This window comes from Bactrocera tryoni, unplaced genomic scaffold (genome assembly GCF_016617805.1).
Source record: "Bactrocera tryoni isolate S06 unplaced genomic scaffold, CSIRO_BtryS06_freeze2 scaffold_926, whole genome shotgun sequence".
In the NCBI taxonomy this organism is placed as follows: domain Eukaryota; kingdom Metazoa; phylum Arthropoda; class Insecta; order Diptera; family Tephritidae; genus Bactrocera; species Bactrocera tryoni.
This window is the reverse complement of record NW_024396573.1, coordinates 355,846-427,934: the sequence shown is the minus strand read 5'-3', so window position 1 is coordinate 427,934 and position 72,089 is coordinate 355,846. Positions and strand designations below refer to the sequence as shown.

Below are 72,089 nucleotides of genomic sequence, written 5' to 3'. Positions count from 1 at the left end.
TATATAAATGGGGTATGTACGGAATAGGGAGCTTCTCCAGAGGGAAAATAATGTTGCTCACACTTATTTTTTAAAATATTCCCTATTCAAAATTCAAAACACTTAAGGGGTATTCTCTTGCTCTTGCAAAACCCGGTGCACGGTGCAAGAATTGCAGATTTACAACGGCACAACTATAAACACACGCAGAAAAATATTTGCAAGGGCTGTAAAATATGTCAGACCAAAACCTATGTATATTTGCGTGCAATGTCACGCAAAAATATAATTGCAACCCTGTTGTAGTTGCCATTTTACATAAAGACATATTACGTCGTTAAATTGTTGAGGAGGATAAGTTTTAAATGGATTTTATTATTTCTATTTAAATTTTAAAGATTTGTTACAGTTTTTTCTTAAAAATGTATGCAGAAGGTGCGCCAATTCACAATAGCCATGCTTAATAGTCATTCACAACAAATTGACCGAATTAGCCATTTATATATCAGTAGATTCTGCAATGGGTGCTCTCGTGCTCTTGTATATTTCGGTATAGTATTTTTGCAATCTGCAATCTTGCAAGAGCAAGAGAATACCCCTTTAGTATTTTACAATGTTTCACTAAATTTTTTCATATTTTTCACTTTGTATATTTAAATATACAATCTAAGCATTGAATAAGTTCATACTTCATTTTTATTTTGTTATATTTTAGCTAAATTTGTTAATTTAAAAATCACTCAGCACACTTATAGTTGAAAAGGTTAGTTTGCTTGCTATTATAAGGAAAACGAGCATTACCATACTTTAAACACCAAATAAATATGTAGGATTTTCAACGATTTTTCTTTGTTTGTATTTTCGCATGATTCTTTTTTCCATACTAACTAAGATAAAAAATACTTTTCAACATTTTTCAAGCTAACACTTTCCTTATGAATATGTATATGTACAATATATGATTTATATTTAATATACACAAATAAGTATATTCTGCGTAGACGGCCTTCGACCGTGCTTGAATAAAATAGCCCTGGTCGACCCAAAACCCAGGGTGACTGAAGAACTTTCGCGTAGTAGTCCTTACTGCGTTGACGGCCTTCGGCCGCACTTTAAAAAAATAACCCTGGAGTCGAATCGTTACATCCGTGCACGGATCGGCAAACACACGAAAGAAAATTACATGATACGTTAATCGTATGCGGTGATTGGCATTATGACATACGATAGCAAACGGATCGTAATGTATTTTTAATTCACAATAGGTTTTAAATTCCACATTGCTATGGATCGTATTTTTAGGTCACAATAGATGTGGAACTGTCAAAACTGTTGCGAAATTTTCATTAAACTAACAAATCTAATTAAATATCAAAATGGGTCATACTTTGTTTTATTTATTTGAGCTCTAGAGAAAGTGATAGGGATAAAAAAAAATAGTGCGGAGATAGATAATAGATCGTAGCAATAGCGTAGGTATAAGAAAAAAAAACAAATTATGAATCCTCATTAACAAATTTTCTTTGTAGATGTATCGTTGAACAAATCATTGGAATCTTAAAAAGACGGTGGAGAATTTTAGGATACGGCAAGAGAGAAAGGTATCACCACGGTAGAGGAGGAGTAAGGTCACTATCAGCTGATGTTATGTAAACAAAGGCACAGCTGAGAGGTGCCACTGTAGAAACACAAGTGTAGTCCGGGGTTGAGTTTCTATTGGAATCCAAGATGGCCGACTTTTAACCAAGATGGCTGACTTTTAACCGGAAAATGGTTGCATTGCGTTATTTTCTTAAAATTTATGGAAAAGTTGTCCCAAAAATATTGGTTATATATAAAAGTTTAATATATTTTCTAAAGAAAATCGTTTTATTTTAATATATATTCTTAAAGATGAGAACAATATGAGCAAATACGTGAAAAATTAAGTTTTTTATTTATGCCTCTTTTTAACTTACCACAGTAATAAATGTTCACCACAGAAAAATGTTACGAACAAATAAGCAACCATGCCGAATAGTGGGGTCCAGATTATGCTCATTCACAGCCATATTTACATTTTTGCATCGTAACGAAGGTTTTTGCAAGACAATTTGTTTGAGTTTATTTCATGGTTAAATGATTTACGATGGTTTATTTAGTTATTTGAATCTGGAAGAAGTGTGCAAATTTCCCTTGAGACAATCAATAACAGATCGAGTTGGGATTTTATTCCAATAAAAATACGGAATAACTAAACATGGCCTCGTTAATATTGCTGCGTAATGGGTCAGGCGCTGTTCCAATTTTATGATTTAATAGATTAAAAAGCGATACGCGATGCTGTGAAGTACTCAAATGTAGTTCTCAAATTTGTTGGTCGTGAATTCGAGACAAAATTTTAAGCTCAATGACGTGCTCGTGGAAGGTGCACGTCGCATTGCTAGGTAAGTTAAAATCAAACTTTATTTCAAACGATTTACGAAGTATTTTTTAATTTTTTTATAGAATCAGCAAAGGAGCTGGTGTAGAACGCTAGTCCCAAACCAATGAGCTTTGTGCTTGGTGGAAGCAACTTTTTGAGGAGCAAATACTACGGTGAGCACATTCGGATGTTGCACAAGCTATTGTCAATTGCGCTAAGGATCTCGATACTGCTGGTCAGGTTTATCAAGCTGTTGGGTAGGTTTTGAGCAATATTGAATTTACATAATGCTAAACACTCAACACCCACCTTCCAGATCAAAGCGTTACCAGTTGAACGAATTAATTGAAACCAGTCAATCGTGTTATGCGCAAAAATTAAAAATGCGTTGTATCCTACCTTCCTATTGAAAGCCAAGTCGTTTGGATGTACAATTGACCTCCATGGAAGAGCAAATACCATGGAAATTGCGACCTTATCGGGCTGCGCAATATTATGATGCCGAATTGGGATAGTGGAAGGAACCAGCTCCACCAAAATCGATAGAAGAACTACGTATGTTTGCATAAAACTACTATAATGGCAACAACGCTAACAACAACAACCAAGCAAATATTAAACAACACTCATCAAATGAAAGTTGGTGGCGTTGGTGGCCACACAGCGATTTAAAAAGAAATATTTGCATCTATGCGAATTCGTCTTTGCATCTAGTGAATTATGAATATGAAAGTATATAACTTATCGCAGTTATTTGTTTTTATTATTGCATTTAGTTTTACTTTGTGAACAGCAAAACTGGCGGACCCTTTTTCTACCGATTTTATAATTATAACCCCAAATAAAAAGTAAATTGTAACTAAATGTTTTATTTCAGTAGATTTTATTTATTGTTTCTTTTTTTTTACATATTTTTGTGCCTATGTTGCATTTTCCACACCACCATGAGGTATGCAACTAGGCGCGTTACCGATTTTTTTTGGGTGTTCGGTTCCCCCGGAGGCCTATTTGCACCATATACCTTAAAACTAAGCAACAAATATTTACAAAAAACAATTCATTTTGAAAATAAATAAAAAGTAAAAAACAATTCAAAAACAATGCATAATAAAATATATAAAAATACATATATAATAATATTTAATAATAATGTACATATGCCAACAGTGGAGATCTAACAAAAGCCTGAAAAATTTCAAATGATATGTGGTGGGAATGGGGGAGGTCCTATGAATAAAAAATGCGGAATGTGCCTAATAGCAAGAATATACGAGTGTGCATTCCTATCGTAATATTTAATTGAGCACTTCAAAATATCAAAATTAAATTATGTTAATAATTTAGAACTCGGACAACCAATGAAGATTTTTTTCAGACAAACACCCGGACAAAGGACTCAGACAAATTTTACATGTGTGCAACACATAAAAATTTCACCTGCTTGAAAGCAGTTGTGCTCGTCTGTTTATTAAAAATTTGTATTGAAAAATACGTTCTTATCCTAATGAAAAGGCATTTAAGAACGTCTGGCTGAGAATTAGCACAGCAATAAAACGGCTCTATGTGTCCCATTTTTTCAAATAAACATTTTGAAAACCCACGGACATGACAGCAAGAATCAAAATTCTCGCAAAATATTTCCTCTATTTTTTCGAGGAAGTTTATAAAGTCTGCAGGTGGTTTGACCAGACTACAGTCGTTATATTCTTTTTCCATAGAAAAAAGAAAACGAGAATCAGTTTCTTCTTCGAAATGAGGAATCGGACTTAAACAACTATGAAGTTTTAAAAACTTTGAATACACATAGCCGCAAAAATAAACAAATGAATTTTGTTTCAAGAAAAAACTTTCACTTAAATCAATTTCCGCGATTTCAATATTTTGAAGTGGTTCTAAGGGTGGTCTTGGCAAACTTTGAAAGGTTTGCCAAGAAATATCATTTATCAAAACGTCGTTGCAGACGCTTTGAAGGGCGCTAGAACTCAAAGCTTCCCATTCTTCCCTAGGCAGAGGTTCGCAATTTCCCTTAGTCATATAGTTAACTGTCCAAAGGCCCCAGGATTTTCGGAAAATACATGAGAACATGTACGGAGTAGTTCTCACGTTATTTCCGCCCCCCCTACGAATCTGTCCGAATTAATGTTCAAGTCTGTCTTGATAAAGATTTCTTGTCCTAATATTTGCGAATCCTTTGGTGGACAAGATCTTCCACAAATGTCGTAAACCTTTTATGTTTAGAAGCCATCCTTTAATAAATGAAAATGTATTCGTGATATCACGACCTACGCTATCATTGACTTTCAATGATTTAAAAAAATTCTCGGCTTCTAAGAGAAAGTTATTTTGTTCCGTACTACTGAAAAAAGGATCATTAAATTTTCGTAGGGCTCCAATCCTACTACTATTAAATATATTAAAAATTTTATCAAAAAAAAAGAACAAATTCGGCGGTATTAAGGAAAGTTGGAGACTTAGAAATATTCAATTTCCCGGAGCTATATAATGCGAACATTGCACTAGCAACCGTGTTGCTGAAAACTTGTGTAGCTAAATGCACACTCATTTTTTCAAAAGTTGATGGCCTAAGATGAGCCGAAGTTATCTTAGGCGCACACCTAATACTTTGTTGAGCGTCTTGCTCATGGAAGTGAATTATATCACTCCATTTCACAAGACGTCCATTAAAACTAACTACGTTCTTGCTATTTTGCTAACAATTTCGCGCACTTTTTATAAGATGTGGAGAATCGTAAAAGAATACAATTTCTTCTCCATTCACTATAAAATATGGCCTATCTTCTGTCACTCCTACAACCCGGGCAAAATGCACAAAATTTGACCCTTGGTCACACACAAAATGACAGGGGTGAAGACCTATCCCCTGAAGTTGTGTCACAACTTCGAATACGTATTGTTTTAAAACATCTCCTTTGCATGATTTATGGACAAAAAAATAAGCAAGTGGTTGAGACCAAGGCTCCCCACCTATGCCTTGAACCATAAGTGTTAAAACACTTGAAGCAATTCTGGAGGTACGATTTTCATCACCATAATCCTCCAGACCTACAATTAAATCCCTATACCTATCATACTGCAAATGGGTCTTCAAAGACATTTCATCGCAGCAAATTGACACGTATTTCTGGTCACTAGTAAAGCCACGGCTTCGAAGTTCCAGAGTTTTTATGCTGCTATACGTGCAACCAGGACTTCGTGGCCAACTTTGAATAAATTTCGACAAAGTTCTTGGTGATGGCCAATTAAAATAGGGCTGTAAATATCTATATGCTAGAGGTGACAAGAAATGAACCCCCAGAGCTATGGTTTCTATTACCGTGAAGATTACGGTTATTATTAAACAAACTATTCCTCACACATGCAGCAATATGTGGAGGCAATTTGCTACATAGCTCAACAATTTGCCTATTCTCACTATATTCAATAGACAAACTGTTTCCTTTTAGGGCCTCAATTTCGCTTTCCTTCTCTTCTAATTGTTTTTTTAATTCTTGCACCTCATTTTCTAAACTAATATTCCTTTTTTTTAAGCTAACTATTTCGCTAACAAATTTTCTTTTCCTAGGTGTCCTTTCACTTAGGTACGCATCTGTTTACGTTTTGCTACTTATCGCCCTATTACCTAAACTTCCTAAAGGTGAGGAATATGAGTGTTCCTCAAATATATTGTAGTGAAGGGACACCTTCTCATGCACTTCATGTGAACACGAAGTACAGTCTCCTACCTCGTCACCGAAATTGGTGCAAATAGACTCTATAGGACCTAAAGTAATTACATTGTCCTGTTCGTCAGGTTCGCAAAAACTACCTTTAACTAAACTATGACAGTCCGAAACTATCGCCACTGTTGGCATTAACAAATTTTTATCGGGGACTGCCCCTTCGATAGTCTTAACCTATTTCGGTGGTGAAGCGAGAAATGCCTATCGCAGGCATACAAATTTTTATCATTTATATCGGATACACCAAGAAGGTGCATCCATTTCCTCCGCCTAAAAAGCAAAAATAAATAACAAATATATTAACATACAATAAAAAGTTAATATTGTTAGTATATTATTATAAAGTAATAAACTAAAAATTAAAGATATTTAAATATAAGTATAAAACAATTATTTGTAAAAACTCATCGTACAAATACCAAGCCAGCTGTACAAAAAAATTAAGCAGCGCAAAAGTATTATTCATGTCAAGAAATAAAAGCAGTTTCAACAAATATTTGTAAATAAAAAATACATACGGGTACTGTTTGTACAAGTAGATCCACAGGGGAGGTAATTAAGAGAATCTCCCACTGTATGTCGGTCGGCTTAATTTTGGCTGAAAAATTATGAAATCAAATATACATAGTTACAATATATTAATTAATATTTGACCACAGCAGTTTTATATTATATTTATTACTCATAGTGTGTATTATATTATTTGTGCTTCAAAATTCAAAATTTTTATTATCAAGGGGCACATCTGCGTGAAATTTTGAGTAAATTAATTTTTTGTTTTCTCGTATTTTGATTACTTAAACTTTTGAAGTTAAAATACTTTTTTTTTAATTTTCATATACTATAACTAAATAAAAAATATATTCAAAAATCAATTATGAAATCGCAAAATAGGATTTCACTAAAATTAGCATAGGAAATTAATAAATTATCGTAAACTCTGCGAAATAAGCAATAACTTTTTGTTTAATTCTAAATTAGATGGTGTAAATATTTTTTTATGGCCACTCAAGATGTGCGAGGGGCAAAGCCTGAGGCTTATAAGTGTTTATTTATGCACTTATATTTTTTTAATATTTTCAACATTTAATTATTAATTCAAACCGAATATCTATAATAAGCACAATTCCAAAAAAAACGTGTTCACCTTTATTCGATTATGAATTTTTCACTGTATTGAATTATTTATTATATCGGGTGATTTTTTAAGAGCTTGATAACTTTTTTAAAAAAAAAAACGCATAAAATTTGCAAAATCTCATCGGTTCTTTATTTGAAACGTTAGATTGGTTCATGACATTTACTTTTTGAAGATAATTTCATTTAAATGTTGACCGCGACTGCGTCTTAGGTGGTCCATTCGGAAAGTCCAATTTTGGGCAACTTTTTCGAACATTTCGGCCGGAATAGCCCGAATTTCTTCGGAAATGTTGTCTTCCAAAGCTGGAATAGTTGCTGGCTTATTTCTGTAGACTTTAGACTTGACGTAGCCCCACAAAAAATAGTCTAAAGGCGTTAAATCGCATGATCTTGGTGGCCAACTGCCCATGCATCCCGAAAAATGCACTGTTTGGTGTGGTTTGTACGCTGGTGGAATCATTGGACCGTATTTTTCAAAGATGCTGTTGGACGCAACGTTACGGTGAATGGCGATCGCTATCGTTCGATGCTAACAAACTTTTTGTTGCCAAAAATGGAAGAACTGAACTTGGTTGACATGTGGTTTCAACAAGATGGCGCTACATGCCACACAGCTCGCGATTCTATGGCCATTTTGAGGGAAAACTTCGGAGAACAATTCATCTCAAGAAATGGACCCGTAAGTTGGCCACCAAGATCATGCGATTTAACGCCTTTAGACTATTTTTGTGGGGCTACGTCAAGTCTAAAGTCTACAGACAATAAGCCAGCAACTATTCCAGCTTTGGAAGACAACATTTGCGAAGAAATTCGGGCTATTCCGGCCGAAATGCTCGAAAAAGTTGCCCAAAATTGGACTTTCCGAATGGACCACCTAAGACGCAGCCGCGGTCAACATTTAAATGAAATTATCTTCAAAAAGTAAATGTCATGAACCAATCTAACGTTTCAAATAAAGAACCGATGAGATTTTGCAAATTTTATGCGTTTTTTTTTTTTTTAAAAAAGTTATCAAGCTCTTAAAAAATCACCCGATATATGCACCCAATATGCAAAATAACGTATGATCCAAAAATTTGAAATTGAGTGTTTCATTGATTTCGATCCACCACTTCAAGTTACATATATATGAGTACATATATACAACATTTTAAGGTTCCGCCATCTGATATAATTCACTTTTAACCAATATTTAAATTTAATTTCACAAGTGTTATATATCGTCAGCTGAAATTCAAAATAACGTATCATCAAAAAATTCGAAGTTGAGTGTTAATTGATTACGATTCACCACTTCAAATAGTATTACATATGTTCAACATTTTCAGGTTCTGCACTCAGATATAAACCAGTTTTAACCGATATTAAATTTTTTTCACTCATGTTCTATTTTATTTCATTTATGCCACTTTAAATTTCCGAAAATGTTGTTACGTTTTTTTTTGCATTTCAGGTGACGATATACAAATAAAAAGTTATTTTTGTATGTCCAACGTACATATGAACGGTAAATATATAAATAAGAAAATAAAATCAAATATTCTACTTACATGGGCATTTCTCGCTCCCCAGGAAATTTGTGTAGCCGTAACGAGCCTTCACACCCTAATATACATTTGGGAGGCATTTTCCTTCGGTAAAAAGTTTCAATTATTAATTGCCTATAATTTAACTTATAGCATACTAACCTGTCGATCGATGGGAACAGGAACGGGATAGGATTGATCTGTGAAAATAATAATAAAGTAATAATTATATTCAAATCTTAAATAACTTACTTTTAAAATGACCGTCCGTCCGTCAGTTTGAATATTTTCAAATATAATGCCAGTATTGCTATTGAGCATGGCAAAATAGTGTTGCGTAAGCTAACTCCTTTTTACTACTAAATAGATATTGCAAATTCAAATAATAATTAAAAATCATTTTTATTTAAAAACTTAGCTTGGAACTAAAAATTAATATGGTAAATCTGTTAGAATGGTCAAACACTCCATTTGGGAACGAGTAGGATTCCTGATCGCCGGCGTATAGCTAAATTCTGACATATAAAACGTGCATGTAGTTTGTGATTACAAAAATTTATACTTAAAATATAGGAAACATGGCTATTATAATTTTCTGTTGATTTATCTTACAAAAAAAAATTGTGTTTTACTGTTCAGACGAATTATTATAGTATGTAATATCAAGCTTTTCTACAATAGTTATCTCTTATGGTCCACTCATTATAAAATATAATTTCCAATTTGTCCATGAATAAGTTAACTAAAACGCTTAAAAATATATAGCATATTTATCTATATCATGAAGGTATAATTAATTTTTTGATAACAGCTATAAACATTACTTTATAACAAAAATTGAAAATAGTATTTATAAATGAACAAATAAAGTACTATAAATTTATAATTTAATATTATAGTACTTTTGCTTTCTGCATCCCGTTTTGACCTCTCGCCACCCTTATTCACCAGAGGTGGCCATGATGTTTTATTGTGAACGTACACTTGAGGGGTAGGTTAAGGACTGTGAATGGCTCTTTTTTCTATTGTGAATGGGACTTTCCTTACTCCTCTATACCATGGGTATCACCCCACAAAAGTGGAAGATTTGCTATCGTTTGTGAGTTATAATAACATAACATCTGCATAAAATTCACAGTAAGTTATCAGAAACAAGAGATGGACACCGTGGTAGGCGAACCGCCTCACCGCAATCGACCAAACGATAACAGACCAAACAAAGTATTTTTTAATAAATTTAATTCAAAAATATATCTGTCCTTAACCTTGTAAATAATTTTATTTTTAATGTCAAATAAAATACAAAAATTTTGTTCATATAAATAATTTTTATTTTTAATTTTTAATGAAATATTCCATTTATTGGTTTCTTGTTTATGTTCTTTATTACTAAAAATTATGAAAAAAAATAAAATTTAAAAAAATTTGCTCACATTTCCATAAATTTGTCTATTACGATTGGTAGTTTGCGTTCGAATGACGAGATGCCAGATTACAATAGAAGCGTTACGACCACTTATGTCATAATACGAAATACAGGCTTTTACGTGACGAGTGAGACGTTCACGGATGTCACGATTCGACCCCTGGGTGACTGAAGTACTTTCGCGTAGTACTCCTTCAAAAATATAAGTATTTTATTACGTAATATTATTATTATTTAATACTACTTAGTTGTTAATTAAATTGAAATAAGAAAATCAATCAATATGCATGGAAAGATTGTTTATACACATTTTAATTTGAAATATAATTTATAGACGCTTGTTTTTATTAGAACTAAGATTGCTAAATAAAGAAAGAGGATTTTAAGCGAAAATGAAAAAATTTCAGCGAATTGGTCATATTTACTTATTATCATATGGCAGGGCTCCATTTCTTCATAATTGTTAGCACATAAATGATGCTCACTACGAGTGTTAAAAGTAATTTTTTAAATATAAATATCTTAAATTAAATTGTGAATTTGTTTAAATGGTTACAGTTTAATTATATGATTTTGAAGTGAAAAATGTGCATAAACTGTGTTAAATGTAGTGAAATAGCTTGTTGATATTCGAAGTTTAGGAATATTTTAACTTCAAAGACGAATATCTCGCAAACTAAGCGTTTGCGGTACCTATAACTCCTTATATTTTTTTAATCAAGAGGACTTCCTCTTTCCAACGGTACTTTCAGATCGCGCCGCCGAAGAAATCGGAATTGTGCCAATTAAAGTTATTTCTGCACTATTTAATACAAATCAAATGTGTAGAACCGAATTGTAAAGAGTTATAGCCCTGAAAGACGACAGCGCTAATTTGCATTGTGCGTTCGATCGGTATGTGTGCGCATGTGGTATACTGGTGTAAGGGCTTGTGCGGGTACCGATCCATGTTCGCGAAAATGTTTGATTTTTTATGATCGGTGCGCGCACATGTGTGTCGTGTTTGACGTTGTGTGCGCACAAAATCTCATTTCTCTAGTGTTGCTGAACAGTGAAGATCGCGAACGAACAATGGCAAGTGTAAATAGAGATTTTGTATCAGAATTTATTGATATTTTAAAAAATGAGGTGGCAATTTGGCAAACGAAAAGAGATAAATATAAAAACAAAAGTGAGAAAAATAAAAGTTGGAATAACTTATTGACAAAATATAAAGAAATCGATAAAAGTGCTACATTAGAAATAAATTCCAAGAAATATTCCGCTTGCCTGTGGCACATGTTCACTGTGTGAAGAACTAACGCAAAATGGATTTGTGTGTCGTGTATGGGCGAAACGAATTCACACAGATCGAACGCACATGTGTGTCGTGTATGGGCCCTATAAGCAACGCTAATGCGTATTGCAATTTTATGGCGACAGACGGCAGACTTGTGCATTTTGACAGCTGATAGTGAAATTTGTTTATTTATTAAGAAAAGAAAAGTGAAATAAAAATGAATAAGACAAATGATTAATAGAAATTTTGGTATTTTTAAAATCAATATAAATTTTACGAAAAAATTCGTTTATTATTAACTACGTTAAAAGATAATAGAGTGAAATTAAAAGCAATAATTTATTGTAATGTGAAAAAAGTGTGCGAAAAGTTAAGAATAATGGAAAAATGGATTGGACTGTGCGTTGTTTATTTTCTGCCATCTAAATATATTAAAATTTGTTTTTGTTAATATACTTGCACATAATTTAATTAGCAATATAAAAATGCTAATTTTACAAAACTTGGCACGATTCCGATTACTTTGGCGGAATTTCCGTATAAATGGGGTATGTGCGGATAGGGGAGCTTCTCCAGAGGAGGAATATCCAAAAATAATGCAAGAATTACTAATATTTTTTAAAATATTCACGATTAAAAGTTCAAAAATTTGCACTAAGAAAACATGTTATTTCTCTATATTCCACAAATTTTTTTCACATTTTTTACTTTGTATATTTAAATACACACTCTAAGCTTTGAAATAAGCTTACACTTCACTTTTATTTTGCTATATTTTACATATTTATTATTTTAAAAATCATTTATTAATTTAAAAATCACTTAGCACACTCATCGTTGAAAAGGTTAGATTGTTTACAATTATGAGGAAAACGAGCCTTGCCACATCTTAAACAGTAAATATGTAGGATTTTTAACAATTTTTCTTTGTTTGTTTTATCGCATGATTCTTTTTTCTATATTAACTATAAAAAAAATTCTTTCTACATATGTATATGTGTAATACGTAATTTATGTGACTGAAGTACTTTCGCGAAGTACTCCTTTCTGCGTTGGCGGCCTTCGGCCGCGCTTTAAAAAAATAACCCTGGCCGAGCGAATACCCGGGGTGACTGAAGTACTATCGCGTAGTACTCCTTTCTGCGTTGGTGGCCTTCGGCCGCGCTCTAAAAAAATAACTCTGGCCGAGCGAATACCCGGTGTGACTGAAGTACTTTCGCGTAGTACTCCTTTCTGCGTTAAAAATAAAAAAATATATTGACTTTTTGTTATAAAGTGGTGAAAGTTATATTCTTTGGTTGTTATGCACTCATATTCAAACAAAATTTAAGTTTTCGTTATAAAATTGATAAATGTTGATTATTATTTCTGTCAGCGATTTTCATTTATTTTTTATGATACATTGGCTTGTATATTAGGTGACGATATATATATATATATTATATTTCAGCAAAGCACACCATGCTGCTAATGTCAGCAGAAGGCTGCGGGAGAGGGAAGATAATGTCCTCCAGGCAGATGGACGCTCTAGCGGAGAGCACACCGCTGGCCCTCCTCCCAAGAGACGGCACAACAAAGAAAGTAAACTTCAAAAAGCATTTCAAAGTAACTCTAGGCAGTAAGAAGGAGTGGAACGATTCCACGCTGGAAAGACTGTTGGAAGACAGTACCATTCAGTGGTACACAGATGGCTCGAAAACACCGGAAGGCATTGGGGCAGGTATTGCAGGTCCGCGAACCAAGCTATCCATACCTATGGGCTGCTTCCAAGCATTTTTCCAGGCTGAAGTTCTGCCATCAGTCAATGCGCTGAAATCAACCTCAGCCGCAACTATCGCAACCAGCGCATAGCTATTCTCAGCGATAGTCAAGCGGCACTAAAAGCGATCTCATCGTACGAGACCAAATCGCTTTTAGTAGAAGAATGCATAGGAAGGCTAAACCGCCTGTCCCTGTGCAACCAGGTGCACCTAATTTGGGTACCAGGGCGCATAAGGGAGTAGAAGGAAACGAGAAGGCAGACGAGCTGGCCCGCACGGCGGCAGCGTCCAAGATGTGGGGACCAGAGCCGTCCGTAGCAGTAGGACCCCACACTCTTAAGGAGCTGCTCCGCACGGAGGAGAGAGAGGATAGGGAGCGGCACTGGCGGCAGGCGGCAGGTATGCGCCACGCCAAGCTGCTCCTAGGAGGATATAACCTCTCCAGGTTTAAGGAATTAATTAACCTCCCCCGTGAGAAATTCCGAATCCTCGTCGCAGTCTACACAGGGCACTGCAAGCTCAGGAAGCACCTGTCCAACATGGGCATGATCTCCTGTGCTAATTGCCGGTTCTGCGACCTGGAACAGGAAACACCAGTACACCTTATCCTAGATTGCACAGCAATCTGTGGAAAAAGGCTTAAGGCCCTGAATTCCATCTTTATCAGCAGGGATCACATCACCACACTAGCGCCCGGCAAACTACTGGAATTTTTCAGATTGCTGGGGCTTTGGGAGGTCATGTGATACAGGAGAGGGCACAATAGACCCTAGGTCGCGGTGCAGAACCTCAATAATCTATCTATCTATCTATCTATATATTATATTTAAAATATGAGTTTGAGTGCATAATAACCAAAAAATATAACTACTTTATATCCAAAACTCAAATTTTGTTTCAATAGAGTGCATGATAACCTTCGGCCGCACTTTATATCCAATATTCAAACAAAATTTAAGTTTTCGTTATAAAATTTATACATTTTGGTTATTATATCTGTCAGCGATTTCAACTTATTTTTTATGATACATTGGTTTGTATTATATATTATTATATTTAAAATATGAGTTTTGGATATAAATTGGTTATATTTTACGGTTATCATGCACTCATACATATTGAAACAAAATTTGAGTTTTCGTACTGTACTGTAACCTTACACTTTATTACGTAACATTATTATATAACGGGGCATCTCGACAGGATAAAACCTATGTCTTGCGAACTGTCAAATCTATTGCTATTGCCATTGCCAAATCTGTATGTGGGCATTTGTTATCATAAGATAATCATTTGCGCAAAGGCGTAGGGTAGGTAGGTTCGAGCTGATGTAGCGCATGCTTTGAGCTCTTGAAAAATTTATTTTATCATTTGTGAAGGTGGCATTTGGGTAGGTAGCTGATGTAGCGCATGTTTTGAGCCCTTGAACTGTTTAAATCTTTTATGTGGAAATTAAAAAATGGATAAAGATCGTTTTGTTTACAAATGTATTTCTGGGAAAAATAAGATAATAAGAAAAAGATCCTTTTTTACAAACGTATTTCTGGGAAAAATAAAAATTCATATTTTTGGACTACTATGTCATAATTGTGGCATACATTTTATATACCAATTAAAATAATAAATTTAAAATGAGCAATGATATTTTGATTTTCGCTAGTATAAGTTTATTAAATTTAAGATTTCGCTTATTCCCAAACCAATTTGCATAATTTTTCTGTAAATTAACAATATTAAACTAAATTATAATTTTTTGAAAAAATATTATTTTGAAAATGTATTTTATTTTTATAATATAACACAACCGTCTTAATACTCGCTCTTCTAATTTTCATATTACCGAAATGAAAATGTCGTAGGCATATGTGCAAATGGGATATGTTGCATCTTCGAAATTTTCATAGAAATGAAAACTGCGCTGTCAAACTGCTGAAGTGACAGCTTATAGCTTACGATATATGGCATACGATATATTGTAAGATATAAGCAATGTGGAGTCTCCACAGGCAATAGGCACGGCAATACAGCTCGCAAGACATAGATTTTATCCTGCCGAGATGCCCCGTAATATTACTTATGCATATGTATATATAAGTTAGAACAGTGACGGTCACGTTACCTAGTGACATGCCGGTAACGCGTGCCGGTTTAATTGTCACTTTTTCCTATCACGTTCTTAAGGGCGAATCAAAAAAGCTCCCAAAACTTTTGTATTAATGTGATCTTGTATCACCTTCTCGCTCACATATTTTCTGCTGTAATAAAACTATATCCTCCTTTCTTACACTTTCATTAAATTTGGTATAATTCAACAAAACTGCTCACAGGAAAGCGAGACGGTGCATTCTACAATAGCCTAGTGGGTAAACCACTCGCTTGTCATTCCTTCAACCTATAGTTCGAAACTCAAATATATAAAGATTTTTTTTTTATAAAATATATTTTTTTTTTATTAATTTTAATAAAAAAATGATTTTATTTAAATTTACATTAAATTCATTTCCTTCATCTTTTGACATTTTTTTTTAATAATTTAAAAATTATTTCTATAAATTCTTATATAGATACAAAAAATAATATATAAATATACTTCTATGCATTTTAACAATATATTGAATTACCATTTCCTTCCACAGCCAAATTGTTTCCTTTTTGTTTTGAGAAGCTTGCCTCTGGGTTGTAGCAACCAGAAATGTTGAATTTCTTCCGTTTAAATGTCAATTGTTCTACGATAACAAATGCGTAAAAATGAATTGAAAACTAAAATGACGATTTTACACGTACCTTTTACGGGAGTCGAAGAAGTTGTCGGGCATTCCTCCAAATAGGTGTCATCAAAAAGCGCTGGTGAATCCATCTGATTAAGAAATAAAAATTTGGCAGCATAAAAATTCATTTTAAATAACTTAACATAATGTAATAAAATACGACCGGGCTACAATAATTTACATCTTTTTCACAAATTTTCATAAATTTAGATGCACTAAGATTAAAAGCCTTTTTTCCCGGCTCATACATATATGCACTAAATATACATATATTTTTTCATATTGAATTAGTATTTGTTTTACTCATCCTTTTTCCAAATATTATCTTGAAGACACAAAATATTCACAAAAGTTAAAGAAGCACAATTATAATATCCGTAGGTTTAAATATTTATTTTAAATATAATAAATATGCACAAACACAAATCTGCACAATTCGCAACTATCGACGCGTTTGTAACCGAATTCTTTTTTTCTTCGAATTCAATTTGTCACAACGAACAAGCAAACGTCAAATTCACGGTATCATGCTGTACGCTTTCACATCCATCGTTTTCAACAAGCGGTGACCTCAGTATATACAGTAATAAACCTTTTCTTTGTTTACATACATATACTCACCTCTAGAAAATCTTAGGGTGTTGTGTTACACTTTTTTTGCTACTTTCATGGTAATCAGAGTTTTGTGTTAGCATTTAAACTACATATGAATTTTAAATTTTGATGACCGAGACTTTAAGAGATATTAAATAATGCAAGTGTTTACGTTTTTTAAGTGATTATATTGAATTACTTTGCATATCTGTTCAATTTTATTGGGATATTAGTTGTTGTTTAATGTTAAATCAGTTGTTTTTTTTTGTGCAATTTTTAAACACGCTTCAAGTATTTCCAATTTTTTGCATGCAGTAGGATACAATCGTGGGTGGTAATTTGTCGTTTGACATACATATGTACATATACAAATTGACAACTCGTTAGCCGTTATAGGAAAACATCAATTGGAAATTGAGTTTGAAAAGAAAGATATGTCGAAGTTTTTAATAAGAATCCATATTAGTGTTAATAATAAAGTTTATATTAAAAATTGTAGAGCCCTTTTATTGCTGCGAAAATTCTCAACCCCACGTTTTAAAATACTTTTTATAAGAATTAGAACATATTTTTCTTTAAGAATTTTTGAATAGGCAGGCAGCCAGCCCTCATTTTCGTCACATAAAATTTTTGTGCATTTCACATAGGTAACTACCTCCCCTTTTAAAAGTTAGCTTCTGTATTTTAATATATTTAATAGAGTCGTAGGATTTTGGATGCATCTATTGTGAGAGCTTAGAAATCTTTATTAATTATTAAATTATTTTGTGCAATATTTTTATTTAAATTTTTATGTAAATTATTAATTATGTTTATTTTAAGTTGAAAAGGTAAAAATAGGCCTACCGGGGAACCGAACACCTAAAAAAAAGTCCGTAACGCGCTTTATTGCAAACCTCTGGGGTGGTGTGGAAAATGCATAACTTAAATATTGAAAAATAAATTATCAAAAATAGTGTACGGATGAGAATTAGAACGATGTATTAAAAATTCAGCTTCAAATGCCTAAATATCTTCTTTCTAAATTAAAATTAATGGTAATAATATTTCAAAAACTTACGAATACAAACCGTTTTATGTTTTCTGTCTGTCAATTGAAAACAAATACATTCAGAAGAAAACTCACCACCAAGAGATTTAAAAACAGGGCTGCTTTTTATTAATAAGAACTCTCTACATAAAGAATATCTGACTATCAGTAAATGGTATTTTTATGGGCGAAACATGACACACTATGGCGTTTAAATCAAATATTAGTCAATATATGTCATTAATAAATAATTTCCTTTTATATTAAGCAACAATACTTATAGTTTTTGTTATTTAATAGAATAAATTTGCTAAGTATTTACTGCCTCAATATATACAGCACTACGTTGCTACGTCTGAAAATCCAAGATGGTCGCTATTCACCCCTCAGAAAGCTACCACGAAAAGGTTATCTACTGTATATACTGTGGCGGTGACAGCTAAAAAATTTGTTTGTGTTATTGTTTTATTTTTGCTTAACATCTGTTGAGTGAGGAGCTTATAATATAAAACAAACAAAAGACACAATAGATTGACTTCTTACTCATTTCAAATATTTGTGAAGAAGTGTTAGTGACAAGTAAAAATTGTGTAAATGTATTGGAGTTTCGGTCACGCAAGTTTTGCTGGGTATATTGTTATATAATATTACTAATACATGTATATAATATTACTTATTTGCTTAATAAATTAATAAATTTAAAAAAGAATATATCCATAAGCATGAATAGAGGAATTTTTGCGAAAAAGAGTAATTTAAGCGAATTGCCTTGTCATCACATGGCAGCGCCCCATTTCTTCGTAATTTTTGGTAAACAAATAAGGTTCAAACGAGTGTAAAATGTTATTTTTAAAATAAAGATTTTTTAAATAAAAACCTTGCTAAAAGTGTAAAATGTGGAATTATTTAAAAGATTATAGTGTAATTTAATTAATTTGAAGAGAAAAGTGTGAATAAAGTGGGTTTAACGTGGTGAAATAGCTTCTTAAAATGTTCGAATTTTGCGAATTTTTGAAATTTAAGGTCGAATATCTCGTAAACTAAGCGTTTGCGGTACCTAGAACCCTATATATTTTTTAATCAGGAGGACTTCCTCTTTCCAACGGTACCTTCAAATCGCGGTGCCAAAGAAATCGGAATCGCGGTGCAAAAGAAAACTTCAACAACGCACTAATTTTGGCAGTTCGTTTTAGAGCTGCTCTTCTGGCATCCCGTCTTTTTTAGTAACTGCTGGTTGACGCAACCCTGATTGTGTTTTGTTGCCAGCTCAGAAAAAAGATCAGGTTCCGCTGCCAGCTGACATGCGAGAGAGCAAGAAAAGAGATTCTGATCAATTTATCTATGCGGTCTTGCATAGGAGAGAAAAATTGCTTAGTGCAAACGTACACTAAAGAGAATATATATGCTGACGCGTTCGTTTTAATCTTGCCTAGTGTAAATGCCTTTGCGTGCTCCACAAATTATAAGGTTAAGGATATTAAAATATGCTTTATATAACTAAGAAAACTTAAAGTGTTGAAACTCTTGAAGTTATTGTAAGCATTACAAATTTGAATGAAGTTATTGAGTGTATAACCTATATTATTCTCCATGTGGTGGAATCATATAAACTTGGTAAAAGAGTGTAACAGAGACCCACACTTCTATGTATAATAATTCTGTAGAGTGAGTGATAAAACACAATTGTATATATAGTGCATTGATTGTAATCTTTTCAGATATTGCAGTATTGGAAGGATTCCATTTTTGCTATAATTATTTGCAACAAAGAAGATTTAATACCATTATTATATTGGAAAGTGGTTTGTAAACTTAGTCTACTGAACTTAGTGCCTTTTTAATGAGAGTCATTCATTTAATTACCTTTCATTTATTATAAAAAAGTACTTATATATACAAACTACCAAGTCCTTTAGAAATCAGAAGTTTTTATTTTGTAATCACTAATTAAATCAATACAAATTTTTTAAAAGGAATCGCTCTTCTCTTTTGTGTTAAGGTGGAAATAGTGGATGTTATTGGAGTACCTTAGCTTCATTTACTATCATACTTTTCAAGAAAAATAACTTTATCGGTAGACTTATACGAACAAACTCAAGGTATGTAAACGTTCTTATACTCTTGATAAAAAAAATTTATAAATTATATACTCAAAGCGAACAAATATCTTTGAGTGTCTCTTTTCTTTATATTAAAAAACTGAAAAAATTTGTCTAAAGGAATTCGATTTCTGAAAAAAATCTTACCGATGTGTTTCCGAATATTTTCGTGTAGGTTTTAGTGAATATGTGAAAATTGGTACTTGCGCTGTTTAATATACACTAGATGTCATAAGTCTATGCTCATCTGCAAGATAATTGTCTACTTCGTGAATTATTGACCTGGGGTTTAGAAAAACATCCCCCGATTTCGAGGTTAAAGTGATTATGTCCGAATAAAAGAGGTTCTTAAGATTAAGAAAATACATATACTGGGGTGTTGTGGAATCTGATAGTTGTCGGAATCAGAATTGAAACCGATCAGAAAAAGCAGTAGGTGTCATGAATTCAGACATTATTGGTTTGATATTCGAAACAGAATTTGTATCGGTTTTGGGTGTCACGGAAACCAATTTTATCAGCAAGAAGATAATCGCTCACAGATTTGAAATGCAAGTTAAGAAATCAAGTTATTTTATTGTTACGAATTAATGTATCTTTATTTCTATAGGAGAAAACATAAGAATAAAAACCGTAATGTTTTAATTATTGAGTTTTGAAAAAAAAAATGCGGATATTTAAGGGAGGAGCCTGCTTTAGAGGCTTAGAAATCGATGGGTTGGGTTTGTTTCAGTATCTCATTTTCACTGCTTATTCCTCTTAAATGCGTGCACGGATTTTTTAAATTTATATAGCACGGATAGCCAATGAATTAAACTGTGGTTTAAATGTAAATTTATTGTTTAATGTTAATTTGTTTTTTTAGATATAAGTAATGGGGAAACTTTAGTATACGATCCCACGATTTCAGGGTTAAAAGTGGTATGGTTGGATAGGACTGATGCTCCAGATTAAGAAAATATATAATTGTTGCCGCCGCAAACTTATAGTTTCCGAGATATTTGCATTTAAAGTTGAAAATTTTGCAAATTTTCTCTTGCAATTTCTCGATTGCTAGTAATTTAATTCATATTATGCTTTTTTATGCACTTACACTTCACTATATTGTTTCTACATATTTTTTTTTCCAGTAATTATTTAGTTATTTGCTTAAAATAAGCATTTTAGATTTTACACAACATTCATTCCATGCACAAAAAAAAAAAAAAATTCCTTGTTGACAAATAATAAGTGTTGCCATAATTACACATTTATCAAACGAATAAAAATGAATATAAAAACTCAAACCAAGAGACAAATACCATCTGAAATAAATTTTCCATTGTAATAAAAAAAGTTTTAAGGCTTATATGTATATTTAATTGCATCTAATAATTTTACAAAAGGATCGTGATGATTATTTGCAATATTTTTTCTCCAAGTATATTCATAAATTAAATTAGAAAAATCTTCGCTATTATTGTAATTGTCCTTAATAAAAAAACGTTTAATTACTCGCCACTGGGACTCGATGCGTTGAGTATGCGTCCCGGCCTCGTCAACGAACGGATTATCGGGGTCGCTGTGATTAACGCGTCGGTGCTCATATCCGTGACTGGCTAGACAGTCATATGCCCTCCAGCAATCAGTACATATAATACTGCCTTTTGCCACGTGCTTCTCTATCAAAGGTATGAGCACCTCAGCAGACCTGACATTGCCGGGACATACCTCCAGCCTAATTTCGTCACTCCCATCCTCAACCATCCCAAGAACCCAGTGGCCCTCGACTCTCCGCCCTAAAATAAGAAAAGATATATTAATTACATAAAAAAATTATATTTTTATTATTACCTTTGTTGTATTTTCTCTTCCCAAATTTGCTTTCGTCTATTTGAACAGTTTTACTAGGGCCACCAATTTTACCTACCGCTACCTGATGGTCAACCTGGTATAATACTACAGCTTCGCGGCAGTAATTATACCAGTCACATATTGTAGCGCTAGATAAAACTGGTTCCCTGATAAAACTGTTTTTCCTCACTTTCGCATGTGACCAATGAGATGCATACGCATACATCAGATACAATACCTGCGGAAGTGGGATTTTGACGTTTTCGAACCAGGTATCGCTCGACCTTGCCAACGCACTTCGGTTCCGACAACCCCCTTTCCGGCATCGGAACACCCCAACACTGCTACTTTTTTTTAACGACAGCGTCATTGGCATTTTATGCGTACGGCAAATTTTGGCTTTTAAAATCAAACCTTGTTCTTTTCAAAGGAAATACATTTCTTTTTTGTGTCAAATGTTTGGAATATTTTTATAATACTCCACATTGACTTCACTTCCGCCGCTTTAAGCACATTGGTTCGCTTTATAACACCTCGGCTGTTTGACGCTCCGACACAATCTATTTAAATACCTTAAGTTATATTTTTTTCAGTTTAAAACTTATATTACTTACCTGATGAATTTGCACTCATTTTTTAAAATTCAACTTTTAATAATTATATATGTATTTATATACAGTTGCGAGAAAAATAATAGCAGTCCCTTGAAGGACATACTGTCTACCACTGTAGTTTTACTATTTTTAAGTGTTTTCATTTTTTCTTCTTTCCTAAAGCGTTTACTAACACTAGTATTCGCAGTTAGTCATGAATAACCGTAGATTGGCATCATATTTTGATATTTTAATTTCACTGACGCTAAGTGGTTTGTATGGCGAGCACATTAATAGCAGCGTTTAATTGTTCTCTGAATAAAATTGAAAATTTAATATATACGATTTTTAAAAGTAAGTAATATTATCATTTACAATATAATAAGAAATTAATTATTGTGTTCACGCAATATATTTATCTAAAGTGGGTCGTGGAAAACATTGCAGGACGGAGAAACGCAATTTGATAAAAAATCTGATAAGTGCAGGTAAAACTTATAAAGAAGTACAGAAATTACTATGTTGTTCTGCAAAAATGATTTCCAATGCTCTTAAATACCAAAAATCATCTGAAAGACGTGGGCGTAAAAGGATTTTATCAGCATCCCTGGAGAAACGCATAGTAAGGACTAGCAGAGCCAATCCATCAAAGGCAGCTACACAAATTAAAGATGAGTTAAATCTGCCATGTGGAGTCCATACAGTCAGACGATGTTTAAGAGATAATAATTTGTATGCTCGGAGCCCCCGCAAAGTTCCTCTTTTGAAGAAAAATCACATTGACAAAAGACTAAAGTTTGCACACGATCACTTGTTGTGGCCACTCCAAAAGTGGCGAAATATTCTTTGGACCGATGAAAGCAAAATGGTTCTCTATGGTGGGAAAGGATCAAGGGAATATGTGAGACGTCCACCTAATAAAGAATATGATCCAAGGTATACTAGGAAAACCCTTAAACATGGTGGATCATCTATTATGGTATGGGCATGTTTTTCCTATCATGGTGTTGGTCCGATACGGCTCATTGAAAAAATAATGGATCAATACCTGTATGTGAATATTTTGCAAACTAACATGCTTCCTTATGCCGAAGACAGTATGCCACTGAAATGGATCATGCAACAAGACAATGATCCAAAACATACTAGTAAAGTGGCAAAAGAATGGTTTCGAGAGAATAGGATTGAGGTTATGGAGTGGCCAGCTCAATCACCAGACCTCAATCCAATTGAGAACTTATGGACTGATCTAAAGAAAGCCGTTTGGGATGAAAAACCAACAAATAACAAGGATTTGTGGGAAGTAGTTCAAAAGGCATGGTATAACATTCCATTGGAAAGATGTCGTCGCCTTGTGGACTCCATGAAGGACAGATGTGTTGCAGTCATAAAAAATAATGGCAATGCAACTAAATATTAATGTGATCAATAAAATTAAATATCAATTACCATTTATTTTTTGCCGTAATTACCTCTAAGTTATAATAAACTGAAATACTGCTATTTTTTTGCTCCATTAATTTATGTACTTGGTTCAAAAAAAAAATTTTAATAAATAAAATATCAACTTAACTTAAATTTATTGTGTGCAGAAACTTTTCTTTACGTTGTGGTAAAACCCCCTGTGAATACGAAGTACCAATTTTGTAATGTAAAATATGTACCAACAGTTTTCGAAACATGGGGTGGGCACTGCTATTAAAAATCTCGCAGCTGTATATTTTAAATTTTATGCTCTTTAAATTTGTATCCTGAATATATGGCTGCATCCAATCGCGGAATTCAAATGAAGTAAATATGAAACATATTTCAAAACGGGAAAAAAGGAACGGTACCTTGTTTAGTTGTAACAATACCCGTTATAGAAAATGTAGTTTAAAAATGGGAAACGCGGAATTGATAAATGTGAAGATAATGACAAAACGGACAACAAAAAGAACGGTACCTTGTTTAGTTGTAACAATATCCGTTATAGAAAATGTAGTATAAAGAGGGAGATATACCCTATTTAACATAACTTTAAGATTACCTTTGTGCATTAGCAGCCTTCGGCCACGCTTAAAAAACCCTGGCCAATCCAACACCAGGGTAAACATTAGTCCATTCGCGTCCCACTTCTTTCTGCATTGGCGGCCTTCGGCCGCGCTTCAAAAAAATAACCCTGGCCTATCCAACACCGGGGTGTATCAGGTTTTTTTTAATTAAAACTCCTTTTCGCGTTGGCGGCCCTGGCCGATCCAACACCGGGATGTATCAGGTTTTTTTTAAGTAAAACTCAAAAAAATAACCCTGGCCGATCCAACACCGAGGTGTATCAAAAATCTTGATATATCAAGAAAAAGGGCAATGATTTATGTATTTGGGGTATAATCCTATTTTTTATTCATGTTTATTCGTTTGATAAATGTGTAATTATGGCAACACTTATTATCTGTCAACACGGAATACTTTTGTTATTGTGCATGAAATGAAAATTGTGTAGAATATGAAATGCTTATTTTAAGCAAATAACTAAATAATTACTGAAAAAAAAAATATGTATCGGGTGATTTTTTAAGAGCTTGATAACTTTTTTTTAAAAAAAACGCATAAAATTTGCAAAATTCTTTATTTGAAACGTTAGATTGGTTCATGACATTTACTTTTTGAAGATAATTTCATTTAAATGTTGACCGCGGCTGCGTCTTAGGTGGTCCATTCGGAAAGTCCAATTTTGGGCAACTTTTTCGAGCATTTCGGCCGGAATAGCCCGAATTTCTTCGGAAATGTTGTCTTCCAAAGCTGGAATAGTTGCTGGCTTATTTCTGTAGACTTTAGACTTGACGTAGCCCCACAAAAATAGTCTAAAGGCGTTAAATCGCATGATCTTGGTGGCCAACTTACGGGTCCATTTCTTGAGATGAATTGTTCTCCGAAGTTTTCCCTCAAAATGGCCATAGAATCGCTGAGTTGTGTGGCATGTAGCGCCATCTTGTTGAAACCACATGTCAACCAAGTTCAGTTCTTCCATTTTTGGCAACAAAAAGTTTTTAGCATCGAACGATAGCGATCGCCATTCACCGTAACGTTGCGTCCAACAGCATCTTTGAAAAATACGGTCCAATGATTCCACCAGCGTACAAACCACACCAAACAGTGCATTTTTCGGGATGCATGGGCAGTTAACCACCAAGATCATGCGATTTAACGCCTTTAGACTATTTTTTGTGGGGCTACGTCAAGTCTAAAGTCTACAGAAATAAGCCAGCAACTATTCCAGCTTTGGAAGACAACATTTCCGAAGAAATTCGGGCTATTCCGGCCGAAATGCTCGGAAAAAGTTGCCCAAAATTGGACTTTCCGAATGGACCACCTAAGACGCAGCCGCGGTCAACATTTAAATGAAATTATCTTCAAAAAGTAAATGTCATGAACCAATCTAACGTTTCAAATAAAGAACCGATGAGATTTTGCAAATTTTATGCGTTTTTTTTTTAAAAAAAGTTATCAAGCTCTTAAAAAATCACCCGATAGAAACAATGTAGTGAAGTGTAAGTGCATAAAAAGTGCATAATATGAATTAAATAATTACTAGCAATCGAGAAATTGCAAGATAAAATTTGCAAAATTTTCAACTTTAAATGCAAATATCTCGAAAACTATAAGCTTGCGGCGGCAACAATCATATATTTTCTTAATCTGGAGCATCAGCCCTATCCAACCATACCACTTTTAACCCTGAAATCGTGGGATCGTATACTAAAGTCGACCCTAAGTAAGCAAAAAACGCACATTTTCACATTTGCTCAAACAATGGCTCTCTTCTGTTGAAGTTTTTGTTGCACTGCTTGCAAAAAATTTAACCAATTTAACACACACGCATTCTTTAAAATATATTTAATTGAATTAATGATAAATTATGAATTTTAAGTTGCAATTTTATGTACAATTTAATAAATAAAAAAGCTTTCAATTACGTGTTATACTGTTCCTTGAAATGTAAGCAAAATTACCGAATATGAACTGTCAAACGACGAAGAAAATAAGCACAAAAGGAAGACAGTAATAACCCAACGAATCAAAATGGTAGGTCTTATATATGTACATTTGTGTTACTTTACATAAGACTCGTTTCGGATCGAAGGATGAAAGTATTGACAAAATACGTCCATATAACGAAAATTTTCGCCTGCGGCGCTTGTTTCAATGTAATATATTATACTGAAAATCGCGCGATTTTTTTTCCAAATTTTCGTTAAATGGACGTAATATATTGCTCACTTTTCAGGGTCTTGTATAAATGGTTGGTTGGGTTATCTTGGTATTACCGATACATATACAATTTTTAATTTTCAGTGTTTTTATTATTTCAATAAAGTGGATTTCCACTTTAATTCATTGAAATAATAAAAATACCAAACATAGAGTCACTCTATGCGTAAATATACTTAAATTTTATAATAATTAGTGAAAATTGTAGGGAAAAACTACGATTTTACACCATTTTCAGGAGGCTACCCTAGAGCCCCCCGTGGTCCTAGGGGGGGAAGGGTGCTTTATTCAAAAGCTCTATTCATTACCTTTCAAATGAGGGGGTAGCAAGCCCCCAGTCCCCTTCCCCAAAAAAACAAAACCTCTTCAAAATGGGATACTAAAGTAAAGTTTTGGGAGGGAAAGAAATAATTGATTAAAGCAAAATTTCTTGGGTTTATAGTTATATATTTAAACATCATCCGAAAATTTTTTGAATATGAATTCTTTGATATTCTGCCTTAGGGAAGCAGTTGCTCGATGCATCTCGCATGTGCATTTGTCTGACGGCGGGCAGTATGCAGGTTGCAATTTCTATCGGAAACAAAAAATTCAAAGAGATTCAAATTTGTTAATAACTTATGTTCAAGATTTTAAATTTTATGTTGTTTAAACATATATATGTTCAAACTTAACTTTTCTTAGTTTTTTTTTTTAGTTTAAATAGAAGATAATTTAATGCCAAAGATAATAAACTTTGCCCCAAAAATCGTAAAAATGGAAAACCGAGAAATCGCGCGACAAAGTCTGCGCTTTCTGCTCATACATTTTAAAGCGATTTAAGCAAAAAAATATCAATTTTTTTTAAGATTCTAAAGCAGTTTCCTCCCTTTAAGAAGATTTAGAAAACGTAATAAACGTAACTTAAAGACAAATGCGTCTTTGTTCATTAGATATATGTTATCTCTAAAATCTTTCTTTAATTCGGAACTTATTAAAAACTTTAATAGGACTGCTTCCAAATGTATTCATTTGCAAGTTTTGTCACATTAGTAAACAGTTGGTTCGAATATTGGTTTTGCGTATGTTCGAAAAGACGAAAATCTAATCAGATTCTGTGACACCATTGATAATCAGAATTGGTTTGCAATTCTGACATCTAAGCAATTCTGTCTTGGATTCCACAACACCCCTGATAAAGTGGTGATCAAAGTATTTGCATCCAGAATCAAATATTTCTTTCCATATTCGGGTAAATTTTAGAATAGCATCCCCCGATTTCGTTGTTAAAATGGGTATGTAAGGATAGAGAAGGTCCTCCAGATCAAGAAAATATATACATATACATATATCGGGTGATTTTTTAAGAGCTTGATAACTTTTTTAAAAAAAAAAACGCATAAAATTTGCAAAATCTCATCGGTTCTTTATTTGAAACGTTAGATTGGTTCATGACATTTACTTTTTGAAGATAATTTCATTTAAATGTTGACTCATGTGGTTTCAACAAGATGGCGCTACATGCCACACAGCTCGCGATTCTATGGCCATTTTGAGGGAAAACTTCGGAGAACAATTCATCTCAAGAAATGGACCCGTAAGTTGGCCACCAAGATCATGCGATTTAACGCCTTTAGACTATTTTTTGTGGGGCTACGTCAAGTCTAAAGTCTACAGAAATAAGCCAGCAACTATTCCAGCTTTGGAAGACAACATTTCCGAAGAAATTCGGGCTATTCAGCCGAAATGCTCGAAAAAGTTGCCCAAAATTGGACTTTCCGAATGGACCACCTAAGACGCAGCCGCGGTCAACATTTAAATGGGAAATTATCTTCAAAAAGTAAATGTCATGAACCAATCTAACGTTTCAAATAAAGAACCGATGAGATTTTGCAAATTTTATGCGTTTTTTTTTTTAAAAAAAGTTATCAAGCTCTTAAAAAATCACCCGATATATAGTTACCGCTGCCTTATGATTTTTGAGATATTTGCGTTTAAAGTTTAAAAATTCAACTATTTAAAACGTGTGTTTCTCCGATTTATAATTAATTTTACACTTATCTTTTCAACTTCTGTATCCATTAACACTTCACTTATTCGTTTCTAACTATTTATTTTATATTAAATAGTGTAAAAATAACTTTAATTTCATATTAAACTGATACTTTGACAGTATCTGAATCTCCAAATTGAGATCCCTTATTCCGGGATCCCCGGGATCGGCATGGCTTAAGGCCTCGCGCTCATTAGCTAAAACGGCTGCTTCGGCTGGGAAATTGGGGCGGATTTCCGCTATTCTTCCAGCCGGGATGAAGCGAGTGGTAGCTGCTGCGATCACCTTGCGGAATTGACGTTCGCCAACGCATACGTCCGTAGGAATAGGTAGAGCGTTGAAGGTGCTCTCAGTAAATTCTGTGAAGCCGACCCAATTAGCTTTGTTAAAGTTAATGTAGGTGCGGTTGTCCACAGAAACAAAATCAGGAGGCTTCTCGATCGAGATAATTATGGGCAGATGATCTGATGCAAGAGTTAGCATAGGTCGCCAGGTTATGCTATTTATCAGACCACCGCTAGCAATGGTAATATCCGGCGAGCTATTACAGGTGCCCAAAAGTCTGGTGGGGGCTTCGTCATTCATTGTGCAAAATGTCGAATCGTCAATCTGTTCCGCCAGTTTCATCCCCTACGGTCATTTGACAGGCAGGAATGCCAAAGATCATGGTGCGCGCCTAGTACCAAACGGTTTTCACCACGAAGTAGCGCACCTATATTCGGGTGATATCCTGTTGGGCAACATGTAACTGGGGGGATGTATATATTAAATATTTCTAGCTCGACATCGCCTGACCGGATAGCTATACCCTGTCATTCTAGGGTAGTATCCCTGGGGTCGATGTTTTTGTCGATTAGACGATACTGCACGGTGTTGTGCAATATGAAGGCTAGGCCACCACCATTATCTCGCTAGCGATCTTTACGTAATACGTTGAAACCGGCACAACTCAGAAGATCTGAGCGGCTGTTTAGCTTGGTTTCTTGGACCGCAGCTATCGATACACGTTCCCGATTCATAAGTGCAACTATCTCCTCGTCAGAGGGGGAGCTATGTTGCCTGTTTGAGCTCCTGGGGACCGTAGAGGTCCTCTGTTGGCCACTCGGATTGAGTGGCGGCGCGGCGCGCGAACTATGTGCGGATTGCACAGCCGTAGAGACTTGGGTCGCAGTATTGCGCAGGCAACATGGGGCCACGTAACGCGTGGTCCACTCCCTATGAGTCTTAAGGCCTGAGCAGGTCTTAAGATGGCTCCATCCATTGCATGTGTTACACCTGACCGAGGTGGAGTTTGGATGGAGCCGTTTTGCGCATACGCAGCAGAAAAATTCCTCCGGGCCCGGGTTGGACTCAATGCCAGCGCGAGTCAGGAGGATACGGAGCAACCCTGCTGCAAGGCATTGCTCCAGTGACGACAAAGACAAATTAACACTTACCGATCCAAACGGTGTTAGATCGCCGAAAGAACGGCCCTTGGTCGGATGAAATCCGAGTCAATTCCGGTGCGTAGAACCAGCTGTCGTGGGAATTGCAGAACCGGCTATCGTGGCATGACAAAAGACAAGATATTCTTTCTTTATTTTTGAGATGGCCGCCTTAGACACTTTATAACCCAACGTCAATCGATTTCAATCAATACCTTCATCGATTTTTTTTTAATCTGAGCTTTCTGATGCAAATTGAATATGATTTGAAATGAAGTTTTCTGCTTTAGTGACATTTTGTAACACACTAACTATAAACCACTCACAAGTTCAAACGTTCATAATACACTACACGACACCGACAATATTTTTTTACATAGAAATTCGGGGCATACATAACTATTGTTTTTCTTGCTAAACAAACAGTTGGGTTTAAAATAAGACAAGCTCAATAAAGTTAACCACGCTGGTCGTATAAGTCCCGACCTGTCTTCTAACGGATAATATTGTGTCCGTCTTAACAAAGCCTTGTGCAGTATAGCTGCCTCAGGGAGCGAGGAGACGCTGACACAGAATTTTCCTCTTCTTGACTTCGTGCATCTAATCTCCTTGTTGTAGGTTGTTAGGTGTTGCCAGTGCGCTGGTCTTTATTGAACACCGATTGCTTAAGTACCGTTTATTAGTTCACCAGGAACAGGTTTGTTTTCTGGTGGACAAACGCACCAATCGATCATACTGGTTTGTCGCAGTCAGCCTGCTCTCTAGTCTTGCCACGGTAAGGTGTTACAGTACGTACATATTTTACAAAATAACCAAAGAGAACAAATAATACCCCTATGTCAGGAAATAAATAACACATTATTTGTTTTTCACATTGAATTCCGTTCGGCATTGGCGGCCTTCGGCCGCGTTTCAAAAAAAATAACGCTGATCGGATCAACACCTGGGCGTGTCAGTTGAACTCCTTTTTCGCTTCACGAAAAATAACCCTGGCCGATCAAAATTCGGGATTTATCAATATAATGTAAATTCTAAAAGATTTTACATTACTCGTCACACGATAATGAATTTTGTATCGACAATATAATATTTATTTTTTAATTGTTTTTATTCGACTACAAAAAATGGTAACACTAATTTTTTGGTTGTTTGCAACCATTTTTTTTATTGTAAGAATAAAAGGATTTCAACGAAAGTAAAATATGGAGTTAAAGTTATTTTTGCACTATTTAATACAATACAAATTTGTAGAACCGAATTAGTGAAGTGTTAGTGGATATAAAAGTTAAAAATATTAGTGTAAAATGCGTTATAAATCTGAGAAGAACGCATTGAATTTTTGATCTTTAAATGCAAATATATCAAAAACCATAAGCCAGCGGCAACTATATATACCGAGGATTTAGATTGATAGATGAGGAATGCACCGCGACCTTAGGTCTATTGTGCCCTCTCCTAATTCACAAAGACTCACTTAGCCCTAGCACATTGATGAAGTCCAATATTATACCGGGTGCTAGTGAGGCGTTGCGATCCCTATCCGGAAACGTGGATCCAAGGGCCTTAATACTGCATCTACAGACTGCTGTGCAGTCGATCAGCAGGTGTTCCGGTGTTTCAATCCGTTCGCAGGCTCGTTGCTCAAGGTGATGTCCAGCACCTCTCTCCTGCTTATAGTTATGAATGTGGGTTGAGACCCCACATTCTCTATAGCTAAGTTACTACATAATATGTACTCTAAAAGAGAGTCACCTCTTGCGTTGCAGTTTGTACTGCCCCATTCCAAGTGGTGGGGGTTCGCGTCGCAGCCAATGATTAGAGGAAGCCTGTACCTTCTGCAGTACACCACCAGTCTTTCCACCACCTCCGGGGGTGCCGTGGATGCCTCCTCTGGGAAATAGGCTGAAGCCAAAACGAAGTATTTGCCTTCGAAGTCCCTGGACTGGAGCCACCAGATCCTGCGTCAGGAACTCTGAAATGCAGAAGAATTCAATATTATTTCTGACCGCTATGCAAGTTCTAGGTCTCTCGTTAGAGAGATCCCAGATTACCTTATAGAACTCCGTTTTGAGGCCTTTAACCTCTCCTCTATAAACCAAAGGCTCTAGGATCAGCAGGATGCTTAGTTTATCCGCTGTGAACCTGCTCGTTATGACAGCTGAAGCTGCCGCCGCGTGATGCAGGTTCACCTGTGCGACTTCCGTGTTGACGGCCACTATAATAGTGGTTCTATGAGGGGCAGATTCTCATCCCCGCCGTCAATTGCGCTGCCATCCAGTGGGTCTCCTAGCCCATCGAGGAGTTCCTGCGTGGAGGGTAGCCCTGCTCCCTGGCCACAGGACCTCTCATCGGGGACGTCGGAGGTCGCAACAGGCGTAGCCTGCCCAGCCCTGCTCTCGCTGCGTTGATTCGCAACCTCATCCACCTGCATTCTTTCTACCTCCGGGGCCGCCACAGTCGGTGCCTGTTTTGCGGTACTCCTGCCTTGTTGAGTACCAGCGACGTACGATGTACGACTCGTCGTCTATGTACAAGTACAGTCTCCAACCTTTCATATCACCTTTTTCCTCCACCTTGCTGCTGACGACGCGTTAGGCTGAGATACTGAGGCCCAAGTTCTGATTCTTCACCAGACCTAGGGCGAACTCATAGGACTTGTCGCCGCATTGGGGGAGGAACATTGTCATGCTGTGCATGATTGGCAAGTCCTCCACCCTTCTCGCACAGAGGACGGGACCTTTCCAGCTTTGGGGTGAACTCCCGCAGCCAGTTGGCGGACGTCTCGTCCTTGCAGTCCCCCTGTACCATGCTTCCTTTAAACTCCACCCCAAGGAAAGACGCCACGTATTCATTCCCTCTGAATACCTCTTCCATGAGGAGGTCCTTTAAAAGCATCCGCATATCTGCGGCGCCCCTCTTCCACCCGGTGGGAAGCCGGTGCGGATGGTTAGCCTCCGGCTGTCCTTGTGCTGCTGCGCCTCATCCTTTTGGATGACACTGCTCTTCCGTCACCTCGCATTGCGGTCAAGGTTGCACTGACAGGGCCACGGTTACTAGTGCCGCTGCCTTGCGCGCGAGCTGGCACGGTCCTGCCACGCTCCTTTGCCGGGGATACACTGTTCCCTCTACCTCGGGAGTCTTGCCCGATGTGACTCCACCGAGTCCGAGCCACTAAGCCGTCTGAGGGGGGTCTTGGCGGCTCTCGTAGCTGCCTCAGCGGCCACAGGCATTTTCGACAGGCGAGCGCCGCTGCATAAGGGCATGTCGTCGTCATCATCCCTGGCATGCTCAAACAACGCCCTCTCCTCTTGCGAGAGAGCGTCAAGGAAGCTAAACTTCCGCCTAGCTCCTTGACCCACCTTGCCTGCCGCTGCGCCGATTTCCTTTTCTTTGCCGTTGTCCTCGGTTGTTTGGTGTTGTTGTTGTAGGTTTTTGTTGAGTGTTCATCCTGTTCTTACGACCTTTGGCTCAACGCGGTGAGCTGTCGGGTCTATTATTCTAATGGAGAACTAGGGGGTCCGCCACGCCAAAGCCCCTTGACGCGGTAAGGCCACAGTTACTCCCCAATTCAGCCCGGTGTTGGGGAGGCTCCGTTAGAATACAGCCGAATTTACCTCCTGGCTGCAAATCATCCAATGGGCACGGGTGTCGCATAACACCCTGGATTAGGAGGTGTTAGCTCTTGGTTGACGCACGTATGTGGCATCCGGCATCCTGCCTGGGCAGTGCCTATCAGCACCACCCACACCGGTTGGGGGGTGCCGAGTATGCCTTGCGCTTAAGCCTCTGCACTACGGCAAGGTGCCTACCATTCGCAGATTCAACTCCATATTTGCCGTATTTTGCTAAGAATAAAAGTTAATAAAAAAAAGGGTTATACCGTCTAAGTAAAATTCATTATGAAATGTGATGAAACGAAAGAAGGAATTCTACACGAAATAACTGATAACACCTCGGTGGTGGTCCGACCAGGATTATTTCTTCAAGCGCGGTCGAAGGCCGCTGTCGAAGGAGTTATACGCGAAAAAAACTGATAACACCGCTGTGTTGGGCTTTTTCGTTATTGTAAAGTAAATAGATTTGAAAAATAAATTAAATATTGAATTAAAACTATTTATGCACTATATAATGTAAAATAAATGTGTACAAACGAATTAGTCAAGTACTAGTGGATATAAAAGAGCAAAATATAAGTGTAATATTATATTAATTTTAAATCGCAAAAATACCTAAATCAAATAGTAGTAATTTTAAACTTTAAACGCAAATATTTCGAAAACTATTGGTTTCCTGCGGCTATAACTATATATATTCTTAATCTGGAGAATATCCTCTATCCGACCATACCCATATAATTCCCAAAATCCTGGGATGGTATTCTAAAGCCGACCAATTCATTTTATACTGTTATAGAATACAAAGAATTAACCTTTTAAAGAAACCCAAACACTTGTTATTTATTAAAAACATTTATGATACTGTATATAAAAAATGTGACATTTATGTCTACTTTAAATTTGAAAATTCCGAAATTGCAAAATTTCAACAAGTTATTTCACTACATTTGACCTTTTTGCAGTTTTTTTAATTAAGGGGTCAGTATGGTAATCGTTTTTGCAATTTTTTTTTTTGTTTGCATTTTCTGTACCCTTATACCCTTAGAACTAATGTAGAAACCCACTTTACCATTGGAAGGTTTCGAAAAAAGCCCAAAAATATTAATACCGCTCGACGTTCGGAGCGCTCGGAGTGCACATCTGGCACTTTAAACGCGTTTTTCTCAAAACAAACTCTTTTAAACTGGCGAACATGATTCCTGTCGAACTACTCAAGCGATTTGCTTAATTTTTTTTTTAATGTTCACAAAACGCCTGGCTATCGTCCCTAATAATTAATTATAATTTATTGACAATGTTATGACAAAATGTATGTAAAACAACATGGGGAAAAATTACAAAAAAAAACAAACGTTAATTATTTTTTTATTTATCAACATGTTTTCATGATTCTAGTAGGGAAGATAACCATTCACGTTCTTTTTAAGAATAAATTTAATAAACAAATAAGTAATATATAATAATATTACGTAATGAAATAATAAAATACTTATGTTATCCCGGGTATTGGCTGGACCGGGGTTATTTTATTAGAGCGCTGCCGAAGGCCACCAACGCAGAAAAGAGTACTTCACATACTCAATTGTCGCATGAAAAAAGTAAGAAAGATTTTTTATAGTTAATGAAGAAAAAAGAATCACGCGAAAGTGCAAACAAATAAAACTTTCAAAAACCTTCATATTTGATTTTTAAGATGTGGCAACGCTCGTTTTCCTCATAATTGTAAACACTCTAACCTTTTCAGCTTTGCTAAGCAATTTTGTAATTAAAAACAAAGTAAAAGTGAAATGTGAGCTTAAAGGGTTTGTCCGGAAAGTAATAGGACTGAGGCGATTTAAAAAAAAATTAGGAATCAATCGTTACAATTCTTTAAACACTTTCAAAATAGGCTCCTTCTGCGTCGATGCAGCGCTGCCAGCGCGTGTTCCAAGGAATTCTTAGATTCTGGATCCACTGTCGTCTCAAAATGCTTGCCTTTCATCGGCCTTTTCAGGCAAGGAAATAAAAACGGTCCGAGGCTGTTCACAAGAAAGGCCGTGTGAACCGGGGCGTTTTCGTGGTGCAACTTCCAATCGCCTGCGATGTCGGTTTCGATTGACCCTTCGTTTGAGTCTCTTGAGGACTTCCACGTCAAACTTGGCTTGTCCAGGTGGAACAAATTCATGTTGGACGATGCCTTTGATGTCTAAAAAGACAATGAGCATCGTTTTCACTTAGGGTTTGCTCATTCTTCCCTTTTTTGGGCGAAGAGACGCCGGCTTATGCCACTCGGAAGATTGCCTCGTTGTCTCGGGATCATACTCAAAGATCCGTGACTCGTCTCCTGTGATTACGTTATTTAAAAATTGGGGGTCACTTTCCACTCGCCGTTCTAACGAAAGCTGCATTTTCAGCTTGCACCACTCACAGAAACACGTCACGCGAAAACGTTTGCCCTGACTCGCCAGGTGCTCGGAGCCGCGCGTTCGCCAGCTAGAAACGCCCTCTTTTACACATTGTGAAATATCATGTTTTACTTATACAATTCTTTTAATTTTTAAACGCGAATATTTTGAGAAGTATAAGTTTTAGCAATATTACATATTCCTCCTCTAGAGAAGCTCTGCTATCAACACAGATGTACATAAGTACCCCATTTATACCGAAATTCGTTATATGTCTGGGTATGTGCTGATGGGGGGAACTTCTCCAGAGGAAGAATATGCAAAAATAATGATGCTAACACTTATGTTTTTTAAAATATTCGCTATTAAAAATTCAAAAATGTGTATTAATAAGACATGATATTACTCAATGTTTTTTTTGTAATTTTGTTTGACATTTTTCATTTCGTACACTCGTGGCCACGCAAAACTTACCATTATACTTTCATAAATTTTTTTTTCGAACTTTTTTGTTCTTTCGGGATTTTCTTCAATTTTATTTTGACTAAACGTCGTGTTTCAATTAAAGAAACATTAAAGTAAACATCAATTTCATTTATAAAGTAAACGAAAGTAAATTAAAACAAATTAAAAATATCAGTTCTTCATCGCATGCCAGTTTCTTACATTTCGCGCTCATTTTGTTTTAAAATTTTAATATTTTTAATAAATAACATGTTATTAATTTATTTCTAAACAAAAATTTCAATATTTCAAAGTACCTTATAAAGTGTTGTCAAATATGCACAACACTTTAAAATTTTAAGTGGTAAGTGGCAAATAACTGCAGCAATATTGCGACAGTGTTGCTTTTCTGCAGATACTCAGCTGATACTTATATTGCAACATTTTTGCGTCGAATATGATGCCTTGCGATACTGCCGCAGTGATTGAGACTCGAACATACCCATACACTTTAAGCATTGAAATATACACATTAAATATTGGAATAAGTTCACATTTCACTTTTATTTTGTTATTGTTTAGCTAATTTATTAATTAAAAAATCACTTCGCACACTCATGTCTGAAAAGGTTAGAGTATTTACAATTATGGTAAAAACCAGCTTTGCCACATCTTAAAAACCAAGTATGAAGGATTTTTCAACGACAGTGTTCTCTTTGTTTGCACTTTCGTGTGATTTTTTTCTTTATTATCTATAAAAATAATTATTTCCAACATTTTTCAAGCTATAACTGAAGTACTTTCGCGTAGTACTTTTTTCTGCGTTGGCGATCTTCGGCCGCGCTCTAAAAAAATAACCCTGGTCGAGCCAATACCCGGTGTGACTGAAGTACTTTCGCGTGGTTCTTCTTTCTGCGTTGGTGGCCTTCGGTCGGAATCTAAAAAGATAACCCTAGTCCAGCCAATACCCGGTGTAACTTAAGTATTTGATTATTTTATTACGTAATACTGTTATGTAAGAAAATATCCATATGCATGGAAAGATTGTTTATACTTTTTTTAATTTGAAATGTAATTTATAGGCACTTGTGTTTATTAGAATTAAGATTGCTAAATAAAAAATGAGAAATTATAGCTGAAAGGAGGAATTTCAGCGAATTGCTCTTAATAATTGTTAGCTACGAATGTAAAAAGTAGTTTTTAAAATATAGATTTCTTACTTATAAAACCTGCACAACGTGTAAAATGCGAATTTGTAAAATAGTTTACAGTTTAATTAAATCAATTTTCAGTGAAAAAATATACATAAATGTAAATATAGTGAAATAGCTTTTTGAAATGTTCAAGTTTTTGGAAATTTTGAAATGTTCTATCTTTTCTAGATCCGATTTTTTTTTCGTATAAAAAAATAAATTGTACATTATTCTAATTCTGTATGTTCTGACATTCGTCTATATGTACATAATAATTAACAATAATTAATTTCACAAGTACATTGTTAGAGCTATTGATTATTTTCGTTATTATTTTATTTTTTTCGTGCGGCACAGATGTCGCAAGCATCGATGGATGTGCCGCAGCGGAAGGGGGGGACAAAAATTCAATATCTATGGAATGGCATGAATGAACATTATTATTAATGGTGAATGTCCGCGTTGTGTAACATGAAAAATTTAATTTGTTCAACAAAAAATTATGTAAAATTTTATTAATTAAGCAAATGGATCGTGAAAAAAATTTCTATAATATAGCACGAAATTTTTTCTTTGACTTCACACAATTTCGGACCATAGCACAGTGGTCAGTCTTGTATGGAATCTTTGGCCAAAAATACTTCCACTGCCTAAATAAAAATAAAACTTTTACCAAAGCTTTTAAAAATCTCCGTCTTCCGTTTCCCACTTCGCCACCCCTCGAAGGTAACAAATTTTAATTAATTATATTAAATTAAGAAAGTTGATAAACGAAAAAAGGAATTTTTTGAATATTAGTCAACTAAATCAAAAACTGATTTTAATAAAATTTATTTACTTTTGCATGATAGTTTCTTTGACGGGTGATGAAAGGATCTAAGCTCAAAAGCATTCGGTTTAGCAAGTCCTGATTTGTAGCGATCCGTTAGTTCTTTCGTATATGATGGAGTCGATACATCTTAACGTCCTTATTGCTTGACTCAACTCTCAGCTCTTATGAGAGCTCTCCAATTGAAACTGCTGCATATTGAATAACAATGAGAGCGTGAATTACAATTTTGCGGACTGACGAGGGAAGATAATACCAGGAATATTTTGAAGTTAATTCCTTTGCAGGATCTAGCGCAAATCCAGTGCTTTTAGGGTTTAATAAACTTATTCCTTTTGAAATTGAATTCGAACAGTACGGCAATAGCGGGTGGACGAAGATTTGCAGTTTTTCCAAATTTGTTTTGCTCTTCATCATTTTGCGATTTTATTATTAGTTGAAGAGGGACATACATATTATATGTTGTGACAAACAAATTATTATTTTCAAATTTCTGCTTATACTCGCTCTAAGAATTGCCAACAAAGCTACATATTCCTATTGATAATAGGTAATTAGAGGACTCATTCCGTTCATTAATTACATTTGTGACGCAATGTGGTCCAATAATTTTTTTATCTCAACTTCAGCATCAGATTTTGAGACCTTTATTTGCTCAGGATAAATGTTTTTCTTTAAAATGTCATTACAGCAGGGTAAAAAGTTAATATCAAGTTTTTTGTTAACGAAGCTTCTAATAAGTAGATACTGATGCTTTATTAAATTTGCTTCGGTGATAAGTGATATTACTTCACAAATTTGCAAAACACCAAAATTCAAAAATAAAATATTATATATAGGCGTGAAAGTTATGATGTGCCTAAATAAAAGTACGTATAAAACAAACATTTGATAAAAGAGAGAAAATGAAAACCAAAGCTCAAATATGTACATATATATATGATGAAAAAAAACATAAAAAACAATAAAATATGCACGAAAATACGTGCACATAAATACAAAAAATTATATCGCATGCCTGGTAGAATAACATGAATAACAAAGAAAGTTGCAAAAAGTTGCAGCTGAAATCAACAGCATAGATTTAGAAAACATTAACTGATATAAACAAACTTGATTCATTTGAGGCGAGACAGGGATCACAACTTTTTGTATTCCTTAAATTGATGTATAAAGAAAAACATACCACTCAAAAGGGCACTTATAAAACAATTGTTTTAAAATAGTAAAACAACATATTATTACATAAAAAACACTTTTTTTATATAACATATACATTTGTTATCAATACTCATATCGATTTATGAGGATTAAACACGATTTTATATTGCACTTTAATTTATTATAAGAGATAATTTTTAAGCTATTTCCGCGTGTTTCTATTGTCTCACTTCTCTCGCTTTTCGTATCCCCTACGAATGGAATAGAGCAAAAATGTATTTACCGTTAGTTTTATTGGTGTTTTAAGAAATAGCTTTGATACAAACAGTGGTAAATTTCAAACTTTTATTTTTTTTATTTTTGGCCTATGAAATCGACCAGTGTGCATAGGGAGAAGGGTGTTAGATGAGTAGGGTTTGCTGGGCATATACGAAAATTTTTCTTTGACTTTACTTTATCGCGATTGTGTGCGGTGTGAGGGAGTGCAGACTATCGAATATTACTCCTAGTTTTAGGGTGGTTTCTGACTCCATCGACGAAATGTTGAGTTCCAGTCTGTACTCCTTCCTCCTCCAGTACGTGAATAGTGGCCGTGGATTTATCAGGACAGAGTTGTAGGGTCCTGGCAGTGAGGAAGCGAGATAGCTCTGAGTGATAGCCGTTCTTTTTTTTTGAAATATGACATAATTCTATTGCCCAACGTCATTATCGTACAATCATCTGCTTACCAGGTCATGGAGACTCCTTCTAGTGATTGGGGTAGTTTAAGAATATAGTAATTAAACAGCAGCGGGGAGAGAACACCACCATGCGGAAACCCTGTTTTTAGTTCTCCTTAACTTTGAGTGTTCCACTCGAAATAATATCGACAATTGTCGACCGCGACAGGTCCATCTCTTAAGTCCTGGAGGAAACGTTGTTTGCTCGATATCCTCAAGTAGCGTTGTGTGGGTGACAGTGTTGAAGGTTAAAGTTATTAGGTCAGTTCTGCTTTAGCTGGTCTATCTAGTTCTCGTTAAGGTGGTAAGGTTCAAATAAGTTGTCATCGAGGACATCCAACATCGTTGACCCAGTTAAGGAAAGACCACTTGATGTTGGCAATAATAATAATTTTGACGCCATCGAGTACAATATTAAGATCTAGTCTGTGCTCTTTCGTCTAGTTTGTAAAAATGGTCGCAATAGGGGAAGAGTGTTAGGCTCCTTGCAACGAAGAAGCGAGAGAGATCGGATAGGTAGCCTTTTGAGCGCATGTCTCCGATTCTATTTCCCGACGTCATTATCGCGCAATCATCAGCGTATAAGGTGATATAAATTCTCTATGATAGTTGAGGGGGTTTCAAAATATAAAAAGTAAACAGCAACGGGGAGAGGACACCAGATCAATAGATTTAGAGGATTTTGCTTTTTAGATGACACTCCTAACCTCCTCATCGGTGAAAGTAAGTGGTGTGCAGTCTTTTGGTATTTTGCGCAGCCGTCGGGTAACACATCGTTTGGCTTCGTGTACCCAAGAGTGCAGTGGGAATTGCCGGTTAAAATAGCTCCCGCACTTTTTCGGGTTCGAAGAGGCATGGCATTGAATTGAATGTCAACTCGGTCATAAGGTCCTTTCGGATTTGACAAAGCCTCGACAGTAGTTCAAAGCTTACTTAAGCCAGTAGAGCGGTTGCAAGACTTCAGATGCTCTATCCATTTTGTCCGCTTATCTTGGTTTACCATTTGCTCTGTTTCTCTAATGATAACAGTATTTAAGTGTTACTGAGCGATCCAAACGAGGTAAGAACCTCAAAATGGCAGCTCGGGTCAATTCCGGTAACGTAGAACCTGCTGCTCACGGTTGATGCCGTGAACTATCGCTGTAAGTAAGTGGTTCGCAGACTCTTGTCATTTTACGTAGCCGTCGGGTAAAACACTCGTTTGGCCTTGTCTGTCGAAGGGTGCATTGGTGAAAAGCTACGCAATTCTTCCAGCGGTAATGAAAGGAGCAGCAGCAGCTGTGATCACCTTGCGAAATCGTCGTTTGCTAACGATTATGTCCGACAGAGTTAGCTTTGCTAAAGTTACGGTTGTTCACAGATATGTCGGGATGTTTGTTCCGCCATCTGCATCGTTTTACACGATGAAGTAGCTCAACCTATGTTCGGGTTGTATCCAGTTGAGAAACATGTAACAGGGAGGACGTATGTAGTAGATATTTCGAGCTCGACATCGACCTGATGGCCGTCGCCATCGATGAGACGATATTGAAAAATATTGTGCAGAAGGTTGCCACCATTGACAGTCATGCTGCCAATTTGAGCTCCTGGGCACCTTTTTTAGCCTCTCGGCTGAAGTGGCGTAGAGGTTAGTGCCGCAGCATTGTGTTAGCACCATGGGGTCACACGAGTCAAGATTGACATATCCATTCTATGGTCATTAGTTAACTCTATGCCCAAGCGGCATAATTTAGTTTTAAAGTATAAAGGCAAACCATTGACTATTAAAGTAAAAATGTCTTTTAGTGGAACTCATCTAAATAAGATTTACATGCAAAACTAAAAAAAACAAAATCACATCTAAATATTTAATATAGGATTATACTTAAATTTTGCCTTTTATTAAATAAAAGAAACTTTAACATGTGTTATGTTATCGTATATAATAATAATATTGAACCTGCATACCCAACAATTTTGAAATATCTTCTTTTTTGATGCAAAAAGTGAATCACATATAATTATTTGTACTGTATGTGCCAAATTTTAATTTTAAATTTTAATTTTAATCCTTAAAAGCTTGTCGCAAAGAAGTTAATTGAGCAATTAACCGGCCTTTGCTCCATTAAAGCGCTAACTAATAGTAGAACGATTCTTCTTCTTCTTAATTGGCGTAGACACCGCTTACGCGATTATAGCCGAGTTAACAACAGCGCGCCAGTAGTTTCTTCTTTTCGCTACGTGGCGCCAATTGGATATTCCAAGCGAAGCCAGGTCTTTCTCCACTTGGTCCTTCCAACGGAGTGGAGGTCTTCCTCTTCCTCTGCTTCCCCCGGCGGGTACTGCGTCGAATACTTTCAGAGCTGGAGTGTTTTCGTCCATCCGGACAACATGACCTAGCCAGCGTAGCCGCTGTCTTTTAATTCGCTGAACTATGTCGATGTCGTCGTATATCTCGTACAGCTCATCGTTCCATCCAATGCGGTATTCGCCGTGGCTAAAGCGCAAAGGACCATAAATCTTTCGCAGAACTTTTCTCTCGAAAACTCGCAACGTCAACTCATCCGTTGTTGACATCGTCCAAGACTCTGCACCATATAGCAGGACGGGAATTATGAGCGACTTATAGGGTTTGGCTTTTATTCGTCGAGAGAGGACTTTACTTTTCAATTGCATACTCAGTCCGAAGTAGCACCTGTTGGCAGGAGCAATCCTGCGTTGGATTTCCAGGCTGACACTGTTGGTGGTGTTAATACTGGTTCCTAAATGGACGAAATTATCTACAACTTCAAAGTTATGACTGTCAGCAGTGACGTGAAAGCTAAGTCGCGAGTGCGACTACTGTTTATTTGATGACAGGAGATATTTCGCCTTGCCCTCGTTCACTGCCAGACCCATTTTCTCTGTCCTTGTCCAGCCTGGAGAAAGCAGAACTAACGACGCGGGTGTTGAGGCCGATGATATCAATATCATCGGCATACGCCAGCAGCTGTACACTCTTATAGAAGATGGTACCTTCTCTATTTAGTTCTGCGGCTCGAACTATTTTCTCCAAAAGCAGGTTGAAAAATTCGCACGATAGGGAATCGCCTTGTCTGAAACCTCGTTTGGTATCGAACGGCTCGGAGAGGTCCTTCCCGTTCCTGACGGAGCTTTTCGTGTTACTCAACGTCAGTTTACACAGCCGTATTAGTTTTGCGGGGATACCAAATTCAGACATCGCGGCATAAAGGCAGCTCCTTTTCGTGCTGTCGAAAGCAGCTTTGAAATCCACAAAGAGGTGGTGTGTGTCGATTCTCCTTTCACGGGTCTTTTCCAAGATTTGGCGCATGGTGAATATCTGGCCGGTTGTTGGTTTGCCAGGTCTAAAGCAGAGATCGGCATGCGCTGCTGTTTCTCTGACTTTAAGCCTACTTACATTAAAAGAAGTGGATGACTGAACGCCAGCGCAAAGCATGCAGTGCAAGCGCACACCACCACCGCATGTGACGATCAATTTAAGCTCGCATATACATATTGACTTCGGCAAAGAAGTGTTTCAAGTGTTCCGCACGAAACAAGCAGACACTTTGTTTGACTTGTTGCCGAAGACTTAAGACACTGCGTTTAGCTTATTGCCGAAGTTCAATTGCGTTCCTCTGTTAGCGCCAAAAGCATGTTGTTGGTAGTCAAATAAAGTGTCATGCCTTCGGCAATAAGCTAAACGCAGTGTCTTATGCCTTCGACAACAAGTCAAACAAAGTGTCTGCTTGTTTCGTGCGTAACACTTGAAACACTTCTTTGCCGAAGTCAATATGTTATGCGCACTCTTCGCTTTGCGCTGGTGTTCTTTCATCCACTTCTTTCTCTTTAGCATCACACGTAGCAGTCAATGCAGTGTTCAGTCGCAGAAGCAAGAAGTATTGACTAAGTGTACAATAATTGCGGCCACCGCATGCAGATCTCTGGTCTAAAGCCACACTGATAAGGTCCAATCAGTTTGTTGACGGTGGGCTTTAATCTTTCACACAATACGCTCGATAGAACCTTATATGCGATGTTGAGGGAGCTAATCCCACGGTAGTTGGCGCAGATTGTGGGGTCTCCTTTTTTATGGATTGGGCATAGCACACTTAAATTCCAGTCGTTGGGCATGCTTTCGTCCGACCATATTTTACAAAGAAGCTGATGCATGCTCCTTATCAGTTCTTGGCCGCCGTGTTTGAATAGCTTGGCCGGCAATCCGTCGGCCCCTGCCGCTTTGTTGTTCTTCAGGCGGGCAATTGCTATTCGAACTTCTTCATGGTCGGGTAATGGAACGTCTGCTCCATCGTCATCGATTGGGGAATCGGGTTCTCCTTCTCCTGGTGTTGTGCGTTCACTGCCATTCAGCAGGCTGGAGAAGTGTTCCCTCCATAATTTAAGTATGCTCTGGGCATCAGTGACTAGATCACCTTTGGGGGTTCTACGAGAGTATGCTCCGGTCTTGAAACCTTCTGTAAGCCGCCGCATTTGTTCGTGGAATTTTCGAGCATTACCCCTGTCGGCCAGCTTATCAAGCTCTTCGTACTCACGCATTTCGGCCTATTTCTTCTTCTGTCTACAAATGCGTCTCGCTTCCCTCTTCAACTCTCGGTATCTATCCCATCCCGCATGTGTAGTGGTCGATCGTAACGTTGCGAGGAAGGCAGCCTGTTTTCTCTCCGCTGCGACACGGCACTCCTCGTCGTACCAGCTGTTCTTTTGCACTTTCCGAAAACCAATGGTTTCGGTTGCAGCTGTACGTAAGCAGTTTGAAATGCCGTCCCACAGTTCCCTTATAGCGAGTTGTTGACGAGTGCTCTCAGAGAGCAGGAGTGCAAGCCGAGTAGAACGATTCACTACACAAAATATCGGAGAGCTGAATGCCGTGAACGTAGTCATAGCCTACTTGATTGAGTTCGCTGTAGACAGTTGTCTTGCAACTACCCAATCTAAGCGAGATGGCTTGTATTTGACTACGGCTAGACACTGGTCTTCCTGAACTGTTTCCATGAAATAAGCCTGCAGAAGTACTATAGCACTTTCTTCCGCGCTGTAGAGGTGACGTTTTCACAGAAGTTTCTAAAGCTTTTCTGTTTTGCTGACCTAATCTCTTTGTTATTGGAGGTTAGGTTTTATTTACATTCCGTTCAGATCCCCGCACGTTTCGCCTTATTGAAAAGCCTTCGTACCTTTTTCCTAAGATCTGAGAGTTTGCTTGACCACCAAGGACAGTTGCGCCTGTTGGTGACCGTTTTTATGGGGCAGCTGCAGTAGTACGCGTTTATGATAGACTGATTCAGCGCTGAAAATCTGCTCTCCAGTCCTGAGGCTGTGGCACATTTATCATGCCAACCCATTCATCTCTAGCGTATCCCGCAAGGTATTCCAGTTCGTGTTCCGGAGATGCCTTTGGGGGCGGAATTGCTTGAATTCTACTTCAAGCGCGGACCTTAAGATTATATGATCCGACATGGAGGGCTAACGCTGACGTCGCGTGATGCAGGTTCATCTCAGCAATTTCCACGTTGATGGCCACTATAGGATCGGTTCCATCAGAAATGGGTCCACATCCTCGCAGTCTTTTTCTGCTGCTCCCCTGTGAGTGGTCATCATCTTAGCTTATATGGCCACCATTATGACCACCGTGGTGAACCTGTAGTTCAGGCGGCAGCTTTCTCTACGGATGAATTTGTACACCTCATCGTCTATACAAAGGTTAAGCATCCATCCAGTCCTCGACCTTGGTACTGAGATCCTTGTTCTTTAAGAGCCCGAGAGCAAACTCGTATGGGTTGCCTGTCCTTCTTGGGAGAAATATCGTCATACCGTGCATGGGCGGAATGTCGTCTCCTCGTTTTGCGCAGAGGACGGAGTCTTCCCAGTCAGCCAGCTTGGGAGCAATCTCGGTCAGCGAGATGGCGGACTTCCATGGAAGGACGATGCGTGTCCAGATACTCTGAATACCTCTTCGATGAAGAGATCCTGAAGCATGGTAACCTTCTCCGGGTAGTTGAGAGGCAAACATTAAGAGCATCCGCATATCGTCATTAGGGTAGTCGTTAGAAAACAGCCGAATTTAGTTCATGCCTACAAATCATCCAATGGGCATGGGAGTCGCATAATACCCTGAATTAGAGAGTGGAAGCTCTTGGTTGCCACACGCATGCAGCTTCTGACAACCCACAGGAGTTGTGCCATACAGGACCGAGTATGCTTTGTGGCTTAAAGGGGTAGTAAGGTTAATTCGAGCGAAAAAAGCATATTTTCAATAATTTTTTTAAAGATCAATCAATATTTATTTATTTGTATAATTATAGCATAATTATATGATATTTAAAGAATATTCTGTGAAAGTTTCATAGAAAAATATTAAAAAATGAGCCGGTGACAGAGTCTTCGCAGACGTTCCAAAAAAAATTGACTCGCGGTGAACGGCATAACTCATGACTGGATCATCTGAAATTAAGAAATCAAATTGATTTGATTAGTTGATAAGTTTCCTCAGGTAACGCTGTCGATTAATTTTTGTTTTATGATTTTTCAATTTTTTACAACGCTCGGAACCCAACCGGATTTTCATCAAAAAAATCACAAATTTCGTTGTTTAAGAATAAGTTAAAATTAAAAAAAAAACTCGACAGCTTTACCTCACAATTTATGTAAATAAAATCAAAATTTCAAAAGGATCGGTTCAGTAGATTTTGAGCTACCGGCTTTCACCGGCTTCGAAAAAGTGAAGTGTGAGAAAAACACGTTTAAAGTTTCACAGACGTTTTTGTCGCGGTCGCTCATAATCAAATCGGAGGGCGGAGTCTTACAAGTGTATATCTCCGTCAATTTAGCTTTAATTGCTCTCAACTCTTTTTTTTCACAGAAAAATCTTAAGATATTGTACATTAATATAAAATAAAAAACAAATAAATGCAAAAAAAAAATACCTTACTACCCCCTTAAGCCCTTGCACCACGACAAAGTGCCTGCCTTTCGCAGAGGGTCCACAATGTAATTTGGCTCTGACGTTTGATATTCAGGCTGTAAATTTGGTTGTTTCTTTGATAACAAAAAACACAAAATGAAAAATGCAGGCAAGTATAATAGCTGATGGTTAATCGAGCCTATCGTTGAACGTGTAGTCGGCTGCGCGAAAGACAAAAACTTGTTTCTCAATTATAATCTGTACTCAATTAATTTGATTGTGGCGGTGACGAGCCATCTTTTATTTCGTTTTGTTTTTATTTTATTTTCTTTAGATATTTATCTCGTCTATATACCACCCAACTCTTTTTTTTTTCACGGTAGATACGTTCCTCAGAAATCCGTGTAAAAAAAGAGGCGTATCCTATAGTAATCATAGTCATCTGAAAACCGTGTAAGATGAAATTAAGAGCTATATTTACTTCGAAAAACCGTGTAAAAAATGTTGGAAACTATAATATTTCGCATATGCATACAAATTGTATGTTCATATGGCATTTTATTGAACATTAAAACTTAAAATACATAATTCATACCTTCAACAGGGTAACTTTAAATCCGTGTAAAAAAAGAGTTGGGTGTATATATTCACAGCGTGTAGTTTTTATTCGTCCCAGTGCTTCTAAATCTATTCGCTATATTATTTTTCAAACTGTTCGATTTTTAATTGTAATTGTTATTATTAATATTATATTATATTAATGCTTAAATTACAATTTATTATATAGTTTTTGTTTTACCTACTTTTTATTTAAGCTTCGTTTAATCTTTATTGTTTTATTATTATGTCGTGTAATTTTTCAAATTGTAAGCAGACTTGCAATGGCTTCAAAGAAATCGATCGAGATCTCGAAACTCTCACCGAAAAATTTAGGCATTATTCATTATACAATTATTCAAATCTTTTAAGTGCCTAGAATCATTCAAGTCTGCTGCTAAAAGTAAACAGAAAACTGTTGTTTTTCCTAAATGCTACAATTTTCGCTTCTTTCATCTCATTGAGCCAGAAAGGGAACATAGGTATTTTTCGCAACTTTTCAAGAACTCATAGAGCGAAGCGATGTCGCTTGGTAAAGTCGAGCGGCTTCGGTTCTTGCAAAAGCTGTATTTTGTTCGCTTTCAATTTAAGACCTCGACGTAAAATGCGCCAAGTTGTTCCATAGTCCATCATTAGTCCGAGTTGCAGCGAATGACACCAAATCGAATCACCACGGTCTTCGTATACATTCTCAGCTATATTTTCTCAACATATAACAAAGGGTCCGTAAAGTGCAGGTCATCACAATCGGTAACCCCCTTGATATCAGCTTTTTGTAAGCTTAGCCGCTTGATTAACTTGTACGTGAAAGGATGTACCCGTTTACGTTTGGTTACTTTTCAAATATACTGCAGATACCTTGCTCTTTGCACTCAGAACATATATGTTTTATTTTGGAGTTTATTCTGCAACGTTAGAAGCTTAACCTGCTACAACATCCAGAGTGAAGTTGCTTTAGTATCCCTCTGGTTTTACGTAGCAACTAATATTCAGGGTCTGCGAACTGTGTTTCAACTCCAATGGCGACATTCACTTGGAGTGAGTCTATGAAGACCTACGAACACTTATATCGATATTCTGCTTGTCACGATTGTCTCTCATCGTAATTTACGATTGTGACAATTAGAGACATTCATAATACCGATATTAGTTTCACCTGTACTTGAGAGGGAAACTATGGAGCCATTTTTAACTTCATACCAGATATCGACGCAGATTAAAGAAACACGAATTTGATTATGTTACGTTCCATTTATGTACTTAGTAAAGTGTTAACAACTCTAACAAAAATCAATAGGTAGCAGTTTAAGCTTCGTAAAAATGGAGCACTAAACAATAAAACAACGTGTTCTCATTATTGAACAATATTTCAAAAATAATGAAAGCTTGGCGGCTGCAGTTCTAAAATTTCAAAATGAAGAAATTAATTGATATGGTTTTACAATCTAATATCCTTAAAAACAATTGAATTGTTATATTCTAAAAATGTTTTTATGTTTCTTTCGACTGAAACCTAGCAAACAGCAGCCCTTTGCTTGGTATCTTGTAAATATTTTTGAAGCCTTCGCCATAGTCCTTCTGAGGCGGGTACTTTTATTTGTTTCCTAGCAATCGCATTGAATGTTTTTGTTCTCTTTTAATGAAATTGAAAAAAAAAACATGAAATATGCAAAAAAAAAAGTATAAAAAGCTGGTTGGAGTAACCAGCTGCTTCAATTAATTCTTAGATATCTAATAATTTTACTACATACTTCTTCTTCTTTACTGGCGTAGATACCGCTTACGCGATTATAGCCAGTTAGTAAGTTTCTTTTCGTAAGGTGGCGCCAATTTAAGATTCCAAGCGAAGCTAGGTCATTCTCCATCTGGTCCTTCCAACGGAGTGGAGGTTTTCCTCTTCCTCTGCTTCCACCGGCGGGTACTGAATCGAAAACCTTCAAAGCTGGAGTGTTCTCTTGCATCCGCACAATATGACCGCTGCCTCTTGATTCGCTGAATTACATACATATGTCAATGTCGCCGTATATCTCATACAGCTCATCGTTTCATCGGCGGTACTCGCCGTCGCCGTTGCTCTGTAGCTGGTATAAAACTGCTCGGTGAGATCCTTCCCGTTTCTGACGGAGCTTTTGATGTTAACATCAGTTAAATACCCATAATAGCTTGCCGGGAATACTAAGTTCGGACTTACCGGCATAGAGGTAGTTCTTCTTCTTACTATCGAAAGCGGCTTTGATATCGACAAAGAGATGGTGTGTGTCCATCTTCCTTTCACGGCCTTTTCCAAGATTTGCGCATGGAGAAAATCTGGTTGATAGTAGATTTTCCCGGTCTAAAGCCACACTGATCAGGTCGAATCAGTTTGTTGACGGTGTGCTTCAGTTTTTCACACACTATGCTCGATAAAACCTTATATGCGATATTAAGAAAGCTTATCCCATAATAATTGGCGCAGATTGTGGGTTGCCCATTTTTGTAAATTGGGCAGAGCACAGTTAAATTGCAACCGTCGGGCATGCTTCCGTCCGACCATATTCTACAAGGAAGCTGAAGAAGAGAGGAGAAGTGCAAGTTGAGTACAAAACCGTTTAGCCGTCAGTTTTGATAGTAGCTTCTCGACGTTGTGCCTTCCCTCTGTTTATTGACGGGCGTGCTTTGCTGTACCGAGTCATGCGCGTATCTTATCTAGAACAAGATAGCGGTCCGAGTCGATGTAAATCCTCAGAGCTTACGTACCTCAAAGATACTGGAGACGTGTTGTGCATCCATCACAACATCAACGATCTGGTTACGAATGTTTCGATCCAGAGACAGCGCTCATCCACTGGAATGAATGCCAGGACTCGACGACTGAGTCTTTCTCCCACCACGAGTCCCACATCGAAATTACGCTTTTTTATAAGGCCGCTGTATTAAATGTCACAAGGACCTACTTGTATCCGTTCTTGCACCCGTCCATAGCATTTATTGGACGGATATCAGCCTTTACTCTTAACAGGGCATCAACCAATTGGAGAGCGACACCTTTCCAATTTAGGGACTGCAAATACCAGGTGCATGCCCTTAATTCATAGTCCTTGTTGCGTTTGTGTGGTCGTCATCATCTGATGCTGTTATTTCTTTTTCATTGGGAGTGGTTTCTACATGGCGGGTGCTAAACAGTGCTATGTGTCTCGCTAAGCGAGTGGTATAAAATTTATACATATTTATATAGCGAGACGCTTGTTTCAAGACCGATGCCCGCTCGCAGCCGCACCTCTGGGGAACAGACGTTACAATTAGATGAGCTCTTGAACCGAACATAGCCATTCCGATGGCTCCGGTGAGACTTTCTCTCTTTAGCCGTGACCCCGGGTTCCACACGGGTTGCATGTCGTATCTTACACAAGGGTTACTCACGGTTCCTGGGTTCTCGGCGAGGACGCACGAGTAGAAATTGTGCATAGCCCTACGACTGTAACTACTTACCCAGAAGCATGACTATATCTCATTACACATACATACGTCGAAAATTAATTCGAACCTATTAAACATAGCTTTTATAAATTTTCAGAAACGTCATTGTTTTCTATTTCTTTAAAATAGTAAAACATTTTTTAAGTACCATGTCTGAGTAACAAGTAATTTATATAAATTATTATACACTAGGCATCAAATGAAAGTATAAACTTCCAAAAAATACAATACCGTGGAGCTTAAAAGTAAATTTAGTAGTCAGTATTCCCCCCTATTACATTACAGCACGAAGACGTTTCGGCATACTGCGAATCAAATTTTCTAATATTTCTTATTTGCTTAGTGCAAATCTTATAAGAACCTCTACCGACAGTGTGAAAATGGATGAAATCAAAGGATATCCCCGCTGACTCCCTATATAACGGTACTGTTAAAAACTACTAAAAGGCGATAAATCCATAAAGAAATACGCCGGAGACATTAAATTTTACCACCGAAATGGTATGAAAGAGCTTAATAAGAGCCGGTGTGACAATTGAACGATGGGCGTGGCAGCGCCCATTGTTTGGTGAAATCTCATATCTCGGGACCCGTCCAACCGATTTCGACAAAATTTAGTACTTAGCATCGCACAACAACAACGCCTACTTCCCATATAGCACAATTTTAAATTCCGCTTCATTCGTTCAGTTTCCAGTACACAATTCAAGAAGTAGTTAATATAACGAGATAAAACTTTGCACTTATATAGGTACCTAATATTCAGACCTCGGTACCTATAGTTGACTTTTGATATGTCGGTCAATGTGTGATATATATTAGTGAAATTAAGGGATAATAATTTTCTTATAATGGTATGTCCGTATGTCAAAAAATTTGCCTCCATGCTTTATACTTGATTGTATGCACTGTGGTTTCAAGCGATCAGAAGACTTACATCACACTCGTTTACGTTTTTTTGAAAATTAATTCATCCCAGAAAGTGGTTGTCATACTTACATAGTATATATTTAGGCTGTATTTAATATTTAAAATAAGTTTTGCTATTCAGGAAATGGTCTTTATTGAAGGTATGTGCTCATTAAATAATCCGAATTTTATGGGTTCAAAAAATTCTTTGTATAAAATTTACAGACAACTTGCGCCCTGAGCAGTGTCAATGCAATGGATGAAGTACTAGATGAACTGCTAGAGGATATAACTTTAATCATCTGTAGTAGACGGGGAGATGAACTACATGTTCCGAAATCTATTCATTAGCAAGAAAACGTTCTGTGTTGTTTTGACGATGAAAGATTTTTACGTCATCACTTTTAATAATTCAAGTTTACAAATACCTGTAGATTTGCAACTCGCAATCGTATTGCTCCGATTAGGTTCATCGGGTGAAAGTGCTTCTGTACGTAAAATCGCTACAACTTTTGGTGTGGGAGATGGAGGTACATACATACATTGACCAATATCACCAAACGAGTTTTTTCGACAATTTTGAATAAACTACCCCAATTCATTCATTGGCCTGGACCGGCAGAGCGCCGGGAACTTGTTTTCGAAACATTCTGCAAATTACAATATTGCATTGGTTACATTGACGGTAGCGAGATTAAACTGGCCGAAAAGCCGAATAAAAATCAGGAGGTGTATTTTTGTCGGCAACGAATATACTCTATCAAATTGCAAGTCGTATGTAACCATAAGTTACGCATATTACATGCAGAAGTGGGCAATCCCGGAAGCTACCACGATTCTAAAGAGTTTAGGAAATCTTATATTTGAAGAAACACAACTAGCTTATTTAGTGGAGAAGAGTGGATTGCAGGTAATTCTGCGTATAAGTTGACAAAACATTTAATAACACCATACCGAAGCAATTCTTCTTTAGCAGACTTTGAAAGACAAGCTAAATTCAACAAAGTACTTAGCCAGTGTCGTGTTAGAGTCGAAAATTGTTTCGGAATTCTTAAAGAAAAGTTTTGTAGTTTGAAACAAATGCGGATAAAAATAAAAGACCAAAAGAGTCGAAACATTTTTTAATAAATGGATACATGTCTGTTGTGTGCTGCACAACATACTCTTGAAAGGGCGAGATTCTTCACACTTTGAAAGGCAAAGTGTCGTAGCCCATGAATGCTAATATGATGGAGATGCTATTGTTGCACCTACCCCCGAACTAAAAATACAAGCATTATACAATTTAATTTTTGAATAAAAATTCATATTTTGGTTTTCATAACAAGTAACTGAAAATTATTTGTTTATTGGTTATTAAAATATATTATTAATATTATTTTTATATTTCATTCCTATTTCCAATTTTCTCATTCTTTCATTTTGAGTTGGAAATCGTATTCAATTTTTTTTTCTTTTCATTTTCATTTTTCAACTTCTTTCATCCAATTGAATTTTTCAATTTCAAATTGAAGCTGTTTTTCTTTGAAGCTCATTCGTTCAGCTTCTAATGTGGCCAGTTTATCAATGGCAGTGTGTTGGTGTTTGGCCTCAATTTTTTTTTTTTTTTTTTGCAAACGGGGTGGCCGCAGATGCCAATTCAGAAATGTCATGTTCTTCCTGCGCTTCGGGGTCTTCCAAATTATCCACAACATTTTCCACAGAGTCGAGTTCCATTGCAGAGGAGCTCATTACCACCACGCTAATTGTTTGTAATGCGGACAACTTTTAACCTTTATGTCAACAACAGAACTTTTTTACGCACGTCAACAGCAACACACCCGGGTATGTACATACGTTTTGTATGGTAAATGGCATGCCGTTATAACCCGGCAGGTACACATTCAACTAATCGCTTGCGATTCAGATTTTTTTTACTAATATACTCACACATGTGCGTTATATCGATAATATACGTATGCATGGATGGAGGACGACAGTGATTCTGATGAAGAACTTGAAGATGCATGAATTGAAACTGGGGAATATTTTACTACCAGAGATGGGAATGTTTGGTCTTCGGTACAACCACAACCTGTAAGATTCCGTACGCACAACATTCTAAGAGTGCACAATCTGGACCAGTACGGGCAACGCAAGGTTTGACCATTTCAGAAACGTTCAAATTGATAATGTCAGACGAAATATGCGACATAATTATTCGTGAATCAAATCGAAAGGCAAGGCAATTCTTTGATGATGACAATGCAAAACATTCAACAAGAGAACCGAGATCATGGATTCCCATAACAGAAAGTGAATTTGATGCATATTTGGGCGTACTTTTGCTAAGTGGCGTTACATTTACGACGATTTTGGGGAATTAGCCGCTTCATTCGTTTTGATAATGGAAACACACGCCAGCAACGCAAACAAACTGACAAAGCAGCAGCAATATCGGACGTTTTTTTGATGCTAAATAGCTGTCTTCGTAGATATTACGTGGCAGGAGCCAACGTCACCGTAGATGAACAATTGTATGCTTATCGTGGTGGAACTGGCTTCACACAATATATACTATCAAAACCTGCCAAATATGGAATAAAAGTGTGGTGGGTGTGCGACTCCATTTCGTCCTATCCATTGCAGGTACTATCAATATTGCTGAAAGTATAAATACCTCATTTGAATTTAATTTTTCAATGCAGGGACAAATCTATACAGGAATGGCACCGTCTGGTGAACGTGAAAGAAACGTTGGTGAAAGAATAGTCAAAGATTTATGTATCAACTTTTTTGATGGAAGTGGAAGAAATATTGTATGTGACAAATTTTTCACTAGCTACAACTTGGCAAAATCTTTGATGATAGACAATAATTTATCTATATTGGGTACTTATAACAAAAGGCGTACATTCGTGCCAGCAGCATTTGCCAACCCCAAGGGGCGTGAGGCTGAATCGTCAATGTTTGGATTCTATAATCACGTTACGATGTGCTCGTACGTGCCCAAGAAAAACAAGGCAGTTGTATTATTGTCCACTTCTCATTATACAACAGAAACGTCCGGTCCTAAGAAGAAGCCATTGCTTATATTGGACTACAACAAAACCAAAGGTGGAGTTGATAGCATGGACATGTGCTTGTCCGAATATAGTACCAAGCGGCGCACAAATAGATGGCCTTTGGTTTTCTTTTATAATATTGTGGACGTTGCTGCGTTTGCTGCATACATAATATACGTTGACAACAACACTCAACTGAAGTCATATACAAGCCGCCGTAGGATGTTTCTCCATCAGCTAAGTGAGCAACTATGCAAGCCAGAAATAGAGAGAAGGGCGAATAACAGCAGAATATCCAGAATTTTTTCAACGCGCAACGCCATCGAAGCCATGATAGGTAGGCCCATCCGAGATGTGGATGCTGGAGCACATGAAGCGGAGGAGCGTGATAGTACGGGACGCCTAAAAGTAAAGGGGAATTGCTACATCTGCTCCAAAAGACTCCCTACTCGTAAAGCATGCACATTATGCAACAAACCAGTGTGCGCAGAGCATTCCAAAGACTTGTCGCAATGCGATAGATGTAATTGAATTTCAATAATTTTAAATTTTTTCGTAGTTTTTTTAATATTTTTTTCATAAGTATTTTATAATTTATAATAATTTTTATGCCATAAGTATTTTTTTCACTCAAAATAAACTATACTTTTCAAATATCATATTTGCATGCGTTTTACTATACATATGGTATGGTATACCCAGGTATGTATGCTGTTGACGTAAGGGTGCAAATTTGTAAATGGGCTTTATCTACCAAACGGATGATCCAATCCTAACTAAAATTGGGACTATTGCGTAAAACAGTTTTCTCTAGGATATCACGAAATTTCAAGTCGATCCGATTCAGTTCAGAGCTACAGCGTTTCGAAAACGCAAAACATACCCAGGTATGTTGCCGTTGACATAAGGGTTAAGCACTTTATCTTAAATAATCAATGATTTAAAATTTAATGCCAAAGTTGATATTAAAATATATATGAAATGTACCCATCACTGTCAGTTCCACATCGCCATCCTCTACTCCAGCGCTCGTGGAGTTTAGCCAGTGTTCTGCCGATTTCATTTGGGTTTTTAAATACCGAACCTTACATTTTAAAATATTCCACGTCGCTTCAATTTTTGTTACTGCAAGCAACTTACTATAATAGATTTTCGCTGTTGGTTTCTGAAATTAAAGGAGATGTAATGAAATCAAAATAAATAACTAATGTGTCGAAAACTCGCCTCGATGTTTCGGTGTTCCTGCATATAGCAAAGCACTGTTTTGATTTCGGCTTCCGTCCATTTTTTCACCTCCTTTTCTCGCCGGCGCTTTCGTATTTCTGTAAACACTAAAATTGGAGTAAAAATAAATGAAAAAAATGTATATTTATTTTGTACTTTGTGATTCTTACTTACTTTGATGATTTGTGATAGATAGATAGATAGATAAATGTTATGAGGTAATGCACCGCGACCTAGGGTCTATTGTGCCCTCTACGATATCACATGTCTTCCCAGAGTCCCAGCAGCCTGAATAGGTCTAGGAGTTTGCCGGGCGCTACTGAGGTGATGTGATCCCTGCTGATAAAAATGGAATCCAGAGCCTTAAGCCTTTTTCCACAGATTGCTGCGCAATCCAGGATTAGGTGTGCTGGTGTTTCCTGTTCCAGGTCGCAGAACCGGCAGTTAGCACAGGAGACTATGCCCATGTTGGACAAGTGCTTCCTGAGCCTCCAGTGCCCTGTGTAAATTGCGACGAGGAGACGGAATTTTTCACGGGGGAGGTTAATAAGTTCCTTCAACCTGGAGAGACTGTACCCCCCTAGTAGCAGTTTGGCGTGGCGCATGCCTGATGCCTGTGCCTGTGCCAATGCCGTTCTCTCTCCGTTCTTTCCTCCGTGCGGAGCAGCTCCTTAAAAGTATGGGATCCTACCGCTATGTATGGTTCTGGTCCCATCACCTTGGACGCTGCCGCAGCGCGGGCCAGTTCGTCGGCCTTCTCGTTACCTTCTATTCCTTTGTGCCCTGGCACCCAAATTAGGTGCACCCGGTTGCACAAGGACAGGCGGTTTAGCCTCTCTATGCATTCCTCGACTAAAAGCGATTTGATCTCATATGATGAAATCGCCTTTAGTGCCGCTTGGCTATCACTGAGAATAGCCATCGCTGGTTGCGATAGTTGCGGCTGAGGTTGAATTCCGCGCACTGACCTATGGCAAAAACTTCAGCCTGGAAGATACTTGGGAAGCAGCCCATTGGTATGGACAGCTTAGTACGCGGTCCCGCAATACCTGCCCCAATACCATCGGTGTACCACTGGAAGGTACTGTCTTCCAACAGTTTTTCCAGCGTGGAATCGCTCCACTCCGTCTTGCTGCCGAGAATAACTTGGAAATTCCTTTTGAAGTTTATTTTCTTCGTTGTGCCGTCCTTTGGGAGAAGGACCAGCGGTGTGCTTTCCTCTAGTGCGTCCATCTGTCTGGAGGACATTAACTTTCCTCTACCGCAGCTTTCTGCTGACATTAGCAGCATGGTGTGGTTTGCTGCTTGTTTTATCACCTGGTGCAGCGGTGTGAGCTCCAGTATGACTTCCAGTGCCACAGTGGGGCATGTGCGTATTGCCCCCGAAGCACAGACACAGGCAAGTCTTTGCAGCTTTGACAGTCTCTGGATCACCGAAGACTGAGCTGCTTTGGTGGCCCAAGCCACCGCTCCATAGGTGATAATAGGCCTTACTATCATGGTATACAGCCATCTAATGATTCCTGGCTTGCAACCCCATGATCTGCCGGCCAGGCGTCTGCATACCATAAGTGCTCTCGTTGCTTTGGACAGCGTTAAGTCCAAAAGCCTACTCCACCGTAGTGACGAGTCTAAAGTGAAGCCAAGGAATTTGACCTCTTTCGACATTTCCACCTCTGTGGCCCCTATTGTTAGGGACCTCAGGCCCGGAAGAGATCTCCGCTTTGACAGTCTCTGGATCACCGAAGACTGAGCTGCTTTGGTGGCCCAAGCCACCGCTCCATAGGTGATAATAGGCCTTACTATCATGGTATACAGCCATCTAATGATTCCTGGCTTGCAACCCCATGATCTGCCGGCCAGGCGTCTGCATACCATAAGTGCTCTCGTTGCTTTGGACAGCGTTAAGTCCAAAAGCCTACTCCACCGTAGTGACGAGTCTAAAGTGAAGCCAAGGAATTTGACCTCTTTCGACATTTCCACCTCTGTGGCCCCTATTGTTAGGGACCTCAGGCCCGGAAGAGATCTCCGCCTAGTGAATGGGACCACGGTAGTTTTTGCTGGGTTGATGTTTAGCCCTACCGTGTTGCACCATCCTTTCGCCAGGTTTAAGCCCCTTGGAACAATGTCACAGAGAGTGTTTTCAAATCTGTCTATCGCCATTATTACGATGTCATCCGCGTACCCTTGACAGCGGATTCCATTGCTGGCGAGCAACTCAAGGAGTTCGTCTACTACCAAGCTCCATAGCAGAGGGGATAGTACTCCCCCCTGTGGGCAGCCCCTTGTGATGCCAAGACGAATCCTGCTTTCCCCCACCGTGGTTTCCGCTACCCTAGTACGCAGAAGGGCTTCTATCCATCTGCATATTGGAGTGGTAACGTTCCTTCTCTCAAGTGCCTTGATCACGCTGGTGTGAGACGCATTGTCAAAGGCACCCTCAATGTCTAGGAAGGCGCAGATCGCAACCTCGCCGATGATTTGTGATGCTTTTCATTCCGTTTTTAATTTGCTGATTGTAAACAAAAAACAGCTGTTGATAGCAGAATTTCCCATAAGAAAATCTAACTGGAAATGCCATTTGCTTAGTTTTATTTATTTTTTGTGCTGTCATTTAGTTAAATTCCAACGACTTTCTAACACTGGAAATAAGCAAACAACCACATAATCTGTAAACAAGGGCCTGGGTGGGTCAAAGTTAGTTATTTTGTCATACCGCATTTTGTTTTTGTTTACTTAATCACATAACCACCTTATCGTGAACAGCCTAATTGGTTTGGCAATTCCAGTCTTTTTTTCTATTCCCTATGGAAATCATAAGTCGCTTTTGCGACATAAGTTTTCAAGCCAAATGTTGCAGATTTCTTTGCATTGTATTAATTGAACCATCCACAGCAAAACTTTCGATCAACTTGATGAAAATTCAGGGATTTCAGCAATTTTTCTTCGTAAAAATAGCTCAACGTATAGGAAAATTTTGGACTTTGGACCTCCACCGTACTGAGTTTTGGTTGTCTTTTTCTTAAAGTTTTCAAAAATCTTCCTTGTCTCTCCGATCGAAATGGAATATTTTTCAGATCTTTTTCGATATGTTCTTCTACAATTAAATTCCGCAGCGTTAGCAGCGTTTGAAAAACTACGCTACTCCCGTAGCATTTTATTTAGTACTTGCTACCGCTCTCACTTTGTCGGGAGCCACAGCATATGAAAATTTTCATTAGCTCCGCTCTGCTACCGCTACGGCAGAGCATAGCGCAGCATTTAATTTTTTGCTCTCGCTACAGCTATAGTTTTTTACCTAACAAAACTCGGAGCAGTAAATGAGAACCCTGGCACATAGGAAAAAATTTCCATCATTCTTAATATTCGTAATAAATGCAATTTTATTAAATCTTGAGGTAAATCAACTTTACCTTCATAAAAATAACAAAAACTAAAGTTACCCTTTCATTTAACGCGCGCTCATCGGCGCCCCATCGAAGACTAATCACACTCTATCGAGTTTATTGCATATAAATACTAAGTACATATTTTATTCCAACTGTTTATTTCACATAACGGTGTGTCTTCGCGGCATGCTTTATGAATTTTATTATAAGAGAAAATATAGAAAATAAATGAACTCTCTGATGTTGTCAGAAACTAATATAAATATACTTTCCTTTGATGCTTAGTGTATATACGAAAAATTATCACCTAAAATTTGTTGTAGTTACCCATGAATTGAATGGATTTTTACTATTTTTAATCCATATGCATGGGCTAGGAGTGGTTGTACCTTTTATTTTGAAATACCAGTAAAGCTGCTTCCAAATTACGACACTGCTGTTTAGTTTTAACCTTGACTTTTCTATTTGAACAAAATAATTAATTTAAAATTTATTTAAGTTTCACTAAGAGCCCATTAAGCCACTTCCTATTTTCTTTGACTACTACTTACTCAACTGCTATCTGACAGTTGTCGACTGTTGTTGTAATATCACAAAAATATTGAAGTGGAATTAAATTGTCAACAGCGTCAGGGACGCTAAAAATTAGGATTAGGTAGTCAATATCGTATTACGTATCACTTTAGTTTACCATACTTACTCTAAACAAATTAAACAAAACAGTTATTTAATGTTAACTTTTGTACTTTTTTCATTTTCCAGTGGCCTGTATCAAAACCGTCTTCGGAGAAGCTATTGTACAGATTCTAGTAGCTCTGTCATAAATGTAAGAGGGGTCGTTCCAAATCAGGATTTCTCTGTCATAACAAACTTTTTGAGAAAGAGTAGAATCAGTTCTGGAAAGATGACACTCCCAAGTGCTGCCCGAGTTTATACAGATGTGAATGCACACAAACCGGACGAGTATTGGGACTACGAGAATTATGTAGTTGAATGGGCTAACCAGGATGATTACCAGCTGGTTCGAAAATTGGGTCGTGGCAAATACTCCGAAGTATTTGAAGCTATTAATATTACAACGACGGAGAAGTGTGTGGTTAAAATCCTCAAACCAGTAAAGAAGAAGAAAATTAAGCGTGAAATAAAAATACTAGAGAATTTGCGAGGTGGAACTAATATAATTACTCTATTAGCGGTTGTAAAAGATCCCGTTTCACGTACTCCCGCTTTGATATTTGAGCACGTCAATAACACCGACTTTAAACAATTATATCAAACTTTAACGGACTATGAGATCCGTTACTACTTATTTGAATTACTGAAGGCTCTCGACTATTGCCATAGTATGGGCATTATGCACAGGGATGTAAAACCTCATAACGTTATGATTGATCACGAAAATCGTAAATTGCGCCTGATTGATTGGGGTTTGGCAGAATTTTATCATCCTGGCCAGGAGTACAATGTTCGAGTGGCGTCTCGATATTTCAAAGGGCCGGAGTTGCTTGTTGACTACCAAATGTATGATTACTCATTAGATATGTGGTCTTTGGGCTGTATGTTAGCTTCAATGATTTTTCGGAAAGAACCCTTTTTTCATGGACACGATAACTATGACCAACTCGTCCGTATTGCCAAAGTGCTTGGCACTGAAGAATTGTATGCATATTTAGATAAATACAATATTGAGCTAGATCCTCGATTCCATGACATTTTACAAAGGCACTCTCGAAAGAGATGGGAAAGATTTGTCCATTCGGATAATCAGCATCTTGTTTCACCAGAGGCCCTTGATTTTCTTGATAAGCTTTTGCGTTATGATCATGTTGAAAGGTTGACTGCACGTGAAGCAATGGCTCACCCCTACTTTTTACCAATTGTGAACGGGCAAATAAAATCTACCAATCAGCAATAAAAGTATATATGTACAATTGTAAACATGCGTTGTCCGAATGGAGGTTAAAAGTAACTTCATAGATGAGCAACTTAATTAATACCATCAAAAAATTAGTTTAGTACGAATCGACTCCAAAACAGAAGGGGAATCTAAAAAATTTTTAATAAACCATGAAATTATACATAACTTATTTAATAAAAAAATAAAAATACAATAAAAAAACCAGATCTATTAATTCAAAAGAAGAAAAATGACAATAGTTGTAATGAAATAAATGGCAATTGGTTATTTATATATGATAGCGTTGGTTAATGAGTTCCGATTTTAAGAGATAATCAGCCCTATTCTGCATTTCGATTACGTTCCCGCTCTACGCTCCGTCTGAATCGAAAATAGGTATTCTGAGTTACGATTGGATTGAAAGAAGAAGAGGAAGAGCTGTAGCTCTTTCGAAGTCAGCTGTTTGCCTTGAAACGTGTGAAAATGAAACATAACAAAGCAAAAATACACAAATTATTGTTGGTTTATTAAAATAAAGAAATTATATCGCGTTTTTTTAACACTAACATGGAATCAGTAGCGGCTGCGATATTACTTGAGGAGGAGAGCAATGCATTATTCAAAATATGCCCTACATTATTCAATTAAATAAAAACAATTGCATTCAGTGCATTTTACAGCTCCTATATTAAAAAAGTAAATGCTTTTATTTCGTTTCACTGCTCGTTATATAAATGAATAATAGTAAAATAAATAAAAGGCTAACAATTAAAAAATGACTATTTTGAATCCGGCTTATAATTTGGATCTAATCTTAGCATTTGCATTTTTATTTCTACTTTTTCCTTCACCAGCTCTTCCTTAATTCTATTGTGTCGCTTCTGTTCTTCAAGTTGCTTCACTGCAGTCTCCGCCAAAGTTTCTAGAGAACAATTCATGTGCCGTAAATATGAAGTAACTTCTTCCATTTTACCAAAGGCAGCTTCATTGAATTTTTTCGTCTCTGCATAAAATTCTTTTTGATTTGTATCTGTTGCTTAAGTAATGAAGAAGTGCTCTGCTTGTTTGCTCTCGCCTCTCTATTTTGGCTGCTAGCTCTACTGGTTGAAGGGATATCATCCGTTTCCAAACCCGTCAAAGCTATCACCTTTTCATCAAGTGGGCTTATGTGTTGTAAACGGCAAGGACCTCCACCGGTGCTCATCCTTTATTTTTTGTTATGCGATAATTTTCGCTTCATGTAGCATTTTCAGTCAATCCAGACCTGCACGAAAACGTTAGATGTAACTTAATTTTTTAAAATTAATTGTAGGTAATATATTACCTCCATGTATTGGAATCTTTTGTTGGTGGGCCAAGTGTATTTAAATTCCTTGCAACCTCCTCCCAAAACTCCTGTACTTCTTCCTTCGGTCGCCTTTGGAAGCCCTGCGCAATATCTCTTTTCGTGGCCATCATATCACACAATTTTTCGTATTGCTCTGCCGTTGTTACTTTTGACCTGCAAACATATCAAAAAATATCATTTAAGCACAAATAACCAAGGACACCACCATTATGTCTTACAACCATAATCATAAAGTTTTACTTACATATTTGAGGAAATTATTTTATCCAAGTGCACGAAAATGAATATATAACGGCTTTCCGCCGACAAAACTTCAACGTACAAAAACGTAATTACGATCGCAATGCAGAATACATAGAATTGGAATTTTCGAAGTTGAATCGAAACGCAGAATACCAAAGTTGCCAATCGGAGAAAATTTCGATTCGAGTAGAAATGCAGAATAGGGCTGAATATTTATCGAATGAATAAAGACGGGTGTTAAATTACGTTTTGTAAATCTTTAAAGGGGGAGACAGCTTTAGAAATTTTCTTAGTTAAACTAAAACATAAGTTATTAACAAATATGAAACTCTTTGAATTTTTTGTTTCCGATAGAAATTGCGACCTGCATACTGCCCGCAGATTCTGCCTCAAAGGCAGAATATCAAAGATTTCTTATCAAAAAAAAAAATGTTCGCTTTAATCAATTATATCTTTCCCTCGCAAAAAATCGATTTTTTGAAGCCTAAAAAGCAGGCTCCCCCCTTAAATATCCGCATTTTTTTTTTTTGCAAAACTCAATATTTAAGACATTTTGTGTTTTATTCTTATGTTTTCTCTTATAGAAATAAAGATAAATTAATTCGTAACAATAAAATTCCTTGACTTTACATACATTTCAAATCTGTCTGCAACTATCTTCTTGTTTTGTTTCTGATAGCAAAACCGATAAAATTGGTTTCCGTAACACCCAAAACCGATACATACTTGTATTCTGTTTGAAACATTAAACCAATAATGTCTGAATTCATGACACCTACTACTTTTTTTCGGTTTCAATTCTGATTCCGACAACTATCACATTCCACAACACCCCTAATTGTGTCATGCCATATAGTGTTGAAAAGGTGAATTAACTTCGGTGAAGTTGAAAAAGTTGCAGCTGTTCAAAAATTTGTGAAAATAATGAAGAAATTCGCTATATTTTGTAAGTTTTTGTATAAAATAGGAAAGAATACAATAAGTTATAAAATCTTAAATCTATTTAAAACCTATACACGTTCAGGCAAGCTATTGGGCTGTTTTGGTGATACATTGCTCCTTAGTATGCGGGCATATCTCTTCTTTTAAAGTGTGTTTCATCGCAAGAATGTACCAAAGCGTTAGCCAAAGGGTTTGGGTGATATATCTACAACTTTGCTTCCGCCGTTTTCCAATAGATGTCTCTAGGGTCAAGCACTGGTCGATTAAATCGTTTTATACCGATCCTGGACATTTGTGTCAACATTAACCCAACGAAATATTTGTAGAGATCTGTTTGCATCCCAAACTTATTTTCAACTGAAAATGTCACTTTTTGAGCCGAATTCTCGACATTTGCGTGAAATTTTGCTTTTCTTTTTTAATTCCAAGAAAAGTGCGGCTGAGGACCCGTCCACGCTTTACTGAGGCTTATGGCCCTGACAGACGACAGCGCTAATATGCATTAGCGGGCTTAATTTTCATTTATTTGCGCATTTGACCCATATGAATGCAAGTTTGTGATGCACAAGAATTTCGTGCATTTGCTGAATTTAGTAGGCAACATTGGTTAAAAATGACAGATTTTTGCTATTGTTTGACAGATGCCGCTTGAAATCTGCTGCCTTGTTTGTGTTTACAGCTTCAGAGGTAAACAGTTTTTATATTGCTAATTAAATTATGTGCAAGTATATTAACAAAAACAAATCTTAATAATTTTAGATGGCAGAAAATAAACAACGCACAGTTTGCCATCCATTTTTCCAATATTTTTCACTTTTTCACACACTTTCATTTCACTTTTTGTTTTAATAAATAAACAAATTTCACTATCAGCTGACCAAATGCACATTTTGCTCGTCTGTCAGGGCTATTACACATACATAGATAATACTATTACTCTACTACTACCATCTATATGATTACTATTAGGCATTATAGAAATGTAAATACATATACTTAACTCTGCTGTCTTTTACTTCTTTCTTTACCATAGAAATACCAAGGTCTTTATGGCTATTTTCTTTGCGCATGTACCATGGTGAACACGTTCCAAATCGGCTTGACCGCATTATATAAAAGCACTTTGTTGTATAAGTTTGGAGTTTTTATTTCATAGCCAATTTAAATTTGCAGCTCTTATCTTCATGCAAGTTATTTTACTAGATATATGTTTTCTCCACGTAAGTCTTATATCTAGGTGAATACCAGGATAAGTTACTTCATTCGCCTGGGGCTTCCAAGCTTACACTTTTGTTCTTTCACAATATTTGGTAACTCAATTAGCATTTTTGGAGTAATATTATCATGTCCTGGTGACTTTTTTGGGTTAAGTTCTTTTATTATTCTAGTAACTTCAGAAGTAGAAGTCCTAATAGGCACAAGCGACTCGTTAGCGGTATTGGGCAAGGTTGGGAACTTATACCTAAGACAGAAATGTAGTAACAATACCATAGTAAAGGTATCATGGTATTCTGTTTACTACGTTGGTGACACACACGGCAATGTAGTAAACTGAAATACTACCTTTGTTTCATAGGCATTAAATATTTCAGAAAAATTGAAAACAATAAATATGTAAATGTGTGTTATGGAGAAAATAAGTGCAATTATTTAAAATACTATAAAGTTAATGTATTTTCATCACAAAAAAACGATTTGCTAAAAGACTCCCTAAAAATCTGACATAAAATAAAGCATTTCTTGCTTTTCCGGAAGAAAAATTGTGAAAAATATTTTGTTTTCCATTTCAATAATTAATTTTTTAAGTCATTTTGTCAGAATATTTCGAAGAGCTTTTGTGTAAAAGCTTTTAGCAAAGTTTGTTACCTGTTTTTTAGCTGTGCTTATACAAATACCACAATGAAACATCATAGTATTGTTACCAGCAAAATACTACATTGCTCATATGGTATTTTGCTGGTATTGGGTGACACACATGTGGTATTTGTACTATATATGGTATTGTTACTACATGTCTGTCTCAGGTATTAAAGTTGTTTTTTGGGCAATTGGGTTGAAATACCTTTTCTAGGAGATTTGCAAATCAATTTGCCTTATCCTCATCACTACGTGCCCAATTACCATTCAACTGTCTTAGAGGCATGTTGGAATCTACTGGTGTCTTGAAAGACTTTTGGACTTTCCAAAGGGAGTTTTGCTTGCTAGAATTTGGACACAGTTTCTTAATAAAATTTTCAGTGTTGTGTTCTTGCCCGCGTTTAGGCGCTTTTTTAACTTACGTGCAGCAGATTTCAGTTGAAGCAGAGTTTAAGGGGAGCGACTTAACTGCCATTCACGTCTAGCTCGCCTTTTCTCATTTACAAGCTTTTCTATTTCACTAATACTGATCTCTCTAAAACCAACTGGTTTATTGTTTTTTTTTTGGTGTTGCCAATACAGCTGCATTAGTTATTACATAATTAAATTATCTTATACTTTTACGAGATGATGGAAAAATTTTGGCTCAAATATTATAAGCTGTTCGTATAACTTTATTAGTACAGGAGAACGATCAGATGATAGCTCTGTGCATATATCAGCTATCATAAGCGATCTATCTATATTTTTGACTACAGCAAAATCTATTAAGTCTGGTAATTCTTTTTCTATCACTGGGCTAGTATGTCGGCTTACCAGGAGATATTATATGTAGCTTATTATGCTTATTCATAATATTGTAGTACAGCTGTCGTCCTTTCGTATTAATAAGACGTGAGCCCCAGTACGTGTGTTTTGCGTTGTGATCTCTACCTGCTAGAAATCTTTGACCCAGTGTTCCAAAAAAGTCTTTAAATTCGCTATCTGTAATTTTAAAACGAGGTGGGCAGTATATAACCGTAAGGTTTAAGTCACAACCCCGATTTTTTAGTGAAATTGTTGAAGCTTGTAACTGTGGTGTAGTATGAGATTGTAGAGCATAGTGGTTTAAACGATTTCTAATCAAAAAATCAACAATGCCATGAGCTTTTCCATCCGGATGATTTGTAACATAGAGTCTAAATCCCGGTATATTGAAATTATTTTTATTTGTTAAATGAGTTTCTGATATAAGCATTACATCTATATTTTTTCAAACAGAAATCTAATAATCTCTAATTTATGTTGGTTAACACCGTTAACATTCCATATACAGATATTTGGTAAGCTAATTTTTTACTTAATAAATTTTGCAGCATTTGATTTTGTGATTTTATTAAATCTTGGATCATGTTTTGCATGCTAGACATAAATTGTGTCGGTTGCTGTCATCGCCCAAGCCTCTGCACCATATAGCAGGACGGGAATTATGAGCGACTTATAGAGTTTAGCTTTTGTTCGTCGAGAGAGGACTTTACTTTTCAATTGCCTACTCAGTCCGAAGTAGCACCTGTTGGCAAGAGAAATCCTGCGTTGGATTTCCAGGCTGACCTTATTGGTGGTGTTAATGCTGGTTCCTAAATAGACGAAATTATCTACAACTTCAAAGTTATGACTGTCAACAGTGACGTGAGAGCCAAGTCGCGAGTGCGACGACTGTTTGTTTGATGACAGGAGATATTTCGTTTTGCCCTCGTTCACTACCAGACCCATTTTCTGTGCTTCCTTGTCCAGCCTAGAGAAAGCAGAACTAACGGCGCGGGTGTTGAGGCCGATGATATCAATATCGTCCATTCGCCAGCAGCTGTACAATCTTATAGAAGATGGTACCTTCTCTGTTTAGTTCTGCAGCTCGAACTATTTTCTCCAGGAGCAGGTTGAAGAAGTCGCACGATAGGGAGTCGCCTTGTCTGAAACCTCGTTTGGTATCGAACGGCTCGGAGAGGTCCTTCCCGATCCTGACGGAGCTTTTCGTGTTGCTCAACGTCAGTTTACACAACCGTATTAGTTTTGCGGGGATACCAAATTCAGACATCGCGTCATAAAGACAGCTCCTTTTCGTGCTGTCGAAAGCAGCTTTGAAATCGACGAAGAGGTGGTGTGTGTCGATTCTCCTTTCACGGGTCTTTTCCAAGATTTGGCGCATGGTGAATATCTGGTCGCTTGTTGATTTTCCGGGTCTGAAGCCACACTGATAAGGTCCAATCAGTTTGTTGACGGTGGGCTTTAATCTTTCACACAATACGCTCGATAGAACCTTATATGCGATGTTGAGGAGGCTAATCCCACGGTAGTTGGCGCAGATTGTGGGGTCTCCTTTTTTATGGATTGGGCATAGCACACTTAAATTCCAATCGTTGGGCATGCTCTCGTCCGACCATATTTTACAAAGAAGCTGATGCATGCTCCCTATTAGTTCTTCGCCGCCGTGTTTGAATAGCTCGGCCGGTAGTCCGTCGGCCCCTGCCGCTTTGTTGTTCTTGACGCGGGCAATTGCTATTCGAACTTCTTCATGGTCGGGTAATGGAACGTCTGCTCCATCGTCATCGATTGGGGAATCGGGTTCTCCTTCTCCTGGTATTATGCGTTCACTGCCATTCAGCAGGCTGGAGAAGTGTTCCCTCCATAATTTAAGTATGCTCTGGGCATCAGTGACTAGATCACCTTTGGGGGTTCTACAAGAGTATGCTCCGGTCTTGAAACCTTCTGTAAGCCGCCGCATTTGTTCGTGGAATTTTCGAGCATTACCCCTGTCGGCCAGCTTATCAAGCTCTTCGTACTCACGCATTTCGGCCTCTTTCTTCTTCTGTCTGCAAATGCGTCTCGCTTCCCTCTTCAACTCTCGGTATCTATCCCATCCCGCACGTGTAGTGGTCGATCGTAACGTTGCGAGGTAGGCAGCCTGTTTTCTCTCCGCTGCGACACGGCACTCCTCGTCGTACCAGCTGTTCTTTTGCTCTTTCCGAAAACCAATGGTTTCGGTTGCAGCTGTACGTAAGGAATTTGAAATGCCGTCCCACAGTTCTCTTATACCGAGTTGCTGACAAGTGCTCTCAGAGAGCAGGAGTGCAAGCCGAGTAGAAAATCGTTCGGCTGTCTGTTGTGATTGCAGCTTCTCGACGTCGAACCTTCCTTGTGTTTGTTGGCGTACGTTTTTTGCTGCACAGAGGCGAGTGCGAATCTTAGCTGCAACAAGATAGTGGTCCGAGTCGATGTTAGGACCTCGGAGCGCACGCACATCTAAAACACTGGAGACGTGTCTTCCATCTATCACAACCTGATCGATCTGGTCGGTAGTTTTTCGATCCGGAGACAGCCAGGTAGCTTGATGAATCTTCTTATGCTGGAATCTAGTACTACAGATAACCATATTTCGAGCCCTGGCGAAGTCAATCAGCCTCAACTTATTTGGGGATGTTTCGTCGTGGAGGCTGAATTTACCGACCGTAGTGCCAAATATACCTTCTTTGCCCACCCTGGCGTTAGAGTCGCCAAGCACGATTTTGACATCGTGGCGGGGGCAGCTCTCATAAGCGCGCTCCAAGCACTCATAGAAGGCATCTTTGGTCACATCGTCCTTCTCTTCCGTCGGGGCGTGGGCGCAAATCAGCGATATCTTGAAGAACCTCGCTTTGATGCGGATTGTGGCTAGACGTTCATTCACCGGAGTGAATAATAGTACCCGGCGACGGCGTCTCTCTCCCACCACGAATCCTACACCAAACTTGCGCTCCTTTATATGGCCACTGCAGTAAATGTCACAAGGACCTACTCGTTTCTGTCCTTGTCCCGTCCATCGCATTTCTTGGACGGCGGTGATGTCAGCCTTTGCTTTTACGAGGATATCAACCAGCTGGGCAACGGCACCTTCCCAATTAAGGGTCCGGACATTCCAGGTGCATGCCCTCAAATCGTAGTCCTTATTCCGTTTGCCATGGTCGTCATCAAAAGGGGGGTCTCTCATCCGAGGCTGTTGGAAGACATATTTTACCGGCAATAAATTGCCACTTGATATTTGTTTACATTCCATATATAAATACAGCTGTCACTTGATATTGTCTATTTCGGGGGATTCTCTTGCTCTTGCAAAGCCCTTGCACGGTGCACGAATTGCAAAATTTTCTTCTTGGCGCAATGGCACAACAACAACCACACGCAGAAAATTATTTGCAATGGCTGTAAAATATGTCAGACCAAAACCAAGGTTTATTTTCGTGCCGTCATATATCACTAGATTCTGCAATGGATGCAGAATATGGCTTTGCATATTTCGGTATAGGATTTTTGCATTTTGCAAGAGGATCCCTTATTGATAGTTGTTAGTGAAGACTCATCGAAAACATACATACATTGTCGGTCTTAGATTCCACAACCCAAAAATGTGTTTTCAAAATGTTTTCAATGTCGGTTCGAACGTAGTATTACTTTGTGCAAAAACTTCTTTAAAACACTTTGCAACCTTCAGAAACCACTAATTAAATAAAATTTCACGGGGCAATTGACATTCTTTCATTTTGAGAGGGTAGAAAATGCTGCACATTTGCCTTTTTTCAAGACAACCCTTTGAGAAAAGAATAATTGAACTAGAAAAAATGTTCAAGGTTCAGTAGGATAATCTTTTTTAAATTTTTTGCATTTTCTGTTCCCTTGTAGCCTTAGAATTAATGTAGAAACCCACTTTACCATTGGAAGGTTTCGAAAAAGGCAAAAAATAATAATACCGCTCGACGTTCGGAGTGCACACCTGGCGCTTTAAACGCGTTTTTCTCAAAACACACTTTTTTAAACTGGCGGACATGATTCCTGTCGAACTACTCAAGCGATTTGCTTAATTTTTTTTTTTAATGTTCACTTGAATTACTTTTATATTTATCAACATTTTTTCATGATTCAAGTAGGGACGAAGACTCCAGTAGGTGTCTTCTCAGGTAGCAGACTGGGGCTAACCGGCGCTAAACCGACGGTAACAGAAGTAGCGAAGGGTGGATCCTTCGTTCGCGGCACTAGCAGGGAACCTCAGCTAGAGTTATGAAGGGATCCACAGGGGGTAAAAGCAAAGCAGCTTTAGCTAGAAAGCTAAAGTCAGACCGTCGATTGGCTGCCAAAATCGTGGAACGCTAAGGTGACAAGCATGTTGGTTAGGTTTCTGAGCAACATGCTCGTACACTTGAGTGGGCCAAGAAAGTGCTGAGCAAGGACGATAGGGTAGGACCGGAAGCCAGCAGGACAGAACCGGCGGTCAAGCGGCAGAGGTCGCACGAGGGAGAAACCTCCCTTGTTAAGAAACCGCGAACAGGAAAGGCACCAACCTTTAGCGAAATCGCTAAAGGCGCTGGGGCCATAGTACTGGGGGTGCTCGACCGTAGTAGGGAGGACGGTGCCATCTCCCATGATGAATGGAAGAGGGTAGCGGCGGCTATCTCATCGGTCTTCCTGAGGGGGGTCAAGGAAAACCCGGGGCCACCCCCGAAATGTGTGAGTGCCGGTTGGCACCAGGAGCTGCACAAGCTCACAAGTTGTGCTGACGAGAGATCGGCCATCTTATTCAAGAAGGCAGTCTCTCGGGTGGGGGAGGTTTGGAAGGGAGCCAGACTGGAGGCCGTGGCCAAAGGGGATCTTCCTCTTCGTCCTAGGGCTCGCGTTTGCCTGCCGGCCGAAGCTTCCACTCCGAGTGAGATTGAGGAAATCCCAGATATTGTAATCCCTCACTTCCAACGCAGGACTGAAGAGTCTTAAGGCTGGAGAGAACTGATGAACCGTTTTGGGCAAGCGCTGATAATGCTAAACTCGGAATCCATCGGTTCTCTCAGCAAAAAAAGGGAGCCATAAGCTACGGTTTTGAGATGGTAGTGTTGAAAGTACTTCCATCGGATGCCACGGCTGATGGCCCCCAAGCTGCGGTGGCTGCGGTGGATGTAACAAAGGGTACTGACGGTCAAACAACCGTGGAAATCGATGCGACAGAGAGCGCCGACGGTCAAATGACCTTGGAAGTCGATCCGAGTCTCTCGGATGTGGCGA

General features: G+C 37.5%; 3 protein-coding genes, 1 long non-coding RNA gene and 1 pseudogene across 7 annotated transcripts in view; 3 read left to right on the top strand and 2 right to left on the bottom strand.

The window, feature by feature from the left end:
• The window catches only part of LOC120782092, a 5,895-nt gene extending 2,503 nt beyond the window's left edge, over positions 1-3,392 (top strand). Inside the window, exons 3-5 of one of the 2 annotated variants that reach the window (XR_005706221.1) lie at positions 1,509-2,405; positions 2,467-2,640; positions 2,707-3,392. This is a non-coding gene — a long non-coding RNA (uncharacterized LOC120782092). Of the gene's footprint in view, positions 1-1,508; positions 2,406-2,466; positions 2,641-2,699 lie in introns of both variants that reach the window. The other variant, XR_005706220.1, reaches the window with a different exon arrangement.
• Positions 3,393-19,053: 15,661 nt separating this feature from the next.
• LOC120782093 (casein kinase II subunit alpha) lies at positions 19,054-61,829 on the top strand. Of its 3 annotated transcripts, none has more exons than XM_040114241.1 (3): positions 19,054-19,311; positions 19,374-19,448; positions 60,505-61,829. In XM_040114241.1, exon 3 carries the CDS (start codon positions 60,647-60,649, stop codon positions 61,655-61,657), a length of 1,011 nt encoding a protein of 336 aa, XP_039970175.1. In that variant the 5' UTR covers positions 19,054-19,311; positions 19,374-19,448; positions 60,505-60,646; the 3' UTR covers positions 61,658-61,829. The 3 variants fall into 3 exon arrangements, with proteins under 3 accessions (XP_039970175.1, XP_039970174.1, XP_039970177.1); XM_040114240.1 differs by having other exon boundaries at positions 19,365-19,448; XM_040114243.1 differs by lacking the exon at positions 19,054-19,311 and adding an exon at positions 19,646-19,745 and having other exon boundaries at positions 19,366-19,448.
• Positions 20,919-22,418, bottom strand: LOC120782094 (annotated as a pseudogene).
• On the top strand, positions 54,672-55,678 carry LOC120782095. Its single transcript, XM_040114244.1, has 2 exons — positions 54,672-54,713; positions 54,773-55,678. Exon 2 carries the CDS (start codon positions 54,791-54,793, stop codon positions 55,658-55,660), a length of 870 nt encoding a protein of 289 aa, XP_039970178.1. The 5' UTR covers positions 54,672-54,713; positions 54,773-54,790; the 3' UTR covers positions 55,661-55,678.
• Positions 55,808-57,909, bottom strand: LOC120782096. The gene is made up of 2 exons (XM_040114245.1): positions 56,117-57,909; positions 55,808-56,052 (listed from the first exon to the last, which is right to left on the bottom strand). The coding sequence occupies exon 1, from the start codon at positions 57,851-57,853 to the stop codon at positions 57,242-57,244; it is 612 nt and encodes a 203-aa protein (XP_039970179.1). The 5' UTR covers positions 57,854-57,909; the 3' UTR covers positions 55,808-56,052; positions 56,117-57,241.
• Positions 61,830-72,089: the final 10,260 nt, after the last annotated feature.

What these genes read in the sequence shown, in the direction of transcription:
- LOC120782095 (XM_040114244.1), top strand. Translation starts at nt 54,791, where the DNA reads ATGGCACCGTCTGGTGAACGTGAAAGAAACGTTGGTGAAAGAATAGTC.
- LOC120782096 (XM_040114245.1), bottom strand. Translation starts at nt 57,853, where the DNA reads ATGATAGTAAGGCCTATTATCACCTATGGAGCGGTGGCTTGGGCCACC.
- LOC120782093 (XM_040114241.1), top strand. Translation starts at nt 60,647, where the DNA reads ATGACACTCCCAAGTGCTGCCCGAGTTTATACAGATGTGAATGCACAC.